This window comes from Pinus tabuliformis, chromosome 8 (assembly GCF_031772625.1).
Source record: "Pinus tabuliformis cultivar Carrire ecotype Pingquan chromosome 8, CPIR1, whole genome shotgun sequence".
Lineage (NCBI taxonomy): Eukaryota > Viridiplantae > Streptophyta > Pinopsida > Pinales > Pinaceae > Pinus > Pinus tabuliformis.
The window spans coordinates 1,247,049,332-1,247,121,420 of NC_142294.1; the positions used below are offsets into that span (position 1 = coordinate 1,247,049,332).

Sequence of the window (72,089 nt, forward strand, 5' to 3'; positions counted from 1 at the left end):
GAATTTAACGTGGGACAATTTGCAAAAAAGAAATTGGCAAGGGCCAACTATTTGTCCATTATGCAAAGTTAATGAGGAAACAAACCATTATCTATTTTTGACCTGTCCAATTGCTATTGAGATTTGGGAAACAATGGCTAATCTTTTTGGTTTGAATAGGATAAAATTCTCATCTATAAGAGAGGCATTTCAGTGGTGGAGCAAACTGCGACAGGGAGGAAGCTCTATTCCCCTGATCACAATTTGGTACATCTGGAAAAGCAGAAATCAGGCCCTATTTCATAATAGGAAGGTGATTATCGCTCTTATTATAGAGTCTGTAATAACTCTTCTTCCTTCTTGTAAGAATCCACAGATCCTCCATTCTTCAAAGGAACATCTTGATCGCACATTAGACCTGGCTGTTCTTCCCCATGCATACTTTGATGGGGCTGCATCGAACGGTTTTTGTGCCTGTGGAGTATTCATCATTCCATGTGTGGACCAGTCTATCAAAATTTTTTGGAATGGTGGCAAGGGATCGAACAACAAGGTTGAAGTTATGGCATTAGCTGGCCCCCTTTACTTTTGTGACTTCCTTGGTATACCTGGACTGCATATTTTTGGTGATTCCAAACTGATTATTGATCATGTGAAATCTGTTCATCACATTCAGAACATCAATCTCTTGGGATGGTTGGATAGAATTTCATATATTTGGCATGCTCACCAGGATTACTCCATTCAACATATTGGAAGATCTTACAACTTAGAAGCTGATTCTCTATCAAAAGCAGGTCTCTCCACTACAGAACAATCCTGGCAGGTATATATCACTGTGGGAGAAATTCAACAAGAAATTGTGGAGTTTCGTCTCCCTGGTATATAGCTTACAGTTTTCTTCTCACAATTCTGGTAAGTTTTGAATGCACCTTTTTGGCTCTATTAATATGACCCTCTATATTTGGTAGGTAGATGATCCTGTAAATATTTTCCTTAAGTTTTCCATCCTTTTACTATCATCTTCTCTGTATCTGATGTTTTTATGCAGACATCTTCAAATATATGTTATGAATTGAGACAGTACTTGGTCTTATTCTGTCCTATTGGGGGCTTAAGATCTCATTGTCTTACTACAGGGATATAAGTCATATCATCAGTTTCTTCATGATATATGGTCTTCCATATACTATCTGCCTCATGATGTATATTCTCATCTTATATGAATATAATGCAGCTTTTTTTCATACTGAAAATGAAAATATGGGGTTTTGCAGTTAAACCCTACTAGTGGCATTGTATAGTGTGAAATGTAACAATCTAAGATCTATGCATGTAATGATTATTGATATTGTGGAAATTTAATTCTAGAGTTTTGGAATTGAACCTTAGTCAAAGTAGAAATCTTTGATGAATGTTGACTATATGATTTGAGATTTGTGAGATTTTGTTGAAATTTGAATTTTTGGTTGAGTATGACGATTGCTCGGAAATATAGGGTTTGTAAGCTAATCCTAGTAGTAGTTGGTCATGTTAGTGACTGATTGATTGTTGATTGAAAATCTAGGGGTTTGGAACTAACCCTAGTGGAAGTTGGTTAGGTTAATGACTAAGATGTGATCGAATTTGATTTATTTGTTTGTATGAAATCTAGGATTTATATGAATCCCTAGTGAGAAGTCTAACATATGTATTTTGAAAGGTTGTTAGATACTTTGTAGATCTATATTTGTAAATTGTTTCTAGGGTTTTATATGTGTTGTCGTATGGTATGTCATACCTTTGGAAGACACATTGAAACCCTAGATGGAATGAATGCTGTTATGAAGTAGTCTAGGGTGTATAACAAAGTCCCTAGCAAGATGTTGAAGATTATATGTCTCTTGTTTGTAATTGAGTCTGGGTATCTGATTTGTATAAAGATGAAATGCTTCCATGATTCAAATATGGCTAACTTCATGCTTCTATAGATTTGGTTGTACTTGCTATCTAATATGTGTAGGTACACAATCTTCAACTTGGTGAAGATGCTCGATGTGACAAGCAAGCTGTGCTGGTACACAATCTTCAACTTGGTGAAGATGCTCGATGTGACAAGCAAGCTGTGCTGGTACACAATCTTCAACTTGGTGAAGATGCTCGATGTGACAAGCATGATGAGGATGATAATAAATCTGATGAAATGGTTGGAAGCCACGAAATATTCTCTGATGATGAAAAAAAGAAGTAGAACTCCCTAGGTTAAGAGGGAGCTCGAATGAAAGGAATCTCCCTAGGATAAGAGGATGGTTGAGAATATTCCTTGTATAGGAATGATTAGATCCTTTCTGTTTAAGAGGGAGTGACATATATGATTCTTTGCTTCATGTGTCACGCGTTAGACCAAGACTAACAACTGTATGTTTTAGTGAGGGCCATGAGTAGGAGAAGGAAAATAGAGAATGCATTTTGAGGTGATGCTGATAAAAGGAAAGCAGGATCTGATTAAAAAATATGTTGTTGTATATGAAGTAGGAAGAATAATGTATGCTTTAGGAATCTTCTATCAAATATTCAATTGATAGTCCTACTTTGGAAAGTTGAGAAGCAACATATGTTGCCTGAAAGACCCCGGAGGTTTGTATTTGATTATGTACATGTGAAAGTATATTATTGGTTGGGGTTGTGTTTGTACAAGTGAATCTCTCAAAGGATTTGATAACATGCTAGTTACCAATCAGTTTGATTGGGAGAGATTGGTTATTATTGATCTACTGGATCAAGGGGTGTTGAGGTTTTGTGAGTGAATAATTTCCTCAGAGGACATATGGTTGACACATTGTGTTGATGTATAGAAGTTGGAAAGGTTGATCAAAGAGCTCTGTTTTGGATACACACTTGGATTTTTGGGTTGATGGTTAACAAGTAAGCTTGATGGTACCTAGAGGGGTTGAAAGCTTGAGTCCATCTTAGACCCACTTGGATAGATTGCCTTGTTTAGGAATCTAGTCCATGACATTACGATGCCTAAATTATTGAGTGACTATTTGGATAGACTGCCCTAGTTAGGAATCTAGTCCATGGAATTGCAGTGCCTAAAGTTCTTCATGGTTCATATAGTTTGAGATCTTCCATTGTATATGTACATTATGAATACCTCCCTAGGCAAGATGGAGCTTTAGAAAAAGTAACTATGTTCGGTCTTCAATAAGGTACTTGAGCCATTATGTGATGTACTTTTCAAAAGAATAAAGAAAATATTTTTTATAAATTGTTGTGACTTATTAAAGCATGGGTTTCATGCTTGGGTCACCATTTTTTAGGTCAAAGTCCCCATTTAGGACTTCTAGGATTTATTAATAGTTCATAGAATTATTATATATTTAAAGAAACCCTTCTTGGGATTTTTAATAATGTAGAAAGGTTAAGTATTGAGTCAAATATGAATTATGTAACATCCACAGCATGTCGGCCTAAGAGAAGATCCAGTTGACATAAGGACCCATTCGATCCCACAAGAACCTATAAAAGGAAGCACATCAAATTCATTTGGATCATCATTTTCTCATCAAGTTCAAACTCTCTTGTTGCTGGGTAGAAGTGTGAAGTTCTCTTGTAGATGGGAAAAGGTGCAAAGTCTGTTGCTGGGAAGCCAAAGTGAATGCAAGTTTGGGGAAGTCTAACGAGAAAGGAAAATAAAAATTTTGGTGCCTCTCTCTATGTGTTTCATGTTCTGGATTAGGAGAACAAAGTCTCCTAAGTTTCGCTATTGCTGGAAGCTGCCAGTTGTCGCGAGCTACTGCCTTAGTCGAAGTTGTTGGAAAGAGGTCAAAATTCTAGGAAGTTGACTTGGTGTGGATGGAAGGTCTTTTCTTGTTCTAGGGTGAAGAGTCTCAAAGAATACTATTGAAAGGAAGAATTATCTTGACTGGGTTTTCCCCTCGAGGGGGGTTTTGCCTTGACATGTGCCTGTTATCACCCCAAGAAACTCTCCTAGGTTGTATCTCAGAGATACTTGGGAACATTACAAACTCAACAAAAATATTGGAAATGGGTGGATGAATGGAAGGAATGATGCATATTCAAGCCACATAACCACTTCTACTATGCTTAACTCCAGACATGGGTGAACACCCCCAGATTACAAGGATTTAGACCACCAATTACTCACAGTTTGGGGATTAGGTGAACATGGAGAATACTGACCACATCAGCAGATGCACAGGACCTTGTGATGGCCGACTGCAACCAGTAAAGAGGTCTACAAATCTATTTCCTAATGCACATACATGATGACAACTCTCTGGCACTAAGTAAATAGAAACCTGCATAGCACATTCAATGATACATACTAGATTCTAACACAGAGGTGGGATGACAACCCCTCTAACACTAAACATCAAGAGCACATGCAAAATGCATAACAGGCACAGCCTAGAACATAGTAGAAATGGAAAGTGAGCAATTAACAGCAAAATAAGCTTGTATTAGCTGAAATGAAGACCAGACGCTGCAAGTATCAGAGTAGTTACAGTCTCCAGAAGTTGAACCTTACATCAAAACTACAACCATCAACCATCATCATCTGTGTTCTGGATATATATAGAGGTTGATTACAAAAACACTCTGCTATCCTATACGTGGAGGGGTCATAATTGACCACCAACCACATTAACTATCTAAAATGGGCCTCTGCTACGATCTGCTGCTTCAATGAATGAATTTGACATTCTCTGGTACTCTGTTGTACTCCTCGAGCAGGTGGAATGCCGTATGGAAGAAGTTCCATAACTGGTAAATGTGTTTATCTGCTCGAGGCTGTCCTTCTCGTCCTTCGGCCATACTGCTCTTGAATGCAGAGGTTGAGGATTAACTGCGCAGAGTGCCGAATACTGGCTGCCTTCTTCCTTCAGATGCACGGGACAAGCCAAAGACACGAAAACTGCATGGGGAATGAATGGAGGGCAGGGAATAAATGTTAGCCGTTGGATCACATGGATGGACGGTGGAGATCTATCGGTGGGAGACATTGGGAGGAAGCGGGGCGGAGTGATTATGAGCCGTCGGATCACATGGATGGACGACAGAGATTGATTTGCATGAGCTACCAGGAGATATGAGAGCAAGACTATCACAGGTCGTTGGATCTCGGGTGGGAAGATCCAACGGTGATCAAGCGGAGGACGTGCACGAGGGTTAGCGAGCGGGGAGGGCAATTTTGGTGGTGAGTGGTATTCCCCGCACCGCTTTTGGAGGATGGCGGTAAAGGTACAACGGTCAGTGATCATAGTCATTACGCAACACGTGGGGGATGAAAACCGCTTTCCCCGTGGGTTAACGAGTGGTTAGGTTATGGCAACGGGAGGTGCGAATGCCATTTGATCGCTTTGGTGGATGATTGGACGGCGGAGATTGGTTTGCGGGGCGCGGGCCATTAGATCATGGCGGGACTGATCCAACGGTGAAGGAGTAATCAGATCGGCGCTTTCCTTTGAAAACCTTGGGCCTTTGCGTTTGCTGATTTGCGATTAGACCACGGACCCGATGAGGAATTAACTGCTTCTAAGGAATATCACATCGGCGGAAGTCAAGGGGTTTGCGCCTTACACACACATGATGCGATTTGCCGATAGCGATGAGGGAAAAGGGCTTATGAAAAGCGCACTGTCATATGATCGCGGTTATATGACCGTTTGAACTCGGCGCCCGGGGCTAAGGAAATATGGGTTATGCAGAGTTTAGAGGAACAAAATAGAGGCAGCAGGGTGAAAGGAAGTAAGCGGGGGAATAGGGAAAGGCGAGGATAACTAGTGTAGACCATCTCTGAGCCAGCAACCAAGGACCGAGCTTATTCCTCCTCCTCGAAAATCAACAACACGTAGCAGAGCTAACAATGCCTACATCTTGTGTTTATTCTTTTATGTGCTGCTGCTTTTGGTAATTGCTTGATGAACAAAAGAAAGAAGATATAAAGAATCGTAATAATAAGAAACATCACAAGTAATTATTAATATCAAGAAAATCTTTATCACCTTTTTGATTTTCCAACCCATAATTGGTCATTGTGTTCATACACATGGAGAACCAATTCAACCTACAATCGAACCTTCAAAGCGAAACCATGGGAAAATCGATGGTCTATGTGCATGGTAATTCCTCTTCTTTACCAATGGAAGTTTGCGTTGGGATGACATTGGCATGCTGGGATGGTCACCACATGTATACAATAGGACAATTGGTGGATTCAAACTATTCTTGCATGCCTTATTTAAACAGTTCAACTGCTTTGTATAGTGAATCTAAAATCACCCAAGAATGAGCAAAATCCCAAATATGAGCAATTTCTGGGCATTCTCTTGGATGGTGTTGAATTGGTGAAGAAATATGAAAAAACCAACCTTATAATATTTATCAGAATCTCATATATGCTTCTAAAATTCACCAATTGGAGAAGGAAATATGTGACTTCGTTCAATACCAGATGTCTCTCAAATTATCCATTGATGTTAAGAATCTCGTAACAGAGTTGACGAGTATTCGTCATTTGTACGAGTTTTGGTCAGTGGATGAGAGAAGGGTGAATGAAACCATCATCCTCGAGCTCAACAATGGCTTAGTCATCGGTTGTGGGCCAATGGTCAGAGGACGACCCTTCGAAGTCTCTGCAACTGAAATGTCTTAAGACAACCCGATGTTCGACCTCATGTGTGGGTACCACTGGAAGTCAGAAGTCGATGTTCTTGTCAGCAAGCATAAGAGAAATCCAACCCTGACCTCTGGTCAGTCCGACCCTTTGACCTGCACGTCAAAGAGCCACATTTTTTAGGGTTTCAGGCTGCAAGGAAGAATTTAGTTCCTTTAAAATTCGACTTGAATGAATTCAAATCCAAAAAATTGTCCTCAACATGCTTGGTTCTTATTTCCTTGCAGAGTATCCAACAAGGCATTCATGGTTGTTGTATCCATCTTTATTTTAGGAGTGCAATGTTTTTATGGCTTATGCCTTCCCATGAATGATAAGTTTTGAGCTTGTGTCTCTTTTTCAAGAATCATTTGATATTAATGTTACATCCTTGTAAAGATTTATTTGAAATATCTTTAATATCTTTAGGAAATTAATGTTGCATCTTTATAAAGAGTTTTTTTTTTTCTTCTTCTAACGCGATCTTGGAAATATCTCTTTCTTACTCAAAGCATTAGAAGTAAGGCTTAAACAATTATCACTCATGTTAAATCATAACTTTAAATTTTAAAGAGATTATGAAAAAACAATAAAGATTTTATTTGGTCTTTTTTTAAGCAACATTAGATTTAAAAAAAATATTTCTTTTAGTAATATTTGTGTGTTATGTGGGGTCTTATTTTATGACATTCACTCATTTTATTCATTGAGTTGATAAAGAAAACTTATTGCTTTAAAATGAAAGAAGAGTATCACTTTTATGAAAATGATGGAAGACTTTTTCAAGTCATCAATGATTCCACATAGAATTGGACCTCTTTTCTTTCAGTGAAAGTTGAAATACATATACTTAGTAATATCTTTGAAGTAGATTAGAGTGTCTAATTTAAGGGCTTTCAAATCAAACACATGTCCATATGGAAACATAGCCAAATGCTAGGTAACAATTGACAACAACTTTGACTTAGCTCGTTAGCCTTAATGAATGTTTGGAACATTTCATCTCATTTTCAAATACCAAAGCAAGAGTGAGATTATTAGTCCCCTACTATAAAAAAATAAATAAATATGTCACAAGTAATACTACAAATATTCTATGGAATATATTATCAAGGTTCCAAAAATAAAACTAGCAATTGTCCCAAAAGGTACAAAGAGAGGCCGATAGGAATATTAAATTGGAATTGTTGAATTTTTATAGAAGAGTTAATTGATTTGTCGAAAATTTTCTTGGACTGGATCATTGTGCAATAACTTTTCTTTAGATGTTTTGTTTATATCTATATTACAAAGAACACATTGAATGTCTTTTTTCATTTTAGAGTAAGTTAATTACCCAAAATCAAGAGGTTAAATTAATTACCCAAAATCAAGAAACCTTATAGATGGCCAAGCATATACAAAGCTTGGTTGTGACGAAGGCAATAACCACCATGACTATCCTATAGAAAGTCAAAACATAATATTAGAAAACATGTTGATATGTTGTTATTAAAAAGTTAATTCCATTAGAAACCATGATATTATTATTATATTTTGTAAAGAATAATATACATATATAGAATGATACTACATTGAAAGCCATAATTGTATAGTGCGATTAGAAAGTCAAAATATAATATTCTTAAACCAATACTTATTGTATTCATATGTGATTTTTAATAAAATACAATTAAATTTGTGATGTATAATTAATTTTATTTAAAAATTAGTAATAATAATTATAATAATAATAACAATAATATAATTAAAATAATAATTAATAATAATATAATTGAAATGATAAAATATAAAGATTCATAGGAATGACCAAAACAACCCAATTTGCAAATTGACAATTGGACATCTTAATAGTAAAGGCATTTTAAGATTAAGCATAACTTTGAAAGAAAGTTGAAGTTGATTTGATCATGTCAAACCTTGTTTTTACCTATGCAAAAAGAAGTTGAAGTTGATTTGATCATGTTAAACCTTGTTTTTACCGATGCAAAAAGTTGACGAACAGTTTTGGACATATGTAAAAAGTTGCTGAGGAGAGGTTGAGATTGAAAATATATAATCATTATGGGGCGTATGTGGTGGGTGAGAAAGTAAAGGTTGAAGTTGAATTAATTTTTCATGATTATAATTATGATATTATGTGATAAAAGATTAAGAAATATAAAATGCCAAAGTAAAAGTTGTTCCAATTAAATTTACTTTATTATAAAAGAATGCTGTATCTATGTGCATATTGTTCTGTATCTACATACCTATTTGAAAATGGAAAAACACCCAGTTTAAATTCAAATTATACTCCTCTATTAACTGGAAATACTTTATCAATATGAAATCATATACCATATACCTGTCATAACTATATCCACTTTATTAATGTGGATCCATGCGCTGGATGACACTTGTGGATCGAGCATTTAAATAATATTTTTGAATTTTTAATATTTAAAAATGGTATATTTACTCTGCATCAAAAGATACCTTTAATGGCAGAGAAGGGAAGCTGCCTTGCTTTTATAATTTCTAACTTCAAAAAACAGGAAGCTGCCTTTACTTTTATAATTTCGAAAAACAATGTGATAGAATTGAATAAAATATCATAGACTGAAATGAACAAAATTGTAATAAAATATAATATAATAGACTGGAATGAATAAAATTAAAATAAAATATTGAACAAAGAAAGTAGTAATCTTTCCATACAAGTAAAATTTAGTAGCTAATATTGCAGAGGGAAATCCCATCATATTACAGAATGAAAACCCATTTCCAGCCGAAGATCTCTCATTTTCTCATGTCTCTACCAGCATGCTTACTACCACAAACAATATTTTGAACATTAACTGATTCCAGACTAAGCAAGGGAAAAATGGTCATCTGGATCCTCCAAGACACTATTTCTGACTTCAAATTAAATGTATAGTCATGGTTCACTCCCTCAACATAGAACTTCTATGTAATACCATTGTATAAGATGTTGGCAGTTGTTGTTCACACTGATGCTGCATTTTTGTGATAATCTGGACGAGAAAAAATAGTATTGTTGCATGATATTTTCCATTAGGAAAAGCAAATTGTAAATGATCTACATTCATACCTCCTACCTCCTGGGTTCTCTTATATTTCTGAATCATATGATAAGGCAATGTTTGGGGGCTTAATGCTTCCACTGTACAGTCTGGCACAAGAAAGAGAAATAAGAAAGGTGATTATCTCATCAGGCTGCATATAAAAACTGTTATCCAAAGTCTACTGTAGTCATCTTTTTGGACATGAAGCCACTAGAGTAGAAGTGCGCTAAACCAAGAACCAGATGTATTCCCAAAGTTAGACACTGACATCAAGAAAGGAAAGACAGTATCTTCGATGCCATTGGGACAAAGTCGGGCAAATAACACAAGCATGGACATTAACTTAAGCTGTGTCTCTTAAAACAAAAAATTGATCTGGAATATGCATCCAAAAATTCACCCTTGAAACAGGTATAATGTCAAAGAGCCCAATAAATGAAGATGCGACTTTTGTATGGATTTCTTGGGCTAGATTTCCATTTATGATGTCGATGCAGGAGCTGGAGGATTGCAATGATTTTTCATGGCATCACTCACACAAATTCAGTATCGTAAACCCCCACAAAAGACTAAAATCTCGTATTCCCAATTGAATTATGATGCAACTAGACGTGTTTGTATCCATGGAATTCATTTCTTTGGTATTGTGGTTGTAGGGATCTCCATGCCTAATCTTCACTGGGGCTACATCCAAAGTAACAGCCTGAAGAATAGCTGGCCCGTCTTCACATAGATATGGTTGCACAACTAATCCAATGGTTGTTAATTGAGTGCCATCCAGAAATGGCTTGTACTCCTCCCTTGATAGCACACATATATGTAGAAACATATTATTTTGGAGAACCCCAATCTATCATTGTCCAAGGAAGGTTGGGTCATTTGACAAAAATGGTACTAAGTCCTGATACTCTGTAATGTTGGGCGTATTCTTTATGCAACAATATGCATATGTCTTGGAAATCGCATGAGTTGCAAGAAGTATTCCTTTCACCTTACATCCAATCCATTGTGAACATCAAGGGTAATAGAGGCCTCCAAATGTTAACATTGATGATGCAACCCAGGTTTGGATCTGCCCTTTCCAGCATACGGAGGAAGCCAACTATCCATCGACAACATATACCTTTTTACCATTAACTGGGTCTATATGGTTAAACTTGTACGATGCCACTGGTATTGGAATAAATTTATGATAGACAAATACCTCATTTGACTCTGAACCAATAGCAACAGAAAGCCCCACAAGGCTCCTTTCATATCTATGCCCAAAATATGTCAGAACAGGGTTGCAAAGTACACTTCTTGTGCTTGTTGTCAGGTTCCAAGGCTTGATTGTGCCATCAATTGAAACTAAGGTAGTTTTCCTATGATGTGCAAGCAATATATTTACAGGATCTTGCCATTGAAGAGACACAACAATAGTCAAAAGTTGAGGACTACAAGTAACTAAGGTTTCATGTTGAAGTGTTTGGAAGCTCCCTATATGGCCTTTCTGCTCAAAGCATGCAAGAAACATGTAGAAAGCAAAATTCAAAGTCTGACTCAGTTATCTCCACTTTCCCACGTAATACCATAGCCTCAAGATCACAATATTTTTCAATAACTGAATATGATTGATAACTTCTTTTGGAAAATTGAAAATGTGGTGCCTTCAATTGATGTTGGTCAGAGTAAATGTGGCTATTTGAATTCAAGCCCTTTGATATGAAAGGTAATTATGTTGGCTTATTATTAGTCATCCACCCTGTTAGGACTTCCCTTCCGAGCATTTGCACTACGTCAAACGAGCCAGCCACAGGATCCCGAGTTCCATGAACCATAATTCCTTTGGTACGCGTATTGATAAAATGTGAATTGCCATTAATATCGTGGAGACTGGGAGCATCACCATGCCAATCTTGTAACTGTTTTTGGTGAGCAACAAACCAGACATGGTAATCATGGTATTAGGCAAGGCACCTCACCTTTGTAAGCATCTCTCTGACATGCTTGATTTACATTTGTTTAGAAGGATGTTGGTGATCTAACTCATTGTATGGATCATTCACTAGGCCACGTACTCCATGCCTAAAAATTTCTTCCTTTGCATGTTCCAGGTCCTAATTAATTGAAGGAATTTTTCATTTCAAACTTTATCAGATAAGGATTGTCATTTAACCATTGCTTCCCCTGCTCTGGTTCTTTGGCAATGATCCATTGTGTGGAGTAGAATGGAAGGAAAGCTTCTTTTATATGATGTTCTAACAGTCCTCTCACATGCTCCTGAACCTTGTTTTCCATGGAACAAAGAGCAATTGGCTAGTCTCTAGCATGGTTCACGAGAGCATCAATCCACTCACTTTTCCTTCCTGACATCTTCCCCGAGATTCCTGAACTGAATCGAGAAATGTATATCTCATGTGCAACATAATACGATGGATTGGGGGACTAAATTCCAGCTGCAGATGATATTTGATAATATTCTTTATTACCTTTTTTCTGAAGGGAATTTTTCGTCTACAATCCTTCTTGATGTGCTACTGTTACATTTTTATTTAGTTGAATCTCCACATTACCACACATTGCAAGAACCATAGTGAATTCATTAAATGGTTGAGGCAAGATACAAATAACAGAATTACCTCTCCTCCTTTTAGCAACAATCCCAGGTGTAAGGATAGCAATGTCCTCAGCAAACATGGTATTGGAGTTTGGAGTGTGGAAGCTTAGTTTCATTAGAGAATGTTCCTTGTTGTCTTCAGCTGTACCATCCACTAGGAATTCAATTTCTTCTTGGAGCATGTTCCTTGTAACATCATTGCAAACTTCCAGTGGCCTTACAAAGACTCCAGTAAACTGATCCATATTTTGATGTCGAAATTTACTTATATTGAATACATCTTGAGTGGGATCTTATCCCCTGCAAATGAGAATGATGCCATCAAGATGCTTCAGATTGTCTTCACAAGATTTGTGTCCATATTTTGCTGAGCCTTTGACATGAACAATACCTTCAATCATGACACTGCGAGACTTAGTGGGTAACTGAACCTTTTCATGGGACAAACTTTTCAGGGTCTTTCCAACTAAGAATTCAAATGAAAATGGTCCATATATTTCTTCTAAGCCTGGTTTGGAAACCTCTTTATTTGCAACATGAATTAATACCTTTTTCCTACCACCATTTGGATTAACACTTACCCTTTGGCTCGCTTCAGATGTATTTCACAAGGCTTCAACTGTATCTTCAACTAAATGTAATGAATATTCATTTATGCTTATATCTTCGTCTTCAGATTTGTAATTGCTTTCCCCTTTCTTTGCCATCTTTAATGACAACCATGTTTCCAATTGTTCTAACATGTTTGTGAAATCTTGGTTGTAATCTTCAAATTTTTGACTGGGAAGCTTTTTATCTTTAAACTTCCATTCTGACCCTCAAATTCTTCTCCTTGATATCACCCACATCTGGCCAGAGTTATGCTCTAATACCACTATAATATACCCAACAAAAGTTACATACAAACTTTTCCAAAAAATTTAAAATTTCTCTTTGGCACCTTTCTATAAACAGTTTGAATGCAAAGTCTGGAAACACCTTCAACAAACAACTCAAAAATTTCGTCAAACACTTCAAGGAAAATTTCAGATAAATAACTTTAGTTAAAGAACTAAGGCAACTAGGTTTTATTTGATAGCTGCAAATGTTGTTTGGTTATATCAGGTAACTAAGCTGTTTACTGTTTAACCTGCTATCCATGATGAATTTTTTCTGCAAACTGCTATTATTGAAATTATATAACTGATTACTAGCTAATCAGACGAAAACTTTTACATAAAGAAGCCATCCTACAAAATAGTGCTGAGGAAGAAATCATTCACAAAAGTTGCACCTCCCATTATATCTATTTATTTAAATCCATGTCACTGTCAAATAAATTTAATCTAAAAAGTCAGCCTGGACAGGATTCCAATCAATAAAACAAAAGACACTCCCCTTCCGGAGAATTCAACAAGAATGGGACCTTGGCATCACAAATCCATTTAAATTTTAAACCTTCAATCTAACTTTGTTCATCAATGTAGAGTAATTCTGGACTGCTTTAAAATTGGAAATTAGCTCCAAATAGCAATTATATCAAATGGAAAAAGTGGGAAAAAGATGTTCTGAAATGCAAGTTGGAGGGAAAAGAAAAAATCAACTAAAAGGACTATCCAGTATCTGCCAGATATGTTTCACTTGTAAAGCAAAACTTTTACAACATCCGAACATCCGGTATCTGATTTCTTTAGGGACCAACGACCTGGCATCAATAGATATGATGCTAATTGAAAATCTTTTGTCAAACCTCGATACTTGAGTCCAAAGACTCAAATAACTTTGGACGTGTTCTATACTTGCACTGCATCATAGATAAATTTGAACTTTGACCATCAGAGGCTGCTCGTAGGCTGATTCTCAAGTCATTGAGGACAACAATACTCCTCCAGAATAAACGCCCCTTCAAACATGTATTTAGCATACCCAGCATGATATTTATATATACAAATATAAAAAATGAAAATCTAAACAAATTTCCATCATTTAACCAGGTATGGTGTGGGAAAACTTACATCAGTGTAGTCTTGATCAGTTAACCACCATAAACACCTATTTGTAGTGTCATAAACTCTCCTACACACAAATGACGATATGCCTGAAGGAAGTTCAACGTCTTTCCTGAGAAATCCAACTTTAGATGGATGAAGCAATGAGGCAGCTCATATCTCATCTTTGTGAAATGAAATAACCAGCTGTATAAACACACGATGAAATCATGTAAGACAGACATTAAAGCTTCAAAATATCTCATCTGTTTGCAACTCTATTGAATATGGAATAGCAATATAGCAGATGCGTAATAGATCATAATAAGCATACCAGTAAACCAAGGCACTGACCTTTTCCAGCGTATATTTAAAAGAACAAGCATCTTCCTTAAGAAGTGAACCAGTCAACTTATTATGGAATTTGTTTCATTGGAGTGATCCACCTATTGATGTATCTCCATTTGAATAGGTTCCCTTGCACACATCTCCATGTTATTGGTTCAAGGCACCCACACGTGGAGGGTATCTATTCAGATGATATACTAACTATTGAACCCTTTTTTTTTGGAATCGACCAATATGGGTGAAGCATCATTGCATCAATTGAAGGTACACAAGGATCTAACATTTTCAGGTTCTAATACTACTACATATGATGGCCTAGAGATAACAATACAGAGAGAGAAGATGACCTTCCTTTTACTCTCTTCCACCAACATGTAAAATCTCCAAAGCAAACATTCAATCCAAGAATGCTCAGAATTTTCTTAAAAAACAAGGTAGATGCAATGGATGTTCAGAATTTCCCTTTGTTGTTATGTTATCAGATAGAGTTTACAACATGGGGATGATCTTGCAACTCTAGTGGCCCCTGTTATATTGGTGGCAACATGTGTGAATGCTACCTACCCCAGGAGAACTACAAATGATTCTGTCATGAAAAGCTGAAAAGTATATACCTAGGATGAAACTAACAATAATAAGCATATCTGATCATGATGCATAAAATGCATAAGGAAAAAATCCCCAATATGTAGAACATAATAAAAAGTACAAAAGAATAGATGACAATTCCCAAAAGCAATCTGTGATACATTGCATGGAATGCCATCTGAAAAGCTGTACTATATTTTTTGTTACTTTTCCAATGTCATTTCATTTTTGCTGCAATAATTTCCATGCACTCATTTTGGAAGAAAATCATGAAGCTAAAGTTAATGGTAAGCCTAAAGTGCCCTGTCAATAGGAGCTGAAGTCTTTATTTCAAAGGCAAACAACGTTTACCAAAAAAATTATATTTTAAAATGTGCTATGAATAACTAATAATTCTCGCATTATGCGTGGAGAATATCAGAAAGAAATTGTACTGCTAGTTCCTACTAATGCCTTTGCAAGGGGCTTAAGATATCATTACTATAAAATGACTCTATATGACTCTCGAGTTCCAGATAAATGCTCATTGGCTCAATTTGAAGCACCAACAACAAAAACATTTTGTTGCATCTTCAAAAGTACTTACAAAAATAAACTACTCTATGCACAACATGCCTCTTTTGAATTGGAGTCAAGATAGCATATTGACCACTCTGAGAGTCTGAAATGTACTTTTCCTTTTCATTATTCTCCTTTTGCTGCTCACCAAGAGCGGTGATCTTGAAGTGCTCTGAAAATGATTGACCAGGGCACAGAGGCGTCCATTTGAGATAATTCGTGAAAGCAGTTCCCTATCAAAGTGATAGATATAAAATATAGACATCTTAGATTTCACACTGTGAAGTTGTCTCTTTCTGAATTGAAGACACTCTAATTATTCTCCAAATGCACCAAGGCTATTGATAAAACAGAGACCCCACCTCTAAAATAAAGTTTCATCCTCAGACAGATGGGAAAAACTTGGTCAGGTTGAAAGGGAGAGCATAAAACTCTTCACTTCTAGTATCAGTTTTGAATGAACGGAACTGATCCCACCAATGATGGCCTCTGTCTTTCCTTGTTGAGCTCTCCCTCATATGTAGAGTGTTATCCAAAAACAATGCTACGCTGCTAGTAACTAAAGGTGGTGATGAGAAAATCACATTGATAATGTCATTGAACTATTAAAAAATCCATTAAAAAATGTTTAAAGTTAAAAACATTGAAAATTTGAAGATTGAAGGGAATGTTGCCACAACGAACTGCTAGCCAAAAAATTTCAATGTAGTCCCTAAAAGAAGTTGTAAGAACCCTACCCATCATCCATGAGTGTGGACTGGACCATGACCAGAAGAAACTGTAAATTCATTGAAGTATTGTGGTAACGATAATCCCAAAAGCAGAGAGAAGCCCAAGATGAAATTCGTCCTGAAACTATTTAGATTACAAAATTGAAGGAAACTGAGACCCTCACCAGCTGCTCATCAAGAATACAAAAAATTTCAGACACGACGCAAAACCCAAAGAATTGTTGTTCTACCCTACAATTTTAAAGCTGCATCGTACAAACTGTCTGCCAATATAGGTACCCAATGAATTGTTGTTGTACCCTAATATGTTGAAATTGCATTGTACAACTAAGTGTCTGCCAATATGAGTTAACCTTAAGGTTTTATGCATACATCCATTATACATTATGGCAACAGCTAAGATACTACTAGTTGACTGACTTTGCTGCTCAGCACATAGGATTTGTGTACACTGTATAAATACCAACATAACCAAAGAGGAGATAGTACACGGCAGCAACAATGGGTCCTGGTATAGAAGCAAAGATTGCTCCAAATTTGCCTGGAACACATTAACACGAAATTAGCAATGCCAAATCCTAGACTAGGGAATAAACCCCAAATTGAGAACAATATACCAACTTGAATTGATTATCACCAAGAACAGAGAAGAATATCATAAATCTTGCTGATATTTGGAGCACCCTTCGACTCCCAACTCATGTCAACCCCAAAAGACGAGCATTCTCACTGCAAATTCCCAAGATAAGACAAATTTCAGAGCTAGTATTGCCAGAAATGGGTCAAGTTGCAGCTAAAGTTGCAAGAAATGGGTCAAGTTGCCTGGTTCTTACACTGATACATTTCAGAGCTAGTATTGCCAGAAATGGGTCAAGTTGCAGCTAAAAGTTTCCAGAAATGGGTCAAGTTGCCTGGTTCTTACACTGATACTGTGGACCCATTTCCAGTTCCAAACATCCCATCCAATAAAATTCCAATTCCCTGTAGAGAGGACCATTACATTCCATCAACGACAATGATACAATCTTCCAATTACCTGAAGCCATAAGGGTGAAAGCAACGAATCCATTTCCTTACCTGCCAGCCTATACCACAGCTGATGATAGATGAAGGGGGAGGTGTGGCACTTGCAAACCTTGAAACAACATAGAATGTACCAGTAGACTGCAAATTTATGAAAGAAAAAAAATAGTAGTCAATACCCAATTTTGTTTTTAAATAGAAACCCATAGATAACTATCAGAAATGTCAACGGGATAAAGAAAATAAAGGAGAAGAAAGAATATCTGATATATGGCAAGCAGGCAGACTTCAACAAGAGACACAAATGCTGCCACCATCATTGCAAAAGACTGTCCTCCATCAAAAACAGGTCCTCCCCATTGAAATGGATATGGAACACTTATCCTGCAGAATAATAAAGACCATGCTGAGGCTTTGCATGAGAACGTACTGTATGAAATGACATGACAATTAGTATGCATGCTTCTTGTAAGAATGCATACCATTTGGCACCACTAACTAGTCTAGAATGGTCTGTTCAGCAATGGGCTTGGGTCTTTTGAGGGGTATGCTTGTATGCTCCACCTACAGTGAGAATATGGGCATATGCCCACACAATAGCAACTGCAATTATGATGGCAAAACGCTCAAATAAGAATGCCAACTGCCCATCTACGTTACAGGCTTACCCTGCAGCTTCTCCCGCGCAGATTTAATGCCCGCCCCTACGAATCCGGAGTCAGGCACAGGTTGAAGAAGGCGCTGTGCTTGAGGAGTGTTCTCCGAAATTGCTGAGAATAAACAGAAAATGCCCACAAATTGCCCGCTCTATGCCCGACGCCAGGTGTCAGCCTGAGAAACAAAAGGACGACGAAAGTCCCTTTCAAAGGAAGGCCTATCGGCCTAATTATTATAAATTTCAAGAAAAATATCAAAATTAATATAAAAAAATCAATAACCATAAATTTGAATAAAAACTCAAAAATATTGAAAATATCAATTATTTCTATTTAAAAAAAAAATAAAAATAAAAATACTTATAACAATGAATATGAATAAAATTTCAAATTGGATAAAATGAATAACAACTTCTTCTTTTAAATATTTAAACTAAATTCAATACATAAAATGGATAACAACTTTTCTCTCTAAATATCTAAATTAAATTTAATTAACAATATTAAATATTTAATTTCCACTAGGCTCGAACATTTGATTAATACTTGCATTAACAAAGCATTCGTTGTATAATAGTCATAGATTATAAACCTAATAGATATCCCAGTTACCCAATCTCCAACTAATAAATATAATGATAATAGTGAGAACCCACCCATATCATGTAAATACAAAACCCACCTAATTTTCAATTTCTTAAAAATACTAAACTTATATATTTAATAAATTTTTAATTATTATAACAACTCTCTTTAATTTTATTAACTTAATATATAATATTTTTTAATTATTATAACAACTGGTTTTAATTTTATTAATTTAATATAAATGACCTAATATATTTCAAATTTTTGGCTTATAAACTTTTAATAAATAATTTTAAATATTTATATAATTTTTTTATTATATAACCTAATATATTTCAAAATTTCAGTTATAAACTTTTAATAAATAATTTTAAATATTTATATAATTCTTTTATCATCTAACAAGGTCACTTTAACTACTTGACTAGGAATAGACTAACGCACTTCAAATTTCAGTGATAACCTCTTAACTAAGAATAAATAAATTAAAATATAAAATTAAAAAGGTGATGTTTGGTGCATGATATCTTCATTGAAGGTTGAGGATATAAATTGATAGGTGGCTCTCTTAGCTTGGCTTAATTTATGAAGAAGTTTGGTGAAGTTTATATCGCACTTGGTAAGTTAAAAATAATGGTCAATTATTGAGAAATAGAAAGTTTTAGAAGTGATATTGGAGTCAAGTAAGGTTGACTTTTATTTCTTATTTTTTTGGTTTATATATTGATAAATTGGAAGAGTGGCTAAAATTGCAAGGTGGAGATGGTGTTCAGTGAGGGGAATTTGTGATAAAGCTTCTTTTATATGCCGATGATATTGTATTGAATTTTAAATCAGCCCATGGATTCCAAATGCACTTATATGCCCTAGAGAATTTTTGTAGAGCAATAGGGATGCAAGTCAATACCAAGACCAAAATAATTATTTTCTCTAATAAGAGGAAGCAGAGCCAACATACATTCTTCTTTGAAGACAAAATTTTTGAAGAAGTAAATGAGTACAAGTACCTTGAGATTGATTTCAACAACAAACTCAATTTGGAGGACTACAAAAAGAAGAGAATTTTAGGAGGGTGGAAAGCATTATATGCTCTTTAAAATAGATGTAGAGAGACAAAGTTATGAGATTGGTAAATGATTAAAGTGCTTTTTGGACTCCAGTGATGCTATATGGGTGTGAATTGTGGGCTCGCAACACCCCCATCTCAAGTTGATAATGTTGAGTGAAACAAGAGCAACTCCCATTGAAACAATCGCTATGGTGTGACTCTTAAGATATCTAAAAATAATTGAGAAAATGAGAGTATGTAGATGACCTAATGTTATCTTCAATGAAGGAATGAGTGAAAGAAAGAAAACATGGATAAAACAAAACTACAAATGGATGCAAAAATGGAATATCTACCTCAATGCTTGTCCCACAAATAACAATGAGCTAAAGGATTTTGTTATGGAGAAGTTTCATAAAAAGTTATGGGGAAAAGAGTTGGGTAGAAAGAAGAAGGACTACATTGAGGAATTCAACCCTATGTATGATCTACAACAAAAATAGTTCATTGGAGCTAGCATTTCGTGGAGGGAAAAGGTTCTTATTACTCAATTAAGGACCAACTTGCATCAACTTCGGCGTGAAACAGGATGGTGTAAAATGCCTAAAGAAGCTTGGGAAGAACAAGTGTGTACATTTTGCATGTTTGGGGCTGTGTAATCGGAAAAACATTTCATTTTGGAATGTGATGCATTCAAAGGCATTAGAAAAATTTATGAGAACATGTTAGCATCAGTTTCTTGGCATTGAACATGTTGACATCAGTTTCTTGGCATTGCCTTTTTAGTGAGGGGATTGTTGGAAGGTTCCACCAACTCATCATCAATTTGAATTGGAAAATGATTGAATTGCAAAAAGCAAAAAACAGAGAACCAATGGTCTCATAGACTATTTTTAGTCTCGTGGACCTTAAAATATCATTTCACAATAATGTTATATTATAATATTAAAAATTTAATCATTTGCGCCAATTCTTTGTAAAAGAGTTTAAAAGTTGTTTTAAAGCTATAGATATTTTCAAAATAAAAAATATAATTGAAATTTTAAATATATAAATTTTCAATAAAGTAAGTTTACACATATCATTTTTGCATTGTTTACTGAGGTGGAGGATTTGCGAGGAAGGCCAAAAGTGGTCGGAATCCGGCAATTTTTTTCAATAAATATTGCAATAGAAGTGTTTGAATCATGTTTTTGATGGTAGAAATCGATTCAGTACTATCAAAAAATTTGGGGCACTCAAAATCTTGAAGTTTGACAACTTTAACCTCGATAAAATCTCTACTAGATTTTATCAAAATATTGCCAAAATTTCCATGCTTTTCAGGGCAAAAAAACAATCTAGTTAGACCAGTGCTATCATTTCAACCAAATAAATTAGATACACATAATTCATGTATGCAAATAAATAGTGACATGCCATCACTTGACTCTTGTTTAAAGGTAATTTGTACTCGAGTTGTCTTTAATGGACCTTTTGGAAGTTTTTCTGGTGGATTTTTCCATTCTAATTTTTCTAAAATCCTGTAGGAATTTATTGAAATCACAAGCTTGATGGGTAACCTCTCCACAATCGAAGTGCCTTTGGGGTTTTTCAGGGTGTTGAATCCATATATACAATCAAAAAACCAATTTAAATAACACAAATCAAGATTTTACTTGAAAACTTTCCACCAAATTCCAGCACCGAAAAATCCAAAAAATCACACTAAAAACCACTCCATTTGTACTTATCTTATACTCCATTTGTACTTCCCTTATATCTAGTGTAACAACGTTTATGTCATGTCAATGTTAAGAGGTGACCAGTCATCAAATTTGAAGTGCTCGTCTTAATTTTATTTGGAAATGCATATATTTATCTAACTCTTCAAAGATGAAAAGTTATAAAAAAAATTGTACTTCTATTAACAAGTGTATATTAAATAAACTATTTATAATAAAAAAATGCCAAAATGAAATGGTGTCCTTCTAAATCTTTAAAATTTAAAACGCGGCTACATTAAAACACTATAAAATCTCAATAGAATTTAGTAAATAGGCAAACATTTTTCTCAAATTCTATTAAAAAAAGGTAAACATATGTTTCTTCTATTCATTAGATAATCTTCAAAAGAATTTGAATTTACATCATTGAAAATATAAATCTATTTTCACAATGGAAAAAGTTTTTTTAGTTTTCATTTGTTTCTAATTTATACTATATGTTTTGTTCAGCTTGAAACAATTTAAAGCAAACCAAAAAAATAAATATATACCTTCTCTTAAATTTGCTCAATCAAAGAACACTATCGATAGACTTTCATCTCTATAAAAACTTCAACCTTTATAGACTCAAAAATTTATGTAATTAAAAGGAAAATTTTCCATATCTAATAGGGAAATATTGTAATATGTAATACACATCTGCAGTGTTGTTGTTGTATGGCTTGGTAATTTTTTTTGTTGTTTAAGAATGGTTTTCAAATTTGGTCTTTACAATGAATTCAATTTTGGTTGATATCTTTTTCTAATAATGCGGTTTCTTTTCGATGATGTTTTTTTTCTAATAATATGGTTTTTTTCATTAACAATGTCGTTTGATTTTTCTATGATTTCAACATCTCCTTAAAAACCCTTCATAGCAGTAGCTACATGGACACCCACACACACAACTTATTTCCTAGATGCCGAATGAAGAGAATGAAGCGGGAGACACAATACTAGTTGTATGGATAGCTATTGGCATTCTATATCTTTTGGGAAGACCAACCAGAAAAAGAAAATTAAGTTGTAGCCCTGTGGGTAGACCAATCTTTAGTTGTGTGGTTATTAATAGAGCCCTGGATTTTCATTTTAACACTTCTCCTTGGTTCAAAACTCTACATAATTTTACGGGAAGCACACTTATTATTTCTCATTTTTTTTTATTGCATTAATTTCTATGCTTTTAAAAGCTAGAGAGTTAATAAAGAAAAAGGATTTTTAAGATAAGAGAAGAAATACGGGGTTCTAAATGATGTTTGATTTTACAAATGCTAGGCTTAATAGTAAGCTTGATTACAGTAAGTTCAAATGGCAACAATGCTAGGATTTTGTAAGCACTATGATTGTGAGTCACATAATAATCTAAAAATAGAAAAGAGATGGTAGTAGTTATTTACAAGAATATAAAAAATGTTAGAATCACTAAGCGTAGTTGCCACCATCTAATGGGTAATTTCATAATTGAACAATCTTGTCTGGATGGTTGTCAAAATTGAACAATCTTGTTTGAATGGTTGGTTGACAAGAAAGAAAGAAAATTTTGCAAATTAGGAAAGAAAACGAAGATACAACAAAAAATGTGGTTATGATGTAAAATCATCAATATTATTTCATTTATTACTATAAAATGAAAAAATATTCATTCATTACTATAAAATGAGAATGTATTAATTTATTACTATAAAATAAGAATTCAAATTGATAAACAGATTACTCTCTCCATATACCGATGTTTTCTAAAAATAAACCCTAAATAAAGAACCCTATCGATCTTATTATGTTATCTCAAGATTCCGAGGTCGAACATTAGAGTTTCAAAGTAATGATGTCTTCATGGAAAATTTAAGGAACCCTATCGGCCTTATTATACTATGTCAAGATATCTTTGTGCAACATCAAAGTAATGTGATGAATATGTCCTCATAAAGGTAGGATGGAAGATGTTTTCATAGCGGACATCCTCGAAGATGTAGTAGATGGTAGTAGTTATTTACAAGATGAAAAGAAGGGTTTGTGAATCAGTAAGCATAGTTATCACCATTTAATGGGGTAATCTCATAATTGAACAATCTTGTAATAATAGTGGGTTGACAATAAAGAATAAAATTTTACAAGTTAAGGAAAATGGAGATACCACATAAAATGTAGTATGTGGTTATGATGTAAAAATGTCAATATTGTCACTTTAATCCATTTTTAAGCGCTGGACAAATATGAAAAATATCGTTTCAAATGTTGAACTGCATACCTGTTTAAGGCTATTGATTGGGACCGTGAAATCGCTTGCCTTTATCGACACTTCAGAAGCTTCATAACTCCCCTTCCAATCCCCTGGAAAAACGAAAATATGAAAAAATATGAAGTGAAATACTTCAATGGATTGATTTTTCAGAGTTGAGGAGAGCAAGATGTAATTACAAGAAAAAGTAAATATAAGGAGACACAAATCCACATCAAACATTCAGGTTAAATGGAAAGATTAAGATATTCTGCTTGATAAGGAGTGCAACCTTGATGGTTCTCATTCCGTAGTAATTTCATCGTTTCCTCCTCAGGAAGGGAAAAAAGCCTTTGATTTTGCTCAAAGACTTAGTCCAAAAAATCTTCATCGATGACATGATGAATGATATAAAAAAAATCCAGAGTCTACACATGACTATATAAAGATCAATCAACCATTCCATATATAATAATTTTAATCAGTTCTGCCTAAATCAATGAACTGAATGAAAGGCCAGGGAAATGAAAGTTGAAAATTAAAACTAAGAGTTAAAAATACCTTGCGAACTTGTGCTGCACTGGCCGTAAGGTTGGGATTCGAAAAATCAATGCAGGCAAGATTCACATGCTCAGAATAATTCTCAGTGATTGTTAATTCTGTCTTTTGTCATTTGTTTCTTCTAAATATTCGATACCTTCAAAATATGCCCTATTCATGGACACCAATACATAGCTACTTCTCCTATGCTATCAATGAATGCGAAAATAAACCTTTGTTATCAACTAGTGCAAACATAAACCTCATATCATGACTGCTAACTCTATCAGTGCTGCCATTATGACTAATGACATGGGAATGGATGAACAACCTCCATTACGTCCCATTGCACTTTCTGGAGTGTTGGCAGAACCTCCTGCAGACTTTAGAGTGTTACATCAGTCAAAGAACCTCTTGCAGACTTTAGAGTGTTACATCAGTATCATATATATAAACTTGTAAAAATCAAAATTTAAATTTCTTTTGACTAGTAAATTTCGCTGAACACTTCTCTAATGTGCTAGAGGGGGCTTCAGAAGGGCTGTGATGTGTTCAATTTTTTGAACACTGGAGGCGACCTTCATATGGATACAAGTGTTTTACAAGGGAGCCTCTTACAAGCGCAGAGAGGGTATGGATTTCTCATGGGCCGTAAGGAGTCGATTCTTATTTAAAGCTCATTTATACTTCTTGCTAATATTTGCTCTACTGTTCTTATCTCATGATAATTGTCAGAGGCGACTGTCTATTCCAACCACTGACAGAGAGGTGGTCAAATTTGACTCAATGTTTCCACAACAAATTCTAGATTTGCAACACGGTTGATCTATTGAAACATTTGCTTCTGTTAAAACTTTTGATGGATGCCATCATATTGGAGAGGTCGCTTGCTCATTTGGCCAGAATGATGAGAACATGAACAACCATGTGCATTTGCACAATACACTAAACACATTTATTAATTTTGGCCTTAGCCTAATTAACTGGTTATATTTATTTGAAATTAATAAATATTAAATCTATTTATACTTATTACAATCAAGATTGTGTACATTGCCTTGCCAAAATGGTTTATAGGTGGACTAGGTTGTCTTTTCAAAATATTAAATCTATTTATACTCATTACAATCTAGATTGTGTACATTGCCTTGTCAAAATGGTTTATAGGTTCACTAGGTTGAGTTGTGCAATAGATTTCGGCATTGTTTATAGAGGTGTCAATTTCTCCCAAAAAATATTAATATTTGGTCATTTAAAAAAATGACAGTAAGACTGCTTGAATATTGTTTTTGACGGTGGAAATAGATTCAGTACAATAAAAAAAGGTAGTGTAAAAAACCCACAAATTAGCTCTGAAAATAATAGAAACTTTGGCAATATTATGACAAAATCTGACATTTTTTTTTGAAAATCTAAATTACAGCGGTCAAACTTCAGGATTTCAGGTGCTCCAGGGGTTCTTAATGGCACCGAATCTATTTCTACCATGAAAAAACGATTAAACTATCTAACATTCTGATTTTTTTAATTTGTTTTTATGAGTTTTAATTTGTTTTTATGGGATTCTCTCAAGAAAGTGAATTTGTGATATCCATAAACAACGCCTTAAAACAACTAAAATCTTGAAACTCGACCACTGTAAACTAAATTTCAAAATCTTACCACATCTATTTAAACTACACGGGGAAGACTTATGCGTGTAATTTTTTGGTAGGTGGAGAGTGGGACGGAAGAACTACTTACCAGAGTCATCGTTTGACGTGTGATTAAAAAGGGCATTCCATACTATAAAAATGACAACCACCGCACACGAAAATCTTTCAACGGTAGTTCACCATCACATTAGGTATGGCAAACGCGCATTAAAGGAGTTCGCTGTCGACATTTGTGTGTCTCAGGTGGGAGATATAACCAATACAGCCCTGGTACAACGTCTGGTTGGTGTACAACCAGAATGCGACGCTGTAGAAACTGTAGTTGAATAGGGGTTTTGGTGAGAACTTTATGGCACTGTATTTCTGAAATGTACCTGTTAGCATGATTTTGTTTTAGAAATAACGAATATAAAAATTACAAATATAAGTTTTTCTTATTTTTCTTATTTTCAATGCCTCAATTTTTTTAAATGTGGTTAGTTATATCAATATTTATAGATTTCTCAATTAAATATAAATGTTTATTTGAAATACATAATAGTTATTCTTCTTCACCGTTAATATTAATTATTTTTATTTTTCAAAGTTTGAATGGATTTAATAATTTTTTTATTATAAAAAGTTATATATTCAAATTTAAAAGGTAAAATATATACACATTTATAAATTTTAATAATAAAATCTTTATTAAGTATGCATTTTTTGGTTTTACAAAGAGGTTTTATATTTTAATTTTGTGTGTGGTTTGGTGTGACATTTTTCAAGTCTAAATAGGGTAGAGTATATAAACCCTTTTAAAGACTTTAATAATCAAATCATTGTGTGTAGTCATATCTCATTCAATGGACCTTCAACATATCAAGTGCATTGATGGCATATTAAACAATACCTTTAATTCCACTACATATTGGAAAATACCTCTAAAAATCATATTATTTAACTCCCTACCAATACAAACCCAATACACCTTCCCAATAGAAAAACCCATAATTTCACTAGATATTATATATATATTCATTTTTTTATTAACGTTTTGTATGCTCTTTATATTTTTACATATTGGAAAATACTTTTAAAAATCACATTATTTAACTCCCTACCAATACAAACCCAATACACCTTCCCAATTTAAAAAACCCATTAATTTCACTAGATATTGTATATATCCATTTTTCATTAACATTTTGTATACCCCTTTATATTTTTTCATTAACTTTGAGCTCCGATTTTTATACTTGCCAATATAAAACCCTTTACCCCTTATATATTCCACAATATATTATGTCATTTTTTCCTCAATATATATCCCCCAACATGAATCCACATGGTATGGTATTGCTCCTCCAATGAAACCTTCATGAGGCATATTCATTGTACTATAAACATGTGGTCTCATAAACCAATTTGGTTTCTAGTTTGGCTTCACCTCCTTCCCCTTCTCATAACATTTGATTTTTATTTAAAAATAAATAATAAAATGGTTAGCTAGCTCACCTGATTAAGTGTTATGAATTACAAGTAGTGAATGATAAGTTCAATTTCCTAGACATTAATAAGCTTCACTTGATGTCCCTACTAAATTAGGTTTTCAACATTGTACCTATTTCATTTATTCCATCCCAAAAAAATGCAATAACTACAAAACATAAAAGTGAAATTTAATTATATCAACAAAAAATTCTTAATTTTTAAATAATATAATTAGTTTTTATTTAATTATTATTAAATTGAAGTTTATGATTAATCTATTTTATATATTTATTTGTAATTATATGGATAGATATCTATTTATTAAGTGGATGGTAGTGATTTAACTTCCATGAAATATTTTAGAATATTCTTAATAATATTCACATATAAAAGATTGAAATTTATTTCCAAAGTAGTTATTCCCTTTTTGTCTTTTTAATTAAATTGATTAATTAGAAATGTTGAGATAATTATGATTTTTTGGGTATGTGGTATTGATAAACCATGGTATTGTAATAAAGCCTATTTACATATTAAGAATCTCTATGGTAAAGTAGGGACAAGTCTCTATGGTTAAGGATATTGTTACATGCCTTTTTAAGTATCTATATGCTTAACTTATAATAATAATAATAATAATATTTTTATGATAGATAAATGTCTTTCGGAATAATCACATTATTAGGATTTGGTCAACATTTCGAACCAACCAATGTGGTTCATCCTCAGGACAATGTGAACCACATTGGTTGGTTCGAAACATCGACCAAATCCTAATGATTTCCACATTGGTTGGTTCGAAACGTCGACCAAATCCTAATGATGTGATTATTCTGAAAGACATTTATCTACAATATGGATCACAAAGGTCTCAAATCTAATACTTTTTATGATTTTTTTAATGTTAGTAATGTGAGATGTATTATGAAATAAGTGTTTAGATATTTATTATGTATGGATACTTTTTTTCACCAACAATTTCTATTAATTAATTGAAATAAAAATTACACTTTATAGAAACATATTTGTGTGCATGTAGTAGGAGACACCAAAAAATCACATTACATGAAAGAGCAGAAATACGAACATCATGACAATAAAAACAACATGCCAAACATATGCTGAAAAAAGAAAGAAGAAAAATAAATGTTATGGATGACAATTTATGCTGATTTTTTTTCGTTTCCTTGGTTGCACCTTTTGCCATCCTTCAGGATTTGGATCAATCGTAACTAAAACAAGTTCCTGTCCCTCATCTAGATGAGGACACTCTTTGTATGAATTCTGAAACATGAGTTCATTTTGTGCCTCCTTGACATGCTGAAAGCTGCTAGTTTCCAATCCATCAGGGGAAGAATGACTCAAAATTCTTGAACCCTAGCATCCCCTTCCATTTTATCCTCAGATTGTTCAGGTCATGCCTTTTGGTTTTCCTCCTCCTCATTTTCCGAGTGAGGATAGTAATTAAAATGCCATCTTTTTGGTATGATTGGCTACTTTTTCTTTTTTGGGATTTTCTTTACCCGAGGGAAAGTGTTATGAAGATGAATTGTTTGAAAGCACATGCGACATCTGAAATCTTTGTTCTTGTAATCTAGAATCTGAGTCCATTGAATTTTTTTATGTTTCAAAATGATGTGGTGTGGTAATCCTTTGCTAAGATCTATCTCCACATAGATCCTAGCAAATGGGAAAATTCCTTTTTCTGTTCTCTTCATGTCTTTTTTAATTTTTTTTCCAGGTTTATTCCCAGTGCCATTGAGAACTTGACGGTGCTAGAAGGGGAGGGGAAGGTTTGGTAGTATTATCCATATTGACATGGAAGTGACCACCATGGATGTTGCGAAGCCATGGAGTAATTGATCTTGATGGTGCTAGAAGGGGAGGGGAAGGTTTGGTAGTATTTTCTATACTGACATGGAAGTGACCACCATGGATGTTGCATCAAACCAGGAATCCATGGAGTAATTGAGGTTTGGTAGTATTTTCTATACTGACATGGAAGTGACCACCATGGATGTTGCATCAAACCAGGAATCCATGGAGTAATTGATAACCCGACATTACCTGAGAACCATGGTGTCCTTCATTTAAGACGAAATCCAATTCGTTTTGTGAGTAAAAAAAAATAACTAAAAACCCTTTGGAGCATAAGTAATATCACAATTTGATGTCCACAAAAAGTGAATACCCACTAATAGAGAGAGTTTCAGGTTTTGGCCAAAATCGGTTAAATCTGCAAATGATGGCTTCGATTATAGTGTAGTGAATAGATTAGAAACTTGTGGGTTTTTTAACTCCAAAGATGGATCTTGCTTCATTTGTTACATATTATATGGACCTTCCATAGGGAAAATTTTGGTTATGTTCTATGTGAGACAAATATTTCCATTTTGCTGCAGTAGACTTCCTTGCAGAGCTTGAGATTCAAGATCACTGATGTTTTGTTTACTATACTATGATCCCTTAAAAACAAGGGATCTATCAAAATCTTCCCTGCAAATTGGGGGCACTATAAAGTTGCAGGCAGTCACCATCTTCCTTGAATCAACATCCTAAAAGATGAGGCAGTTACTGTTTCACGAACCCAAAAAATATTTGTCTTTCCATTCATGTTTTTTATGAATATCTGGAAAAAAATTATTTGAAACACGCTCTGGCCATAATTGAAAATCCTTATGGTGAAGCCTCGTTGGAGGAGAAATTATTAGTGCATACAGGGTCTGTAGGAAGACACCGTATGGAGCCGGAGAGGAGTGGAGAACCAACTGCAAGCAAGTTTTAGACCCAGTAGGCACAGGGGCTGATGGGAAATAGGCAAGTTTCTGAAAATAAACTTGCAGCGAAAGGAAAGAAAACCGGAGGTGAAGAAAAAACAAAGCACCATGAAATTTTGTCCGGTGTCAGATATATGCCATCGGAAGAAGACCCGTGGGTGATTTGTGAAACATCTTCAGAAACTGAGCCGACGCAGGAAGATTTGTCGATAGAGAAAACATAAGTCCCACCACTATAAGACTCTTTTAGGGTTTCTCTCAGAGCCTTCAGTCAATTCAGAGGGGGGCCCAAAAAGACAAGCCAAGATCAACCAAAGGGTTTGACAGAACCACACATTTGCCTAAAGCAAGGGTACCAAGGGCTGTAGGGTCGAGAAAATCCAGAGTGACAATGATAAAAAAAACTTCATATTGCAGAGAAACTCTAACACCACACACCATATTCTTTTTCTCCTCCCATCTCAACTGGAAAGTTCTATTATGCATTGATACCTATTTATCTTTATCCACAATATAATTTATATCATTACATTAGTTATAATACTTTTAACTTTATATTTAAAATTAATATGATAATAAAGAAATATTTAAATTATATTTTTAAAATATATGAAGTGAATTTATAATATAAAGTGGATTTATAAGTTCTAAAGAATGTAATTAGAAATTTTGAATATGTAAAGTGGAAAATTTTTGGAATAGAAAAATTGGACAAAGGTTTACATTTCGTAATGTAAAACTATATTTAACCATTTTGATACTTGATTTAGGTGGGATGAAATTAATTTTATATTAATTTCTTAGAATATTTTAATTAAAAAATATTAATGTAAATAATCTATTCAAAACATACTTGATATAGATATTTTATTTATTAAATTTTCTTTCTTGATATAATAATGAGTTGGTCACTCAATGCAGGTAAGGTTTATAGTTATATAAGTAATGAAGATGAATAACAATTTATTATTATTATTTAATAATAAATTGGTTTATAGTTATATAAGTGATGAAGATGAATAACCATTTATTATTATTATTTAATAATAAATTTATAATTTTTAAAATTAGAATGTAGTTTTATAATGAAAAATTAGAAATGTTTACTAAATTTTAATAATGTGATTAATCTGAAAATATTTATCTAAATTAAAAGTATTTAGTAGGATTTAAGTTAATTATGGTTATTTCTAGTGGTTATGTGGAATGGTTGTTATCTTTCACATCTAGGTTTAAATTCTAAATTAATAAAGCAAAAGATGGCAAAAAGTTCGAAAATTTTGAAGAGAAGTTAAAACATCCTCCTTTCGATATGTTTCTCCTCTTTTTCTCTTCCCCTTCTCCCTCCTTCTTATGAATTGTGTGAAAAAAATAAAATTAATTTAACTTTTTGATGATATATAAATTATATAAAACATAACCCTGAGAGTTAGCTAAAACACTTCTACTATTGAGAGATAGTTTGTTCAATTCTCTTGATATTATTAAAATTATACTTCGTAGTTAAACTAATAAAAATTTATCCTTTCAAATAAAGATGTAGATTATATAAAACTATTAATGATCATAAAATAATATATATACAATAATATGAAATAGAAAAACATTTATATGAAAAAGTTTAGCCATAGGAATTCATAAAAGATAGGATTCTCAAATGGAAATGTCAAGATTTTCTATTGTAAAAGATTATAAATACATTGGATCCTTTCAAGTAAATATGTAAATTATATAAAATTATTAATGTTCATAAAATAATGTATACAATAATACAAAATAGAAAAACATTTATATGAAAAAAGATTAGCAATAGGAACTCATCAAGGATAGGATTCTCAAATGGAAATGTCAAGACTTTCTACGGTAAAAGATCATAAATACGTTGGATTCCTTATGGTTCTGATATCGTCATTTTATTAATCAAAATATCGAAATTTTATAAATGTCACATCTATAATACAAAAGTTATTACTATGTGATCTATTTGGAATAAATATAGGTTAGTGGAGGGATCGATGACATTATTTGTTATACAAAAGTTATTACTTTGTGATTTACTTGGAATAAAGATATGTTAGGGGAGGGGTTCAAATTTTTTGATATTGTTGGAAGCATAGTGATCTATTTGGAATAAACATAGGTTAGTGGAGGGATTGATGACATTATTTATTATACAAAAGTTATTACTTTGTGATCTACTTGGAATAAAGATATGTTAGTGGAGGGGTTCAATTTTTTTGATATTGTTAGGATTATGTTTCGTAGTTAAATTAATAAAAAGTTATTTTTTCAAGTAAATATGTAAATTATATAAAATTATTAATGGTCATAAAAGAATGTATACAATAATACAAAATAGAAAAACATTTATATGGAAAAATATCAACAATAGGAACTCATAAAGAATATGATTGTCAAATGGAAATGTCAAGGTTTTCTATTGTAAAAGATCATAAATACGTTGTGTTATGCTCCTATACCAATAGGTGTCATATTTCATGATTGACTGGTTAAAAACCCTAATATGTTCATCCTTTCCTTGCTGCAAAGGTTTTCCATATTTTGAAAAAAATCAAAAAATTTAAAAATGAAAAGAGAGTATACCCTAAAAGAAAAATCAAAGGGTGAAAAGATAAGCAGTCAAAAAGAAAAAATGAAAGAAATGAACCCCAAATAAAAAGGACCAAGAAAGTGTGCAAGTCCAAATGCCACTACCATTTCATGTTCAGTAAATAAAGTTTCATGTACAACTTGTGAAACTCTTTGTCACAGTTGATGAATGGCCGAACAGCCTAATATTGGCTAGTTCATGTTTCAATTTCCTGTTTTAGAGATAAAGAATAAAATCTATCCAAAATGTTTAAACTTGGCAGATAAATAGTTAGGTAGAGAAGCAAAGGAGCTCAAGAGTTAAATCTAAGCCCTTGGAAGTTACAAGTGTTGACTTAGATAGGCTTATCATACAGAGAAAAGAAGATTGTTGAGGGTTTACCAGTCCAAGTGCACCCAAAGAAAAAGAAGAAAAAATGTTAGGAATTGTAGGCTGGGTAGGTAGTTTTGGTGTTGCAGAAGCATGCTTATGATTAATTTTTTCTCTCAAAGATGTTCACCTTATTGTTATCATAAGTATCATGGCAACTGTTTTGTTACAAATCAAGTGAGGCATGACTAACTTCCCTTCACACTTCTCCCTAAATCACTCACTAATCTCCCCCAAGGTTTTGAGATCTACTCAATATCCCCAAATCACTCCATTTCATTTCATAAAACCCTAAGTAAAACCCTTTTACTTAGGAGATTGTGCAAAATCACATATAAACTTGTCCCCTTAAGCCTAAGTTTTTAAACTCCATAACTTAGCACTCTTTTTCAACACATTTCTCATATTGACTCTAACCCTATATTATATAAATTCCTAATAAATTCCCCTTCCCCCGTATTAATACAACTATACAATAAAAACCCCATATTTTAATATTCCCCGCCCCGGTTTAAATATAAACCATATTGCTGTTAAAATTGGGAATTTATAAGTTCACCTGGAACTTATTAAACAACCCTAACCCGCTGTGCAAAAACCCAAGAGTTAATTAACATTCGGTTAATTAACAACTTACACAAACCCCGATAACCAATCAAACCTGCCCTGATATTATTAAAAGTCATTATTTAAATGTGTGGGTCCCCCGCCGTAGCCATCCGCCATATCCCAATGCCGTCAACCATTGGATCTGGGCCTGCTCATTGGATGGTCCACGCTTATATCGCACCCCCCCTTCTGCCCGACCGTTAACTCCCTGGGGGCCGGTGGTATTGCCACCATACCGGGGACACGCGTCCACCTCCTGCCATGCTCGCTGCGTCTCCGCCCCAAACCACTCTGGCCCATAAGCAGTGCGGGCCAATATCGCTTACTGCCCTCCTGCTGACCCCACCCGCTGACGTCATCGCCACATCATCCTCCCGTACCCCCGCGTCACGACAAGACGTCACATCCCAATGACGTCATCCGACCAAAAAGCGCCAAAAAGCCCCGCGAAAGCCAAATTTTGTTAAAAAGTCGAGAAAATGTCATTTTCGCCCATTTTCATTCATTTTTCTCTGCGAAACTGTTTCATGCAAACTACATCCAAGCAACTGCTCGAGCATACAGTTCGCCACCCGGCCAAACAAAGTCCAGCATCTTGCTCTGCAGCTCGTCGGTCAACCTGCAGTTGCACTGTTCGCCTCTAAAAAACAATTATTTACCCCAATTTGGCTCCTGAACCTATAATTTCGTTTTTCCTCTATGAATTTTACCCAACAAGGCCAAACACAAGTAAAATCAGTTCATAACTCTCAGAAAAGGACACCCAAAACTGCTCTTCTGCCCATTTTTCCACAGAAACTCAACCTCCAGTTTGAGAACACAACAAACAAACATGGAAGCCCCTGTGGCCCTCAATGTCATGCCCCTCAATGCACCTCACAAAGACCTGGATTGATTGCCCTTGGCTGAAAGATATTTTCAAATTAAAGAGTTATCTGGTGATATGAACCATCTCTAGGCATTTTGCAGAATTAGGAATAGTCATCTAAGTAACTCTGATATCTTTGGAATATGGGAATCTAATCTCCCCAGGTATTACCTTCCCTCAGTCAATGTGTTCCCAGATATTATCCACCATTGCTGTGCAAACTATGACCCTGTCAGTAAAGCAGTTATGACTCCATCACAAACTGTTCTCTTCTACATAACTGCTGAATCTATCAATGAGATGTTACACTTCCATCCCACTCAGCCCCTTGCTCCTCTTTCCATGGGATTTTCGCTTGAGCAAGGCTCTCAATTGCCCACTTCAGAAATAACCCGGATTGCTAAGTTATTCGTGAAGCCAGATTTCCAGCCCCAAGGCCCACCTCCCTATGTACATGTCTGGTTTACTGAAACTGACAAGCTTATTCTTGACATGATATCCTTTATATTGGGATTCAAAACCGGTGAATTTGTTGATGAGACCATCTTTTTTATGTTGTCAATGTTTACTCCAGGACAACCCCCTGTTGTCAAATATGATTATGCCTCTTTCATTACCAATAAAATCAATGAGAAATTCATAAATCTGGACAGAGAAGGAGTCTTCAAGTACACCTCATTCATATATTACCTTCTGCTATATTATCACATAGACAACTTTTCATTTCCCATCAGGAAATTGGATTCTAAAGGAGAGAGGAGGTCTGTGATCTTTTGGACCTCAGTCTTCCACAATGTTTGTGAATCCCCTTATACCTACTATGAACTCATTGACTGGTTTATACAACCAGCCTCCACTTTATTGATAGGAGCTCCTCCTCCAAGGCTCTCTGGTGACATAAATAAGATTTTACAGCTCTCCAAAAACTACAGAATAGGTGACTGGTACCTCTACCAGAATCACACTGAAATTAGAATTTATGGCTGTGAGCTGTGTCCTTACAAGTTGCCCAAATATGTACCCATGAGACTATTTGCACTGGAGTATTTTAGGCAACTTATCAATGCAGATTTAACTCACTTTTGCAATGTAAAGAAAAAGGCTCAGCTGAGAATAAGAAACCAATTAGGCCCTTTTATCATTAACAAGAGGGAGGCATGGGAAGATGCTGATAAGATATTAGGGGAAGACCTTAAACTGAAGAAAAGTTTCTGGTGGGTGCCATATGACCCAAATAGCTTTATAAGTGACAGAAAAGTAAAAAATAGGCTATCGGCCTATAAACATTTTAGGATCCCTGAAATAGAGCAATTTGCTAATCAGGATGAGTGGGTAGAGGGTACATTAATAGAAGAACTTACTCAGCAAGAAATGATGGAACAAGCTATGAAAGATCTTGAAAAGACCCTTGACCTGGACTCTTTTGGACAGGTATCTTTCAAGCTACTTCAACAAACCTGAGTGGGTACATCCTCTGCCGGAACTTCACAACAGCCCGTATAGGAAACCAGTGCACCAGGTACAGGGTCTTCTAAGGGCAAGGAAGTGGCAGGCACGGAGCAACAAGTAATGACTGATCAGCAGGGGAAAATTCCTTCGGTCCAGACCAAAGCAGCAGAGATTCCCACATTACAGACTCCTTTAAATGAGGAAAAAGGCAAGAAAAGAGACAGAGAAGAGGCCACACCCATCAGTGGACCTACAGAACAGCCGGGTGTAAAAAGGCAAAGACTGAATCCTCTGTCTGAAGAGGAAATCATTGAAGAAACAATAGAAAGTCTAAGAGGTGAGAGGGAAACCAGCTAACAGACCTCCCTAGTGATAGAGACATCAACTAGCTCACATAGGCAAGAGTTAGAAAGGCAACATAGTGTGGAATTGTCATCCACTAGGCCACCAAGTAAGTAGACCTCTGACTTCAAAAGAACATTCACAGAGATAAAGGCTAGAAATGATCCATTGAGGCTGCAAATTTACAATCATTATCTTAAGATGGCCCCCACAAAGCAGCAAAGATTAATGTCAGCATATGACATAAAGGAGGGCAAAATGATCATGAGTTATTTCAAGCCCAAGGTGCAGCAACCACAGTCAGCAGCTGACTACATCAGGACAAATCTGGAGGTCCTAGCCAAGGAAATTCACCCAATAGACCAGATTGAGCTGCATAAACAGACTGGAGAGATGGTATACTCCACGTTAGCTGACAAAGCTATGTTAGCTCATAAATTGAAAAACTCCTTGAATAATACTTTTACTCAGTTGGATTTAGAGAAAGCTTCTTCTCTAGCAAAGGACAACAGGATAAAATCTTTGGAGGACATCATCATTGAACTGGGACATGATCCCAAATATGCCAAAGGCATAAAAGCACTAATGAAGAAGAAAGAAGAGGACATTTCTGCCCTAAAAAAACAACTTAAAATGCCTCCTTCTATGCATCCACAGACTGCAAATGTTGTGTAGCAAAAGTCTGAAGAGGACATGATGGACCTACTCATGAGATTGAATGAGAGATTGACTGAGATAGAGCAGCCATTGGAGAAAGCACTACAAGAAAAGTAGGGAGAGTCGACCTCCCAACCACCTGAAGTAGATCCAACACTCACTACTGCCCCCTCCACACTTATAACAACAGTGCCTCCAACTGTCCCGGCATCAACAGTAGATGTCATCACAAGAGCGACATCAACAACAACAGCACTAGGCAGCAGTACAGCTATGAGCACAGAGCAATTAATAAAAGCCACGGAGGAATTAAAACTCCAAGTATCAGAGCTGAAGCAAGTAAAGGAGAAATTGGCAAAAATTGAACAGAGTTATGATAAATCCAAGATGAATGTGGTAGAGAAAACAAGGGAGATCAAAGCATTGGAGAACAAAGTAAGAGCATTAGAAAAGGATCTTTCTCTGGATAAGCCTCTGGCAGAAATCAGAGAAATTTTGTGGACCAACATCACTAAATCCCTTAGTTATGTATGGAGGTCTATCCAAACCATTTATGAGCAGATTGACCTGATAAGAGTGGCCCAAGTGGAAATTCAGAAAACAAGAGCCTTATTGGGATAGATGCCTGAGCAAGCTAACAGGCTAATACATTTTTTGAATACCAAGACCAGTGAAGAACTGGAAGCACTGGAAATTAGAGACAGAACAGGCACCATTCTAGACATCAAGAGAGTTCTAACCATGAGAACTCTAATGCAAAATTTGGACAGAAGATGCCAAGACATGCAGGTAGAGATTGATTCTTTCATAGAAAAGTTTACAGTCCTGCATCAAAAAGGTTTGCCAAGTCCTTTGGGAAATAATGATCGTCTGATGAAACACAAGGACTATGTATATAAATTGAATACATATGCTGTTAATCAAGTTAATACATCATCAAGTACTTTAGGAGAAAAAGCACTTCCATCTGGCGAATCCCTCTATGACAGCCTGGAAAATTTGTTTTACATTGAGCACAAGGTGAAGCATCTGTTCACCATCTCGCCTAATTTATTCAGGTACACAGAGACTGACGAAACTCTAAGGAAGTTGCAGAGACATAAATTACCAAGACCGGAGTGGTGGAAAAGTATGTTAGAGATCCTGTGAACTTATCTCTGGTCAATTCAAAATTTTGGACCGTCTGCTATAATGTGGAGAACAGAAATAAATCACGGTCATGCGGGTCAAAGCACTTCACATCAGAGTTAAAGAGAGTCTGGCCAAGGCAGAATAACCAACACAGAGTATTATTAGAAGATAGCCATGAACCGACTTGTAGCACCTACCTCCTGTACATCTCATAAAGACGAAACAACTAGCACAACGTCAATTTATTACATCAATTTATTGTTCCCCTGTTTTCGAGACTGTCTGTCTCTATCTTTGTAAAACGCATTAATGATCACCAGATATTATTTCTATCAGATATTATGTAAGATATTTTGATGTTTTTATTATAAAGACCCCCCTAGACGAAGTATTAGGGGTTGTTTGGTTGAATGGGAAGCATTCTCAGACTTTGCTGTAATTCTATAGTTTTTGGAATAAAAGGCTATTGGAACCTTTTTTGTCTGGCTTACTGAATGAGGAATTGCTGCTAAGGACCATGCTACAAAATTCTTGAATCATCTTATGGATCAATAATTCCCTTATAACTTGTGTTTTACAGTTTCTATGTTTATTATATCATCTATGTTTCATTATCTAAATAATAGAGAGAAATAATAACTCAGAATTTGCTTGATTGCACTCTGTGTTCAGTCTTTGTTATTATCAATTTTTTTCTTCAGAATTAGAATAAACAGTGATTTCTTAATTGCTCCTATTTTCCCTGATTCTTTCATCTTGAATATTTGCTAAGGAATTCTTAACTGCTCCTTAACAGTAATCATCCATTTTCCCTCTGTCAACATGATGAAGGATTCTTAATTGCCCTTCACCCATTGGCCCCATTCCATCTGATTTCAGCCTACAAATTGTTCCATGTTTGAGTACCATGCTCTGTAGCACCTTTCTCTGTTCAGAAACCTAATCTAGAAACTCTTCAGTTTTACCTCACTATTCTGTTGAATCTACATTCCTCCAACCAAACACAAAACAAAACCCTTGTACTTCATAGCTAGCCTAATATACCTCAAAACAAAGCTAAATTGTAAAGAGAGAGCCCTCTCTTAATGCAGATTAGCTAGAATCTGTATCTAAAAGATTGGTCTATGGTTACCTCAGCCATATTCCCTTTCTTACAACTTTGGGGAACAACCTGAGTGATAACATCATTGGTGACTCCGCTGGGGATCTGAATAAATTATTTGTTACTGCTGTTTGTTTCATAAGCTACAGGTGGAGCCTGAAGTTAGCCATCTAGCCTTTGAAACTGCTTTTGCTATGCAATTGCAGGAGTAAATAAACGCTGCTTCAGTCTATCTCCAATCTAGTTTGTGTGTTAAACAATTGTCCCAAATACTTGATCAGTTCCTTGTTTTAATAGATCTTTAGGAAAATTCAAAACTCCCATATTTAAAGCTTCCTACAAAATACTGTTGAAGTTGTATTATTAAAATATTTCAAGAAAAACCAAAAAACATATTCAGAAGCTGGCTCCAAAGAAGAAGATTCGTTACACCAGATCAAATCCTGATCCAAATCCCCCACCTGTGTTTGAGAATCCTAATCGGATTCCCAGGATCCTTAAAAGCCAAGAGAGTCAAGAACATTCTGCTAGTTCACACCTTGACACACATCAGCAGAACCCTATCCGAACTGAGCTTACTTCTGGAAAATCACAAATCCTTACTGCCATTACTTCTACTTCTTCAAGTTCACCTTCAGTACGTCAAACCATCTTTTCCACTCCCCCATCTATAGCATATATTTCCACTGTTATCCCTTCTCTTCCAGCTGTCACACTTATCTCTGTGAACATGGAAAACCGATATGCTCCCCTACAATTACCTGCAAATCCAGGGGCTATGCCTCAAGATTATCAAAGAAAAATCACCTATTTTGATGGTACTGGCACTTACACAGCTCAACAACATACCAAGAAAATGACTGATTATTTTGAAAACTATGAAATTGATGCTGATGATGTAAGAATGAAAGTCTTTGTCCAAAGCTTAACTGGAGATGTTAGAACCTGGTTTAGAGCACTCCCTGCAAACACTATCAATGATCCAGAGGCTCTTTATCAGACCTTCCTGAACAGATGGGAAAAGAAGAAAGATCCTCTCCACATTTTATCAGAATATGAAAACTTGAAAAGAGGCCCATAAGAAACTGTTTAAGATTATTGCACCAGATTTAACAATGTATATAATGCTATTCCTCAGAATCTCAGGCCTCCTCCAGACTTGGCCTTGATCAAATTCCCTGATGCATTTGACTCTGATATGGCATATCAACTTAGAGAAAGAGCTCCTCGAAGCTTAGAAGACATGCAGAGTATAGCTGTCAGTGTTGAGGCCAACCTGATTTCTAAACGAGCTCGAGCTAGAGCTGAAAGAAGGATACCCATCAAAGAAGAACCTTCTGCCTTTGAACAAAAATTAGATGCTATCATTAAAGGAATGGATAGACTTGGTGATAGAGTAGAAACAAGTGAGAGGAAATCCCATTGGGATGGTCAACCAAGCAATACTGGGAGAAACCCAAACTTTAGAAAAAACCAAAACTCTAACATTGGAAAAGCTGGCCCTGACCAAAACATTAGACTTCCATTCCAAGAAAACTATGCTGAAGCTTCAACTTCCAGTGAACCAACAGAAGATACTCAAATCAACTTAATGGGTCTCAATAGTGAACAACAAATTTTCTTGACCCAAGAAGACCAAGAAGCTCACACTCTTAATCAATTCCAAATCCAATCAGGTGAGTCATTTGATTTTAGGGAGGGACATGACACAACCATATATGAGGTTCACAAGCAATATAATCTAAGGAGAAAAAGGATAGATGTCCCTGAAGACAATAAACAAAGAGAAACCAAGCAACCTAGCAAAGCTAAAATCAAGAACCCTCCTATACAAATCCCTCCTAAAACAATTCCTAACCTAAACAATCCAACAGTTGAAGATGTTTCAGATAATCAACAACCTAACAGAAAACCTTCAACTTCCATTCCTTCCAAAGAAACTGCTGAAGAACCTCCAGAAATTCACATAGAACCAACTTTAGCTCATAACAACATTCCTGTAAAAGAGATAGATGCAGAAAATGCAGCAGAAAAAGAAAATCTCACTGCCCGAAATGAAAAAATTCAAATAGAAAAACCTTTCAACCTTGAGACCGAAATAGGCAAATTAAAGATAACAATTCCATTGTCAGAATTGGCTAAACACAATGTCTATAGAGAACAAATCAGCAGATCACTTCAAATTTCAGAAAACAGAGATGCAGTAAATGTCCTTGATGATCAACCAGAATTAATTTTTGGCCCTGAGGTAAATGACAAATCAGTAGACGGAGGGGTCCCTCCTTTCTATGTAAGTCTGAACATTCATGATAAGATACTTCATAATGCAATGTTTGATTCTGGAGCTTCTCATAATTTAATGCCTAAATCTGTAATGGAGAAGTTGGACCTAGATATCACCAGGCCATACAAAGACTTGTTCTCTTTTGATTCAAGCCAGGTCAGATGTCTAGGGTTGATCAAAGATTTATGTGTATCATTAGTTCAATACCCTGCCAAGACAATTTTAATGGATGTAGTGGTAGCTGATATTCCACCAAAATATGGTATGTTGCTGTCTAGATCTTGGGGTGCAAAGCTCCAGGGATCTTTACAACTGGACATGTCATATGCTACCATTTTAGTATTTGGTCAACCAAAGAGATTATACTGAGAGACATTAATGAAATATGTTGTCAGAACCCAGGAGAAACCCTAGAATTTTGCCATCTATTCCATGCATTCTGACATGGACTCCTTCATCCTATACAATGCTGAAATTTATCCCCCAACTAATGTCAAGGCTTCAACATTAGATCAAGAAAAATTCATAAATGAAAAGTCTAGTGTTCAAATTCAAAAAATTTGTGTGAACAATGATATATCAGATGCTCAAGAAAAATTGGATGAAACAAAAGAAACATATCTTCCTATCAAACAAATTTCTGAAACTCCTGATTCCAATTATAAACATGAGATCCTTTGGCACTTGGAATTTGATGGATCAGTCAATAAACTAGGAGCAGGAGTAGGAATTTGGGTACATAATATGGAAAATGATCATGCTGAAGGACATGCATACAGATTGAATTTTCGATGCACTAATAACATGGCTGAATATGAAGCCCTTTTGCTAGGACTTAAATTGATCAAAAGCTTAGGGGCAGTTAGGGTATCAATTTTGGGAGACTCTGATTTGTTCATTCAAAAAATGAAAGGGAATTTCCTCACAAATGATCTAAGATTAAGATCTTACAGAGGAGCAGCAATTGAAATACTTAATACCTTTCTGGAAACTCAGCTTGCCAAAATTCCAAGAAAACACAATTTGCATGTTCACAGTTTGGCAACATTTGCCAGCACTTGTAAACTGCCATTTGAACCCAATCATCATTTTACAACTGAGATCAAACACAGGCCAACTGTACCAGACAATGTAAAAAATTGGCAAGTGTTTGACAATGATACTCAGATTAACAATTTCTTGACCCTAAAAGAAGAATTTTCCAGTACTAATATAGACACAGACACTGTTTGTGAAATTGATCAGATGGATAAAATTGAAACAACCATTTTAGCAGAAAGTGCCACTAAATTGCTGCATCCAACAAAATTTACCAGCAAAGAGTTGCAAGAGATTAAAAAGTTAGACAATGATGAGACTATTGGAGGAGAATCTGAAGTTATTGATTTAAAAGACAACTATTTTCCCACGGGATTAACTCCTTTGGAAGATTTCTTTGATTCTAATGATATCCCAAGGAAACCCAAAATGCAGCCTCTAAACGCAGACATTGAGGACTGTAACATAGGAACTGAAGAAAATCCTAAAATGATTAAATTATCCAAAACTTTGCCTCCTGACCAAAAGCTTAAATATGTTGAACTGTTCAAGGAATTCCAAGATGTTTTTGCATGGAGCTATGAAGATCTCAAATCCTATGACACTTCTGTGATTCAACATACAATACCCCTCAAAGAAAATCAGAAACCTTTCAAGAAAAAACTCAGAAGGGTCAATCCTGTACTACTCCCTTTAATTGAAAAAGAAGTCAAAAGAATGTATGAAGCTGGGATAATTGCACCTATCAGATTTTTGGAATGGGTATCTAATTTAGTGCCCATTGGGAAGAAAACAGGAGAAATCAGACTATGTGTGGATTTAAGGAATCTAAATAAGGTTTCTTTGAAATACCACTATCCCTTACTTAAGATGGACCACATTTTACAAAGAGTAGTAGGTGCCTCTAGAATTTCACTGCTGGATGGGTTCTCAGGCTTCAACCAGATTCTAGTTCACCTTGATGATCAGGAAAAAAATTGCTTTTACAACCCCATGGGGAACTTTCAAATATGTGAAAATGCCATTTGGACTCAAGAATGCAGGGGCAACCTTCCAACGTGCAATGGCCATAGCTTTTGCTAAAGAAATTCATGATTTTATAGTCATATACCTTGATGATCTTATTGTGTTTTCCAAATTAGATCAACATCACTTAGATCATCTGAGATAAGTATTTTTAACATGTAGAAAATATGGTATATCACTAAATCCAAAGAAGTCATTATTCGGCCTAGAGGAGGGCAAACTGTTGGGCCACATGATCTCAAAATATGGCATTAAAATTGACCCTGATCGAATAGAAGCCATTTTAGAAATTCCCCATCCCAGAAATATCAAAGAACTTCAAGCTTTCCTAGGAAAGATTAATTTTTTAAGAAGATTCATACCTAACTTGGCTGAGCTAATTAGATTGCTGAATAATATGCTGAAAAAAGATTCCAAGGTCAAATGGACAGTAGAAGCTAAACAAGCATTTGAAGAAATCAAAATGGCCTTGACTGAAACACCAGTCCTTACAAGCCCAAAATTCGACTGAGACTTCATAATCTTTTCATTTGCATCAGAAAATACTATTGCTGCTGTTTTACTACAGAAAGATGATCAAGGATGTGAAAAACTTATAGCCTTTTTTAGTAAAGCACTGAGGGATGCACCACTAAAATACCCAATCATGGAAAAACAAGCTTATGCACTTGTGAAAGCCATCAAAGATTTCAGAGTCTACATGTTATACTCCCATATAATAGCCCATGTGCCAAGCACTGTTGTCAAAGATATCCTAACCCAAGAAGGGATTGAAGGCAAGAGAGGTAAATGGATTGCTACTATATTAGAGTATGATATTGAAATAAAACCTACAAAACTTATCAAAGGACAGGGATTGGCTAAACTCATGACTGAAACTAACTGCCAAGCCCTGGATATCAATGAACTGGATAATGAACAAGAGATGGAGACTCCATAAATCAGCCAGGCCTTCCTAGAATCACCTTGGTATGCTGATATATGTTATGTATTATTAAACCTGCAAGCTCCTCTAGGGTTATCCAGAACAAAGAAAAGGTTTTTGAAAATGAAAGCTTCAAAGTTTTGTATTTTAGATAGTGCTCTCTTTTGGAAAAATCATGAAGGTGTTCTATTAAATTGTCTAATAAAAGATGAAGCTGACAAGGTACTCAAAGAATTTCATGTAGGGGACTGTGGTGGACACTTGTACTAGAAATCAACTGCTGATAAAATCCTAAGGGCTGGATTTTACTAGCCCACATTGTTTGCTGATGTCAAAAAGTTTGTCTCTGCTTGCCACAAATGTCAAATTTTTGAAGGCAAGAGGAAACTTTTACCTCTACCCCTTAGACCAATTTCCACTGAAAGACCATTCCAACAATGGAGTTAAGATTTTATTGGGGAAATTCACCCTCCCTCTTCTGGCCAACATAAATGGATCCTGACCGCTACAGACTATTTCACCAAGTGGATAGAAGCTATCCCTTGTAGACAAGCCAATGATTCAGTGATCATGCAATTCTTAGAAACAAACATCCTATCCAGATTTGGCTGTCCTGAAAAAATTATAACTGATAATGCTGCTATTTTCAAATCCAAGAGAATGATCAGTTTCTGTCATAAATACCATATCACTCTAGGCCACTCCACAGCCTATTATCCTCAAGGTAATGGTCTAGCTGAGTCATCCAATAAAAGCCTGATCATTATCATTAAGAAAGTATTGGAAGAAAATAAGAAAAATTGGCATAAAAAGCTTATAAATGCATTATGGGCAGACATGTTAACTACCAAGAGATCCATTGGGACTAGTCCATATGAGCTTGTCTATGGTACGGAGGTTGTATTTCCTTCATCTCTAGGGGTACCTGTAATGAAATTATTGCAAGAAGTTCAAGTACAGCCCAATGACATTCAAAGAAGGATAAATCAGAATATACATTTGCAACAAACTGGAGAAGAGGTATATCAAAAATCTCAAGTGCTACAAGAAAAACTCAAGAAGATATTTGATAAGAGGACTAAGGCAGAGGATTTTTTCATAGGAGACAAAGTTCTGAAATGGGACTCCAGAAGAGAAGATAAAGGAAAACATGGGAAGTTTGAATTCCTATGGAAGGGACCTTTTATTATTCAGGCCTCACAGGGAAATAATACCTACTTTTTGAAAAGCCTGGATGGTACAGAAGCAGAAGAAGGACCAGTTAATGGTCGGATGTTGAAACACTATTTTGTTCCAGTTTGTTGATATATCAGGACTCTAACTTGTACATAGTGAAGTTCAGTTTCTACAGTTTATTACAGTAATAAGAATAGGAAGGAATGTGCAGAAAATTTTGAAGGACATTCAAGAAATTTTACCACTTGTATGTGTTACCTCATTTTTTAGTTTATTAGAAATTGTAGAAGAAGACTTGGGAGCTGAAAACATAAGAACAAACATTCAGACAAAATATCCAAAACAGAGGTGCAATTGTTTTGAATCAGTTCATGAGAGATGTGTATATTTTACATGGTCCTCTGTACAGTTTTGTTTACTTACAAGCAAAGGAAGATTTCAGAATGCAGCAAGAATTGTACATAAGGCCATCTGACCTGCTGTTCTTGACTTTTCACCAGGAAAAGCCATCCCCAAGTGGAGCCAGTGTTATGCTCCTATGCCAATAGGTTTCATATTTCATGATTGACTGGTTAAAAACCCTAATATGTTCACCCTTTCCCTGCTGCAAAGGTTTTCCATATTTTCAAAAAAAATCAAAAAATTAAAAAATGAAAAGAGGGTATACGCTAAAAGAAAAATCAAAGGGTGAAAAGATAAGTGGTCAAAAAGAAAAAATGAAAGAAATGAACCCCAAATAAAAAGGACCAAGAAAGTTTGCAAGTCCAAATGCCACTACCATTTCATGTTCAGTAAATAAAGTTTCATGTACAGCTTGTGAAACTCTTTTTCACAGTTGATGAATGGCCAAACAGCCTAATCTTGGCTAGTTCATGTTTCAATTTCCTGTTTTAGAGATAGAGAATAAAATCTATCCAAAATGTTTAAACTTAGCAGATAAATAGTTAGGTAGAGAAGCAAAGGAGCTCAACAGTTAAATATGAGCCCTTGGAAGTTACAAGTGTTGATTTATATAGGCTTATCATACAGAGAAAAGAAGATTGTTGAGGGTTTGCCAGTCCAAGTGCACCCAAAGAAAAAGAAGAAAAAATGTTAGGTACTGTAGGCTGGGTAGGTAGTTTTGGTGTTGTAGAAGCATGCTTATGATTAATTTTTTCTCTCAAAGATGTTCACCTTATTGTTATCATAAGTACCATGGCAACTGTTTTGTTACAAATCAAGTGAGGCATGACTAACTTCCCTTCACACTTCTCCCTAAATCACTCACTAATCTCCCCCAGGGTGTTGAGATCTGCTCAATATCCCCAAATCACTCCATTTCATTTCATAAAACCCTAAGTAAAACCATTTTACTTAGGAGATTGTGCAAAATCACATATAAACTTGTCCCCTTAAGCCTAAGTTTTTAAACTCCATAACTTAGCGCTCTTTTTCAACACATTTCTCATATTGACTCTAACCCTATATTATATAAATTCCTAATAAATTCCCCTTCCCCCGTATTAATACAACTATACAATAAAAACCCCATATTTTAATATTCCCTGCCCCGGTTTAAATATAAACCATATCGCTGTTAAAATTGGGAATTTATAAGTTCACCTGGAACTTATTAAACAACCCTAACCCGCCGCGCAAAAACCCAAGAGTTAATTAACATCTGGTTAATTAACAACTTACACAAACCCCGATAACCAATCAAACCCACCCCGATATTATTAAAAGTCATTATTTAAATGTATGGGTCCCCCGCCGTAGCCATCCACCATATCCCAATGCCGTCAACCGTTGGATCCGGGCCTACTCATCGGACGGTCCACGCTTATATCGCGCCCCCCCTTCTGCCCGATCGTTAACTCCTGGGGGGCTGGCGGTATTGCCGCCGTACTGGGGACACACGTCTAGCTCTCGCCATGCTCGCTGCCTCTCTGCCCCAAACCACTCTGGCCCATAAGTGGTGCAGGCCAATACCGCTTACCGCCCTCCCGCTGACCCCGCCTGCTGACATCATCACCACATCACCACCACATCATCCTCCCGTACCCCCGCATCACGACAAGACATCACATTCCGATGACATCATCTGACAAAAAAGCGCCAAAAAGCCCCATGAAAGCCAAATTTTGTTAAAAAGTCGAGAAAGTGTCATTTTCGCTTGTTTTCATTCATTTTTCTTTGTGAAAATGTTTCATGCAAACTACGTCCAAGCAACTGCTCGAGCATACAGTTCACCACCCGGCCAAACAAAGTCCAGCATCCTGCTCCGCAGCTCGTCGGTCAACCTGCAATTGCACTGTTTGCCTCTAAAAAACAGGTATTTACCCCAATTTGCCTCCCGAACCTGTAATTTCATTTTTCCTCTGTGAATTTTACCCAACAAGGCCAAATTCAAGTAAAATCAGTCCATAACTCTCAAAAAAGGACACCCAGAACTGCTCTTTTGCCCATTTTTCCACAGAAACTCGACCTCCAGTTTGAGAACACAACAAACAAACATGGAAGCCCCTGTGGCCCTCAATGTCGCGCCCTTCAATGCACCTCACAAAGACCTGGATTGGTTGCGCTTGGTTCACAAAGATTTTCAAATTAAAGAGTTATCTGGTGATATGAACCATCTCCAAGCATTTTGTAGAATTAGGAATAGTCATCTGAGTAACTCTGATATCTTTGGAATATGGGAATCTAATCTCCCCAGGTATTACCTTCCCTCAGTCAATGTGTTCCCAGATATTATCCACCATTTCTGTGCAAACTATGACCCTGTTAGTAACGCAGTTATGATTCCATCACAAACTATTCTCTTCTACATAACTGCTGAATCTATCAATGAGATGTTACACTTCCATCCCACTCAGCCCCTTGCTCCTCTTTCCATGGGATTTTTTCTTGAGCAAGGCTCTCAATTTCCCACTTCAGAAATAGCCCGGATTGCTAAGTTATTCATGAAGCCAGATTGCTAGGCCCAAGGCCCACCTCCTTATGTACATTCCTGGTTTACTGAAACTAGCAAGCTTATTCTTGACATGATATCCTTTATATTGGGATTCAAAAGCAGTGAATTTGTTGATGAGACCATCTTTGCTATGTTGTCAATGTTTACTCTAGGACAGCCCCCTGCTGTCAAATATGATTATGCCTCTTTCATTGCCAATAAAATCAATGAGCATTTCATAAATCTGGACAGAGGAGTCTTCAAGTACACCCCATTCATATATCACCTTCTGCTATATTATCAAACAGACAACTTTTTATTTCCTATCAGGAAATTGGATTCCAAAGGAGAGAGGAGGTCTGTGATCTTTTGGGCCTCAGTCTTCCGCAATGTTTGTGAATCCCCTTATACCTACTATGAATTCATTGACTGGTTTATACATCCAGCCTCCACTTTATTGATAGGAGTTCCTCGTCCTAGGTTCTCTGGTGACGTAAAGAAGATTTTACAGCTCTCCAAAAACTACAGAATAGGTGACTGGTACCTCTAGCAGAATCACATTGAAATCAGACTTTATGGTTGTGAGCTGTGTCCTTACAAGTTTCCCAAATATGTGCCCATGAGACTATTTGCACTAGAGTATTTCAGGCAACTTATCAATGCAGATTTAACTCACTTTTGCAATGTAAAGAAAAAGGCTCAGCTGAGAATAAGAAACCAATTAGGCCCTTTTATCATTAACAAGAGGGAGGCATGGGAAGATGCTGATAAGATATTAGGGGAAGACCTTAAACTGAAGAAAAGTTTCTGGTGGGTACCATATGACCCAAATAACTTTATAAGTGACAGAAAAGTAAAAAATAGGCTATCGGACTATAAACATTTTAGGATCCCTGAAATAGAGCAATTTGCTAATCAGGATGAGTGGGTAGAGGGTACATTAATAGAAGAACTTACTTAGCAAGAAATGATGGAACAAGCTACGAAATATCTTGAAAAGACCCTTGACCTGGACTCCTTTGGATAGGTATCTTTCAAGCTACCACAACAAACCGGAGTGGGTACATCCTCTGCTGGAACTTCACAGCAGCTCGTACAGGAAACTAGTGCACCAGGTACAGGGTCTTCTAAGGGCAAGGAAGTGGCAGGCATGGAGCAACAAGCAATGACTGATCAGCAGGGGCAAATTCCTTCTGTCTAGACCAAAGCAGCAGAGATTCCCGCATTACAGACTCCTCTAAATGAGGAAAAAGGCAAGAAAAGAGACAGAGAAGAGGCCACACCCATCAGTGGACCTACAAAACAGGCGGGTGCAAAAAGGCAAAGACTAAATCCTCTGTTTGAATAGGAAATCATTGAAGAAACAATAGAAAGTATAAGAGGTGAGAGGGCAACCAGCCAATAGACCTCCCCAGTGATAGAGACATCAACTAGCTCACATAGGCAAGAGCTAGAAAGGCAACATAGTGTGGAAGTGTCATCCACTAGGCCACCAAGTAAGCAAACCTCTGACATCAAAAGAACATTCACAGAGATAAAGGCTAGAAATGATCCATTGAGGCTGCAAATTTACAATCAATATCTTAAGATGGCCCCCACAAAGCAGCAAAGATTAATGTCAGCATATGACATAAAGGAGGGCGAAATGATCATGAGTTATTTCAAGCCCAAGGTGCAGCAACCAAAGTCAGCAGCTAACTACATCAGGACAAATCTGGAGGTCCTAGCCAAGGACATTCACCCAATAGACCAGATTGAGCTGCATGAACAGACTAGAGAGATTGTATACTCCACATTAGCTGAAAAAGCTATGTTAGCTCATAAATTGCAAAACTCCTTGAATAATACTTCTGCTCAGTTGGATTTAGAGAAAGCTTCTTCTCTAGCAAAGGACAACAGGATAAAATCTTTGGAGGACATCATCATTGAACTGGGACATGATCCCAAAGATGCCAAAGGCATAAAAGCACTAATTTAGAAGAAAGAAGAGGACATTGCTGTCGTCAGAAAACAACTTAAAATGCCTCCTTCTATGCATCCACAGACTGCAGATGTTGTGCAACAGAAGTCTGAAGACGACATGATGGACCTACTCATGAGATTGAATGAGAGATTGAGTGAGACAGAGTAGGCATTGGAGAAAGCATTACAAGAAAAGCAGGGAGAGTCGACCTCCCAGCCACCTGAAGTAGCTCCAACAGTCACTACTGCCCCCTCCACACTTATAACAGTAGTGCCCCCAACTGTCCCAGCATCAACAACAACAGTCATCACAGGAGCGACATCAACAGCAATAGCACCAGGCAGTAGTACAGCTATGAGCACAGAGCAATTAATAAAAGCCATGGAGGAATTAAAACTCCAAGTATCAGAGCTGAATCAAGTAAAGGAGAAATTGGAAAAAGTTGAACAAAGTTATGATGAATCCAAGATGAATGTGGCAGAGAAAACAAGGGAGATCAAAGCATTGGAGAACAAAGTAAGAGCATTAGAAAATGATCTCTTTGGATAAGCCTTTAGCAGAAATCAGAGGAATTTTGTGGACCAACATCACTCAATCCCTTAGTGATGTATGGAGGTCTATCCAAACCATTTATGAGCAGATTGACCTGATAAGAGTGGCCCAAGTGGAAATTAAAAAACAAGAGCCTTATTGGGACAGATGCCTGAGCAAACTAATAGGCTAATACATTTTTTGAATACCAAGACCAATGAAGAACTAGAAACACTGGAAATTAGAGACAGAACATGCACCATTCTAGACATCAAGAGAGTTCTATCCATGAGAACTCTAATGCAAAATTTGGACAGAAGATGCTAGGACATGCAGGTAGAGATTGATTCTTTCACAGAAAAGTTTACAGTCCTGCATCAAAAAGGTTTGCCAAGTCCTTTGGGAAATAATGATTGTCTGATGAAACATAAGGATTATGTATATAAATTGAATACATATGATGTTAATCAAGTTAATACATCATCAAGTACTTTAGGAGAAAAAGCACTTCCATCTGGCCAATTCCTCTATGACAGCGTGGAAAATTTGTTTTACAATGAGCACGAGGTGAAGCATCTGTTCACCATCCCGCCTAATTTCTTCAGGTGCACAGAGACTGACGAAACTCTAAGGAAGCTTCAGAGACATAAATTACCAGGACCAGAGTGGTGGAAAAGTATGTTAGAGATCCTATGAACTTATCTCTGGTCAATTCAAAATTTTGGACCATCTGCTATAATGTGGAGAACATAAATAAATCACAGTCATGCGGGTCAAAGTGCTTCACATCAGAGTTAAAGAGAGACCGACCAAGGCAGAATAACCAGCACAGAGTATCAGTAGAAGACAGTTGTGAACCGACTTGCAGCACCTACCTCCTGTACATCTCATAAAGACGGAACAACCAGCACAGCGTCAATTTATTACATCAATTTATTGTTCCCCTGTTTTCGAGACTGTCTGTCTCTATCTTTGTAAAATGCATTAATGATCATCAGATATTATTTCTATCAGATATTATGTAAGACATTTTGATGTTTTTATTATAAAGACCCCCCCATACGAAGTATTAGGGGTTGGTTGGTTGAATGGGAAGCATTCTCAGACTTTGCTGTAATTCTAAAGTTTTTGGAATAAAAGGCTGTTGGAACCATTTTTGTCTGGCTTACTGAATGAGGAATTGCTGCTAAGGACCATGCTACAGAATTCTTGAATCATCTTATGGATCAATATTTCCCTTCTAACTTGTGTTTTACAGTTTCTATGTTTATTATATCATCTATGTTTCATTATCTAAATAATAGAGAGAAAGAATAACTTAGAATTTGCTTGATTACACTCTGTGTTCAGTCTTTGTTATTATCAATGTTTCCTTCAGAATTAGAATAAACAGTGAATTCTTAATTGCTCCTGTTTCCCCTTATTCTTTCATCTTGAATATTTGCTAAGGAATTCTTAACTGCTCCTTAACAGTAATCATCTATTTTCCCTCTGTCAACATGATGAAGGATTCTTAATAGCCCTTCACCCATTGGCCCCATTCCATCTGATTTCAGCCTACAAATTGTTCCATGTTTGAGTACCTTGCTCTGTAGCACCTTTCTTTGTTCAGAAACCTAATCCAGGAAGCTATCCTCCTTTGACTCCATCGTGCCCAATGGACTGAAACTCTTCAGTTTTACCTCACTGTTCTATTGAATCTCCATTCCTCCAACAAAACACAAAAAAAAACCCTTGTACTTCATAGCTAGCCTAATATACCTCCAAACAAAGCTAAATTGTAAAGATAGAGCCCTCTCTGGATGCAGATTGGCTAGAATCTGTATCTAAAAGATTGGTCTGTGGTTACCTCGGCCGTATTCCCTTTCTTACAACTTTGGGGAACAACCTGAGTGATAACACGTTGGATTCATTTTATGGTTCAGATATCATCATTTTATTAATCAAAGTATGGAAATTTTATAAATCCCACATTTATAATACAAAAGTTATTACTATGTGATCTATTTGGAATAAACATATGTTAGTGGAAGGATTGGTAGAATTATTTGTTATACAAAAGTTATTACTATATGATCTACTTGGAATAAAGATATGTTAGTGGAGGGATTGATGGCATTGTTTGTTATTTTAAGAAAGATCTTATTTCATATATCAAATTATTACATAGTTTTTTTCAAGTAATATATTTCATTATAATTTTTATTTTCACTTTAACATAATTTTTTTTTTGCCATTAATCCTTTTGCACCAATAAATTTTATCTTTTATGAAACAAAATCTTAAATACATTATTTTTTTCAATGGCTTAAGGCATGATTTTCCTATTTTAAAAATCAAAGTAATACTATTTTATTAAAAAATTTTAATGAGAAAATTGCTAGTAGTAAGCCATAATTATATGATGCTCCCTCCCTCCCCTTTGTGCTTTCTCGAGTTGTGGAAGGTGTTATTTTAAACTAAATTGACTTTCATGGCCTCATTATGAAGACGAGGTTACAAAAATATTTCTTTTTCAATTTTTTCAAACTTAGCATAAATACCACCATCGTGTTTAGCTAACCAAGGGCTTTTCAACGATATAAATTTTGTCTCAATCCGACTCTTGAACTGAATGTTATGCCCTTAAAAGTTTGACCAATTAACTCTTGCGACATTAACTAGATGTTACCATGTGTCATCCTTGTGTGACCCACATGGCTCTGCCATGTCACCCACAACACCTATGTGGCATCCATGTGGCCATTGCGGTACATTTGTGGAACTTTCCACCTCATCCTAACTTGCGAGTCTAATAGGGATGAGCCCCTTCATGTTTTGCAACGTTTCTATGTTATATCCAAGTTTGGGAAGAGTTTGATATGCAAAAAATTCCAGAGCAACACCCTTCAGAGACACTTGGACCTCTAGATACAATCTTCGTTCGCAAGGTAATTCAGCCTTGGACCACATTTGGGGTTCCAAAAATATGCACCATACTCTCACCCCCAGATGTATTGGATGCCAAATACATCCTCCACTTAAGTCAATTTGGCCTTGAGCCAATAAACCCTCCCGTGGAACCCACCCCAGATACACTATACTTTTCCAAAATCTAGATTCCTCTACATCCAGGCCTCATGCATATAATCCACCAAGTAGAGCCCCACACCAGATTAGATGCACACCCTTAAAAATATTGGTCATTTCATATCCCATCCTACCAATATTCCTGTAGAAAGCCAGGCCTCTCCAAAATCTAGTGACATTAACATTTGCGTTATATGCAAATACCCAGATCACCTAGATCCCAAATACTCCTCCAAACGATTTAACATCTGGCCTTGCACAGTATTCACCCAAGTGGGCACCACTCTGGATAAACTCTCCAATTGAATATATATTTGTCTCCTATGCCCTTGGATATGTCTTCTAGTGGAAAAGGTATTTGGGTCCTCTTCTCCCAGATACAAGGCTCTTCTGATAACTCATCTAGACTTGGATACAATATGATTTTCCTCAATACTTAGAAATATAAATTCTAAGAACTTCAAGGGACTTTGTCATGATTCTCCTTGAAGCAAGGCATTCCTCAGAACACCCTTTTTAGAGATAAAACCATTGTTCAAACACTGAATATTCCAAGCATTATACATAGCCATAATATAGTCAATGAACCTATCAACAAACCCATTACTAGGAATTGCAACAAGCTAAGCCATAGCTAACCCTTCTCTGTAAATTCATATAAAATAACATCATATTAACCACAACATGGATCACAAATAGCACTATCAGATCCACTAATATCATACATTGCAAAGACAATCAATACTATTAAACAATCACAAATCCATGATATCCATAACATAGCAGATAATGGAATTCACACACTGTAATAGTTTAGCTGACCACATCAATGAAACACACATGGCCATGTAAATAGATCTGCAACTCAGGAACGTATCAACAACCACATGGATAATACATTCCTCCATTAATAGTGATAATACATACATTGTCATAAGACATGACAACATCATTCATCGTTCATAGTGAAATATATGTACAAGTATATACACTTATCTGATTGACTTGAATGACTGACAACTAAGGGAGGGAATTTAACTGTCCACCCAATCATAGGACAACTACACTGCAATATTTTCCGCAACTGACAACCCATGAGCCAGATTCAAAGTATGATGAGTTAAGTGTTGAAGGAAATTCACACCAATATAATCAACCAGATCACACAGGAATTCAGAGCACACAATGTTTCCTCCTGCTAAACACCACGAGAATCCAAATCCCACAATGTCTCCACATACTAAACATTATAAGAATCTAGAGTCCATAGTGTTTCCACCTACTAAACACTACATGAATCCAAAGCCCATAATGTCTCCATATGATAAACTTGAATCCAAAGCACACAATGTCTCTACCATTAATCATTATAGGAATATAGAGCCTAAAAAGTCTCCACTTACTAAACAAGAATCTATAACACCCTATGATTCCACCTTCTTAACACTACAATATTCTCTTTATGCCATGCGCTCTAGGTGCTTCCACAATAACTGCTCTTAGCATTGGGTTTTCTTTCTGTGAGCTCTCTCGCTCTGATACCACACTGTATGTTTGAACATACTCTTGTATACCTCCATTCTCCTTCCCGCCAACCTCTTTTGCTATCGACCCAGTTTCCTCCTCTTGCGTGTTGAGCACACCAAAACACCCTATGAGGAAAAAAGTGGTATGGGGTTCATCCTTCCCTCATGGAATGCATACTCCACCTCCCTATTTGCTGTGCATTCCCTTATACTCAGCCACATAACTTGTAGCATAATAAATTAAGTGGCCTAGGTTTCATCACTTCTCAAGCAACTCCTTCTCCTCAAACCTATAAATCCGTGTCCACTCCTCCACTCGAGTGATTATTTGTATTTCCACACTATTTATGTGAATTAGTTTTCATAGTGGCATTTACAAGAGGGGTAGTAAAAAGGGCTGTCACAAAATCTAACATCTCTAACCTCAACCTATCATGGTTAGATAAGGGCCCCAAACTAGGATACATTTACAATTAAAACTAAATATTTAATCTTAAGAGTTATCTAGTATTGTGTTGTACAAACTATGTGGTTTTAAATATACAATAATTTGTAATAGTGTATGTAATAGTATAAGGAAATGACCCTCTTCAAATTGAATGACATGTATCCATGGGCTTGGGAAAAACACATAGATTATGTTATCTCATCCATTCTTTTATTCAATCAAATCAATAATGTCAATATTATGGACAACCATGAGCTTGATTCAATCATACTTATTCTTAACTCTAAATATTGACCTACATATGAAGCCAAATGATCTTGATACAATTAGTGATAAATGCCCAATTGTTGATAAAATGAAATATGTACTTAAAGTTTTAAGAAGGAAGTTGACCTCTCATTTATTTCCAATAAATACTGAGGATGCTTATTATAAATTCAGAATGAAAATATCAACTTGCATACACAAGTACTCTTCCATTACATCTCTTGAAAAGAAGAACCATTAAACCAACTATTGGTACGATAATGGCTGAAAAAGTGTTAGAAAAGATATCAAGGATATATTAAATCAATTAGAAAGAGCTATGAAAATAACAATCCATTCTTTTAAAGAAGTCTACCCTCAATTCTCATTGCCTCAGATCTTATTTCTATGTGCAAGAGGAAATATTTACCTCTAGTATAAGTTGACGGTATCAATACACTTCTACACTTATATCATCATTTCTGCAATGGTTGGTCTTGCCAATTAAGACTATTCAAGTTGTGCAAATGTTTTTGTAGTTCCTTTGCTTAGTTTGACAACAATATTTTCTTCATCATAGACATGATATCTTTTATCATTCACTTTTTTTATTCATATGATTGACTAGAGTCATTATTATAAGGATCATTGCTATTATTTAATATATATCCCCCCTCACTAAACCATTAACCCAACCAACATGTTCTCGTGTCCAAATGTTATAAGAGCCAATATCTATCAAAGTCATGATGGTATATCATATAGTACATTCCTGGCCCATGTGAGAATCCTTTTCATTGTAGCATGGCTCTCTATTGTCCATGATTGGTGTAATTGTCACAGTTTTGACTTAAAGTATAATTCCATATCATTCCTCACTTGAATTATAATTTAAACATCTATATTGTTCCCATTGTATGTATACTCACATTTATTTACACTATATTTTGATCTAATAATTACTATTGATGTGCATAATGGCGTGCTAGACTTAACTCTATGCAAAAAATATTGAGCTTGGGATGAGAATCAACATGACCATTTATTTGATTAATATGTTCCAAATAGATTAAAGGGAAGTGATAGTAACTAAGTAATTTGATGTTGTTATCAATAGTGAGACCTTCAATTTTAAGGTGCAACTGTTGCATTTCTACAAGATCAAAGCTAGAGTAGATATTTGGTCATGTCTTGAGATAATAAGTTGGTTGGTAAAACATTACAACACTAAGGAATGGAGTATTTATTATGGCAATGTAAAATAGATTAGCTCATCTTTTTCTGGAAATATGTTTCTATAGATAGAGCTATACAAAGTATTCACTAGAGGATTATTGACCTTTTTTCTTTAAGATCAAATGAAGGATTTTAATAGCTAGAAACAATATCAATGATACCCCTAAGCTAGAGGCATACAAATAAATTGGTGGAATAGGTGGGTGGCCACCAATATCCACTTGGATCAATCCTCCCCCCTTAGGAAGCAACGGTCCCCATTGCATTGAGTGCCTCCATGAGATGGGGAAATTTTTGTTGAAATTGGTCCTTGGTGAGCCACTTGCTCTGGTGCAAGAGTTTACCAGCTTTGAAAACTCGATACAGTTGGAATCTCTATTCGTGAGTGTTCTTGATCTATGTGTATGTTGGTGGAATTATATGTATTCTAATTCCAACATTTAATTATCAAATCTGGGATTGTAATACTTAGAGATGCAAGCACATGAAATGCAGGATTAGAGCCTATTCTAGCCTATGCTAACAAACAAAAATAGAAAGAAAAAATCATTAAGGATTATCACTTGCCACTGGACTGTGGAACTCTAATGCTTATCGGGTTCTAAACCATAATATTTCATTACCAACAAACAATGTTCATGTGGTTTTATTTATGTAGCTTATTAGGTCTTGAGACTTCAATGGTTATAATCCTCTAGTGATGAAAACCCATTAAACATGTTGGAAAAAAGTAAATTTCAAAAAAATTAATGCCGACAACTATAAGCAAAAGCGTGTGAGGCAAGTAAAAAAGACAAGGCAATAAGCTACAAGAAATGCATTAATAAAATATAAAAAATAAATGCTAAACAGGCTTAGAGTCATAATGATATATTGTAGGTTCTTATTCGTTGTAGGAATCTTTTACCAAGTAGCTGCAAAGCTCCAATCAATTAAAGAATCCTAAAATGAAAATCACATATTTTTTAATACCCTAATCTCATACAGAATTTGGTACTGAATTAAATACACAAAGCCTGGAAATTGAAATGCTGAATATGAGTATTGAATTTACAGAAATTTTGAATATTAGTACTGAATTAAATACAAAAAGTCTGTAGATTAAATTCTAAATATTAGTACCGAATTAATTACGAAAATTCTGTGGATTAAAATTTTCCATATTAGTATCGAATTAAGTACAAAAATTATGTAGATTAAAATTTTAAATATTAGTACCGAATTAAGTACAAAAATTCTATAGATTAAATTTCTCAATATTAGTACCGAATTAAGTACAAAAATTCTGTAGATTAAAATTCTGGGTATGAAAACATATTAAGAAATCAATTCAAGTCTTCTTAACTCTTAAGCCTAAGAACATTAATTCTAATCTAATCATAATTTGTTTTACTTAATAGATATGAAGATAGAACAATAGATCTAAAAATGTGTGAAATACAAATTTATTGGAAAAAACTAAAAATACCATAAAATAAAATTTTCAATTTGAAAAATTAAAATTGAATATTAACCTATGCTACAAATAGAAACCAGGGTGTTACTTGAGTCAAGTAGCCCTTCTTGACTTGGCAACATTCCCAACAACTATTTCAAACTAGTACGATGCTTAAATTTCAATAATTAAATCTTCATTGCAAAAAACTTCAGCTTCTGGTTACAAGTGAAACTTAAAATTTGATTACAAAAATCAACTAAAAAAAAGTGATACCAAAATTCCTCTATGCATGCTCTCTTTTACTACCGTGCATGTCTATTTTATTTTATATTACAATGGAGAGGAAGCGATGGTCCAAAGGATCATATCAACTTCCATAAAAATCTAACTCCCGTACTATAATTAAGATAACAAATAATATTTTAAAATGGTCTTGTTATTATTTCAGAATGTATTAAATTATTGTTGGAGATGGAAATGATGCCACTTGGCATCAATTTTACTTTCCTCCAAATCTAGATGTAACTGGCCATAGTTGTTGTCAAACTATTAAACTGGTACTGAACTAAGTACCAAATTTCTAGAAAATGCCAAATTGGTACTGAATTAAGTACCGAATTTATGTAGGTGAAATTTAGGTTTGATTGTAACTTTGAATAATGTCTTGAGCTTCACATGTGAGTTAGGTGTGAACATAAATCCATCCATAAACATGTAGTTGCAACCAATGTGATCTCGATAAGTGCCAATGTGTTAACCTTAGTACCGAAACTGATATAAGTATCGAATTGTCAAATTCCTATACTATAACTTGTTGTTTGGGCACATAAACACATTAGTAAAACATCATTGGAAAACCACGTTAAAAACTCATTTAATCATTAAAAATGGAAGAAATCATTAATAATTAACGACAAGGTAAAATGAATGCATTTAGTGAAAATTGGTAATATAATAGTTACATAATATGCTATAAAGGTATGCATATGGATTGTAAATCAAATGTTTGGATAGCCAATACGATAACATTTCTAGAGCCCAAAAGTGTCCATGATTCGATTAGTTGTGGCTTGTTCAATGCAGTTTGGGTTGAGATCTTTTGGAGTTAACTACTCAACAATGTCTGATGTGTCCAACGATGGTGGAAATTATGGTTGAAGGTGATCCACATTGAATATGGAGTGCAATCAAAGGAATGGGGGAATAATGAGCTCGAAAGTGTTGTTTTCCACAACATGGTTATGGTGTAAGGCCCGTATTGGAGTGGTCGAAGCTTACAATGGGATCCAACAAGGCACTCTTTCTGCATATGTAACCAAATTTTGTCGCCCACCTAAAACTTATGGGAAAACCTGTGCTAATCATGTCGTTGTTTGTATTTGGCATTAAATTTCTCCAAGATGTCGTGAACCTGCTGGAAGATGTGCTAAAGGCACTCAATAAACTTGGTGGCTTTATCAACTTCAGAATGAACATGTGCAAATTCTTCCTTTGTAGTTGCAAAAGGTAGTGCAACATCAAGGGGACATAATGGTTGAAATCCCAGTCCAATTCAAAAGGGCCATGGCTAGTTGAGCTATGGAGAGATATGTTGTAACTGTGTTGCACATAGGGAAGACTATCATCCCATGTCTGCGGATGATTAGAGTTGTACATGCATAATATGTGCAAAATCACCTTGTTGACGACCTCTGTCGGCCATCAGTATGGGGGTGGAATGAAACCGACTTGGTGACCTTGGCATATAACAATGAACAAAGGCTTGACTAAAAAGTGCTTAGGAACCTACTATCATGATCTAATATAATGGTATATGAGATGCCACAATGTACCCACACTTGTTCTAAGAAGCGTCTGACAATGGCTTTGCTATGATAATGTTCTTACAGGTAGTCAATATGGCCATCTTAGAAAATTTGTCGACGACCATAAATACATAGTCATTTCCATGCTTGATAGAAGGAATTCCAAACATATAACCCAGGGAGATGGATTCTTAGGGCCAACTAGGAGTAGGCAGATGAGTATATAAGCCTTACTTCTTAATGGTTAGTTTGGTGATGGCACAAGTAGTGCATGATCTGATGTATTTTCCAGCATCTTGTTGGAGATTTGGCAAATAAAATAACTTTTGTAGTATGGCCACAATTTTATCTGCACCAAAGTGTCTTGCAACCCGACTGTAGTGTGCCTCCTAAATAAACTTGGCATGCTCACTTGAAGGAACACAAAGGTTGCCTAGGTAGCATAATAATGCATCTTCGAGGTGGAAGTCTAGAGCTTGCTTGCCATCCACTAGCATCTGGTATGTGGTCGTGAACTATGGATCATTTTTGTATAGTTGTGGAAATCCATAGGTATTGTGGCAACAAGAGTTGAGAACAATGGTCAATGTTGCAACTGGGGGATGACTGAGGTAATATGCAACATGATTGGTGCTAACCTTCTTGTATTTAATAATTAACTAGAATTGTTGCAGATATGTTGACCACTTATGATGGAGGTTTTTGTACAACTTCCCTTCAGTCTGTATAAACAACAGGGGTTAGTGATATGTGTGGAGGACTGTCTGCTTCCCTAGAATTTAATGTTTCTATTGCTAGAAATCCCACACCTAGGAATACATCTCCTTATCATAGGTGGGGTATTTTTGAATTGTGCCAGAAAGTGTCTCACTATGATACGCCATCGGATGCCCTTACTGGGTGAGAACTACACCAATAGCATAATCAAAGGCATCTGTCTCAATTTCAAATGGTTGTTACAGGTATGGAAATGTGAGTACTGGTGCAGAGTAGAGATGATTATTTAGCTCAACCAATACCTTATATTAGGAATTGAACCAGAAAAAAATTTGCTTTGGCTCTGCTCTTAGTAACTTTAATCAAAGGCCAAGTGATATGAGAGAATCCCAACACACACCTTCGATAAAAATTGGCAAGGCCCAAAAGGTTTCGAAGCTCTATTAGAGTGGTTAGGATTGGCCAATCCTGAATGACTTGGATCTTGGCTAGGTCCACATGTAAGCCTTGCTCGTCAATGATGTAACCCATATATTAGACCTAGCTCATGCCAAAAGTACATTTCTCCAAGTTGGCACATAGTTTGTGCTACCACAGGGTTTGAAGGACCTACCGAATGTGTTGCAAGTTCCCTTCCCAACTCTTTCTAAAGATGAGGATGTAATTTAGATATAAAACCACAAAAAAGTAGGAAAAGGGCCGAAATATGTCATCCATCAGTCTCATAAAAGTTACAGGGGAATTTTTCAACCTGAAAGGCATCACAAGCACTCAAAAAGTCCCTCCTTGGATTTGAAGGAGGTCTTCCATACATCAGTGGGTTCTATTGGAACCTGGTGATAACCAAATTTTAAATTGATCTTCCTGAAATACTTGGCCCCTTTGAGTTGGTCAAGAAGGTCATTAATCTATGGGATTGTATACCTGTTCCTGATAGTGATTTTAGCTAATGCCCAATATTCAATGCAGAGTCTTTAGTTCCCATCCTTCCTTTGTACAAGTACAATCAGGATCCCATAAGGTGAGGAACTTGGTCGAATGTGCCTTTTTACAACAAATCATGGATTTGATACTCGATTTCTTCATTTTCCAAAATAGAGTGATGATATATTAGCCCATTGGGTAGAGGTGCTGCGAGATTCAGATTGATCAAATGATTGACTTGATAGTGTAAAGTTACCCTAGTGGGAAAGGAGAAGATGTCCCTATATGATTCCATGACTTTATCCACCTTCTTCTGTTGCGTGATGGAGCCCTTTTTGGGGGCCATGGATGTGGCCACAATCTTCCCCTTACTTTGAGAATTAATAAAAAATAAAACAAATTTCTCGGTCTGGGAGATGATCTTGCTGCATTGCTTAGCAGAGGTCAAATAGATGTTTGGAGGAACACTTCCTCGAATCAAATGAATAGCATGATCATGATAATGAGTAGGTGGGAGGCATTTGGGAATCTCAAATACCTTGGAATGATTGTCCAAGAATTTTTGGAGATATGGAGAAATAGATGATTTCGATGTGGGAACCTGTAGCAAACGTAATTGTGCAATTACGCCTCGTTGTTATTTCTTTAGAAGCTTTGTCATTCTATTAGAGCTGATTATATTTCTTGGTTTCCCTGTGATACCCCTTAATTCAACTTCCTTTCCTTTCGAAGAAAATTTCATGAAAAGTTATTGAAAATTAAAATCCACTGTACCCAAGGATTGTAGCCATTGGCCTCTTAGTACAACATAATCACCACCCATTGGAATGGAAAGCATTGGGCTATTCAATACATATTTTCCCATCGATAGATTGATATTATGACACTTTTCAGAGAAATTTATGGTTCCTCCACTTGCAACCATCACTTGAAACTCTGGTGTTGGATATAGGAAGAAATTCAATTTCTTAGCTATCTTACAATGAAGAAAATTACGGGTACTTCCTGAATCAATCAACACTATTACCTTTTTCTTCTTGATATGTCCTTCTATCTTGATAGTTTGAGGAGTGGTAATTCTGACCAATGCATTACAAGATATGGTCGGATTCATTTCTTCTTTATATATGGTTTGTTCCTGGTGTATATCCTCTTCTTTTGATGTTTATTGTTCCTTTTCTTCCTCCTCTTCATAATCTATGTAAAATAATTTCTTCTTAGCACACTCATGACCTTTAGTGTATTTGTTATCACAACTGTAACAAAGCCCTTTTGCTATTTTTTCTTCCAATTGTTGTGGTTTCAATCTTGTAGGTTGTGGAAGGCTAGGGGAAACAACACTTCCATCTTTATATTTCTGAGTGGTAGGCTTCTTTATGGCCATAATTTTTCTTTCCATTTTTCTTGCCAACCTGAATGCCTTCTCCAATGAATCAGGTTCCCAAAGTCGAACCTCATGTTGGATGTTATCCTTTAAAGTCCCTATGAACACATCAATAATATGCTCCTCTGGAATATATTTTACCCTTATATTCAATTTTTGGAAGTCCTCAATGTGCTCCATCATTGAACCCTTTTGTTTGAGATTTATCAATTGGCTGAAAAAAGTGTTGTTTTTTGTATCGTCATAATGTGCTATCATTTTTCCGTAAAAATTACCCAAGTGACAATTTTTTTACGAGAGAAAAGCCATCGATACCATAAAAACTGATTTGGTTCTAAATATAAAGTTGCAATGCGTACCTTTTGTGTGTTTTGCACATTATGGAGATCAAAATATTGCTCCATATGTAGCATCCGTGTTACAGGATCCTTGCCATCAAACTTCCTCATATCGATCTTTGGAACATGGTGGGTCTTCAATCCATTGTTAGAGTCTATGAAATCATGATTACCATTTCTTTTTTTCTCCTCATGAGTTTCCTTCACTACCCTTTCACCATTAGTAAGCATTTATTGTAGCAAATTCGTCAAATCTGCCTTCAAATATTCCATGTTTCCTTTAAGTTCTTCTTCTATACCATCCATCTTAGCTTCCATGTCTGTCTTCAAATCTTCCATGTTGCCTTTAAGTTTTTCTTCTAGAAATTCCATCTTAGCTTCCACACCATCCATCTTAGCTTCCATGTCTTTCTTTAAACTGTCCATCTTAGCTTCTGTTACTTTTTGTGAGAGCGAATTTTGTTGCACTTGGTCTCATAATTTTGATATATCATGTTGCATCTCTTCCTCTTCTTCATGAGTCATGCTAGAGATTTTAGGTTGCTTATTAGGTTTTTCCATTTTCTTTCTTTAGGGCATCAATTAATGATAATAATGCTTCACTAAGCCCTTTGAATTCCTTCAAACTATTTTTTCAAACCAAACTTATGCAAAATTTAAAAAAACACTACACACCATTTTTCACTTTGTAGGAGCTTGATATTGAATCTACTGTATATCTATAATTTCAGATCTCCAAGGTCTAAAATTACGTACCGCTGTAATCCTCTGAGTCCTCTTTCTAGCCCCGCAAGTTTGATCAAGATTGTATTCTCCAAGGAAGAGTTATGCCAAATCTTCCATGATGACTTGATTATACACTGGTTCAGTAGAGAGAACTTGTATGAAGTGCCAAATGTCACTGTTTAGACCTTAGGACTTGAAACTGATACAAAGAAAACTACAGGGAATCCTCTTTTTGTAACTTCTTACGAAATTTCAATCTGATGCTAAGAAATAAAGTTATGATGATTTTCCCCAGGTCGCTTGTTTGAGATATAATTTAGGATCTTGTAAAAACCCTAACTTCCTTGGATTATACCTCTGAACATATAGCGAGACAAGATCTAAAATTTAGACCCGAGGTTCAGAGATATTTCATCTCAAATGGTTTTTTTTTTAGCTTCTGAAACATCGCAAAAGAAAAGTTATAGTGAAAATTCCACGATGGTTTGTTTGAAGCAGCAAAACCCTAGAATCCAAAGCTCTGATACCAAATGTTATGTAATGCCTTCAAAATCAGCCTCTTCGAGGGGGAAACCTGCTTTACATTACACAAATGAACAATTATTGGATGATACAAATGAAAAAACCTCCTTTCCATATATAAGACTCTAAGGGGTCAAAATATAATCAAAGTCGGCATAACAATAATAATATAAGGGCACAACAATAACAATAGTGGGCTTCTATGGGGCACAATAATAACAATATGGGGACAATAGGGGAACAACAATAACGATAAGGGCTACAATGACAATAATAATGAGGGAATCACTAGTATTATAGGGACCTGACAGTCTAAATAGGGTAGAGAATTTACACCCCTCTAAATACTTTAGTAGTAAAATCATTGTGTGGAGGCCTATCCCTTGTACCATAAACATGTGTTCTCATAAACCAATTTGGTTTCTAGCTTGGCTTTACCTCCTTCCCCTTCTCATAATGTTTAATTTTTATTTAAAAATAAATGAATAATAAAGTGACATATGTTAATAAAATGTGACATAAGAGTCTAGTGGGTCAGGCTTGGAGTATGCCCTAAAACTACTTTTGCTTGGCTAAGAGCTCGTCTTCCTTGCATGTAAGCAAACAGGTTAACGGTCCAAGACCCAAAGGCATCTGGTAGGAGTGAAAGTTTTCCCCCCTTACGGACCACCAATGGGTTATTCCAGGTGGAATGGTTTTCTTTGATTAACGGTGAGAGTTAGCCTGCATTCACGGTTAGTAGCTAGAGATGGTTGTCTTCACTACTAGTTTGACAACTAAGTTATGATAGGTTTTCCCACCTATGAAAAAAAAAGTCTAGTCGGTTAACTCAAGTGGTTAAATTTTATGAATTTTAAGTAATGGGTGACGAGGTCAATTTAGTAGACATTAATAGGTCTCACTTGATGTCCCTATTAAGTTAGGTTTTCAACATCAAGGGGACACAATTATGGTTGAAATCCCAGACCCACTTCAAAGGGTCTATGACTAGTTGAGCTATGGAGAGATCTGTTATCGCTGTGTTGCACATAGGGAAGAATCTCATCCCATGTATGCAGATTCTTAGAGTTGTACATGCATAGTATGTGCACAATCATCATGTTGACGACCTCTGTCTGACCATCAGTTAGGGGTTGGAATGCAACCAAGTTGGTGAGCTTGGTGTTTAACAATGAACAAAGGCTCGACCAAAACGTGCTTAGGAACCTCATATCCTGATATGATATAATGGTTTGCAAGATGCCAAAATGTACTCACTCGTTTAAAGAAGGGTCTACAATTGGCCTTTGCTATGATATTGTTCTTGTAGGTAGCTAATATGGCCATCTTATAAAATTTATTGATGACCACAAATACACAGTGAATGTCATGCTTGGTAAAAGGAATTCAAGGCATATAGTCTATGGAGATGGATTCATAGGGTTAACTAGGAGTAGGCATAGGAGTATACTTCTTAATGGTTGGTTTGGTGATGGCATAAACAGTGCAAGATCTGATGTATTTTCCAACATCTTGTTGAAGATTTGGCCAATAAAAATACATTTGTAGTACAAACGTAGTTTTCTTCATGTTGAGACCTAATCATGGGGATTGGGTGAACAAATGTAAATAATAAATAATGGAAAAGGAAGAGTCATCGAGAGATGAAACCCAAGAGTCACTCCCTCATGTATAAAACTATGAGAAATATAAGTGAATATACTGATTTCATTTTGAGGAGTTACTCCTGGCCTAACATGGTATTAGAGCCAACACCATTTTTGGCTTCCCTCTCTACCTTGTAACTCCCTTTGGCCATTTTTTTGTAGTCTATCATATCTGCTCATCTCTACCATCTTCTGTGCATTAAAATTCTATAGAAATGCATTGAACATCCATTGTGAGTGTTAGTTTTATTCTGATGTATAGTGAAATATGTTGGAGATCGTTGAAGATTGAGGAGTGAGTCTGTGCATTGCTTGAGAGTACGAAGTGGAAGTGTAGTGCTGTGACTGTGGCAGCATTGAGGTTTGGCTTGTTCCGTTGCAACATTTGGAACACTAGATAAATGAGCTACAAGAATCATTGGAAGAAGCAGTTCGTATATCTGGAATCCAGGATTAAGCCCCTTTATGCTTAAGCTACTGTTATGTTTTCAGTTCCCCCAGTCGCTATATATATTGTTATATACATTGTTGTCTCCTGCATATTCTTTTAATATCTAATGTTGTATTTTTATTGGTGCTGTGTTTGACCTATATTGCTTTGCATAAACCACACTACCATTCATAACATTCCTTAATAACGCTCTCCGCATACCTATACCGCTCTCTGTTTAGTAAAAACGCTGCTCCCTCTGCGCACTATCTCCTCCCTCCTGCATATTTGGCTTGACATACGTTGGCTCAACCTGGTCCCCTTCCCACTACGTTTCTTTTATGGTATCACTCCACCGCTGCTGTCATAATACACTCGGTTCATATACTTTGTCCCCACATCCATGATACCGGCCTCCTTGTAATGCCACACTGACCTCCTCCCATAGCATGTGTGCCTCTCCCACATCGTCACCCCCCCACACGTATTTTTTGCCTCTCCCACAATGTCACTCCCCCACACGTATGCTATGCCTCTCCATAATAATAACACTGTCTAGCACATATACATTCTTTCGTTGTCTGGTATATCATTGTTTCCATATACATTGTTTCATATACATAAATGCTGGTATATATATAACACCATTGTTTCATTGTCTTGGAATTATGGTATAACGCTGTTTCGGTATTATCGACTTCAATCAATCGTTGACCCCTCCCCCATATACCACCTCCCCTTACTGCATTTTTTTAATCACCAAAACTGCATTTTTTAACCAACAAAAGTGCATTTTTTATATTATATATTGGCAGCAGAGTACATTTTTAAAATGCACTCATTAATATCTATTGTGGGAGTGGTTCTCAATGGGAAGGATAATTATCCTCAGTAGTCTCAGAAAATCTAACACACTTTCATTTTTAATGAGTTGTGGAAAGTAGTGTGTGTTGGAGAAGGAGACAAAGAACCAGAAAAGCCTACCTCAGATAAGGAATTTTCCATTTGGGAAAATAATAATAGCAAGGCTTATGCCTTGATTGCAACATTAGTAAATGAAGAGGTGAGTCACCATATTTCACCATTTTCAAATGCTTTCAAATCCTTACAAAAATTGAAGGAAATCTATGACTCACACTCTGCACTTGAAGTTGTTCATCTCATGATTAAATTTTTCAGCCTTGAATTACAAAATGATGATCCTATTTCTCTTGCATCAGAAGTAAAATCTATTATGAATGATATCAAAGTCACTAATGTTGAAATGGACATTCCTCTAATAGATTTTGTCAAGGCACTTTATCCCACTTACTCAAATTATCTCGAGTCATTGCAAGCAAATGGAAACCTCAAAGAAATTACCTTTGACTTCCTTGTGAATAAATTTGCTGAAAGAGAGAAAGCTTTTGGGAAGAAGACAACTCCTCAGTCTTCTGAAGAGGTTGTGTGTCTTGCACATAGAGAGAAGAATCTTGCTCAAGATTCTTCTAGAGGAAGAGGTGGTCGAAGAGGAAGAGGAAGAAGAAATTTCAGAGGCAGGGGGGTAGACACTCTCAAGGAGAAAAGTTAGATTTGCATTGCATATGTTGCAATAGAGATGGATCACATGATGCATCCACATGCAAGTTGCCTTAGGACAGAATTGAGCAGGAAAGAAATCAACCCAAAGGTAAAACTAATGACAAAGAGAAAGGTAAAGCACATGAATCTGCTCACTATGTTGTGGCACATTGTAATATTGGAGTAAATGAAGACTTGTTTAATGCTTCACTTGCTTCTTGGAAAAATGATTGGTTGCTTGATTCAGGAGAAACTTGCCACATGAATTTTAGAAGAGACTTTTTTGAAGACTTTACTGACAATATTGATGGAGTACTTTACTTTGTAGACAAATCAAAACTCAATCCATCAAGGCTTGGCACAATCAGGCTCAAATTGCATGGTCTTCTAAACTTTCTTTTGCATGATGTTTTATATATCCCACTGTTGAGGAGAAACTTGATGTCCTTGGTCCACATCCACCAGAAAGGACACTCCATTCATATGTTTTATGGAAAGGTTAAGGTGAGAAAAGCATCAGATCACTCACTTGTCATGACGAGGATAGAAGAAGAAAGGCTTCTCAAGCTGTAAGGTGACTCTGCTCGTGCACAAAATTTCTCATACAATTCTCATTATGATGAAGGCACATTTCCATCAAGTCTATTATGGCATGCTAGATTTGGAAACTTGAACTATGACAACCTTCACTTGTGAAGAAAAATGGTGTTATTGGTTTGCCTACAATTCCTAGGAAACTTAAGCAACGTGATGCTTGCATTCTAGGAAAGCATAGAAAACAATATTTTCGTGATTCACATTCCAGAGAACATAGAAAATTTGAACTCATTCATTCAGATTTATGTGGTCCAATGCCTATTCCTTCTGTAAATGGAAATAAATAAATGATGACATTTATTGATGACTACACTAGAATGTGTTGGGTTTATTTATTGAAGAATAAATCTGATTCTTTTCAAACATTCAAGAACTTTATACATGGATTGAAAATTATGCACAATCTCATATTGGCTCTATTCGCAGTGATAATGGAAAAGAATACACTTCAAATGAATTTGACAACTATCTTTTCCAACATGGGATCAAACATCAAACAACTATGCCTTATAATCCCCAACATAAAAGAGTAGATAAAAGAATGAATAGGACAATCTTAATTATGGTGCACTCCATGATGTTTTTCAAGAATGTAAAATTGATGTTTTGGGCTGATGAATTCTAGGTGCAGTCTATGTAAAGTATAGATGTCCATCTAAAGCTATTAGAAACAAGACTCCTTGTGAAATGTGGTATGCGCACATTCCTTCGGTAAAGCATCTCAGGGTCTTTGGTTCCACCTGTTTTGACTTGGTACCAAAGGTACATAGAAACAAACTTGGTGCAAGGAGTCATAAGTGTATCTTCTTGGGGTATTCAAACACCTCCAAAGCATACTATCTCTATGATGAGGTTATTGTTGTATCTAGAGATGTAATCTTTCTTGAATCATCCAAAGCTTACAATGTTGTTGAGCAGCAACTTGATCGCTTGGATAGATTCACAAATGAAAAATCATTTCAAGAATTTGATAATCAGATTCCACATCTTGAAGGGGGGATTCCTATACTGGATCAATCTATGGAATCTTCTTCTGAAGCACTCTCTCCCCCACATGAAACTCTAACCACTGTTAATACTTTGATTGATGTGATTGACAGAATTGGGAGACTCAATCTTGATTCAGTTCCAATTCAATCAATTGAGAAACTTGGACCATCTTAGAAAGGTCCCCCAAAGTGGTTGACAAAGACACTTGAAAGTTTTCATCCTGACGAGGTTGGAAAGACATGAACAAGAAATTCAACTTGACAAAATGGAGGTGATGTAGATGACTTTGATTCACCTATTGATATGGATGTTTCTTATGATTGTGAATTGAATTCGTCTACAAATTTTGAACCACCTTCCTTCAAAGAAGCCACTTCTCATGATGAATGGAAAGAAGTAGTGCAAAAGGAGTATGATGCCTTGATAAAGAATGGAACCTGGAAGTTGGTTGATCCTACATTGGCAACCAACCAATTAGATGCAAGTGGGTCTACAAGAACAAGTATAATGCTGATGGCTCACATGAAAAGAACAAAGCCAGGCTTGTGGAAAAAGGTTTTGCACAAAAGAAAGGGGTCGATTATGACGAGACTTTTCCTCTGTAGCAGAATGGGCTACCATCCAAACACTCTTTGCCCTAGTAGCTCAGAATGGTTGGAAAGTCCATCAAATGGAAGTAAAAACTACTTTATTGAATGGAGATCTAAAAGAGAATGTTTTTATGTCCTAGCCTAAAGGATTTGCTGTGAAAGGACATGAACATAAAGTATGAAAACTTGTGAAATCCTTGTATGGCCTCATGCAAGCACCACGAGCTTGGTATGAAAAATTAATTGAGCATCTTCTGAAACTCAATTTCAAACATTATGATCTTGATGATGCAAATTTGTTAAGAAAGTTGGAAAAACAATTGTATATCTTGTGGTATATGTAGATGATCTTTTGATGACACGGAACAATGGGAGCTACATTTCATCCATAAAGAAGGAATTGAGGAAAGGTTTCGAAATGACTAATTTGGGCCATGTTCATTACTATCTTGGTATTGAAGTAACTCAACATCCAAAGTCTATATTCCTTTCTCAAAAGAAGTACATTGGAGATCTGTTGAAAAGGTTTGGCATGACTAAATGAAATCCTCTAACTACTCCAATGGAACAAAACTTAAATCTCACATCCATTGAATTTGAGGATGCAACAAAGTATAGACAACTTGTAGGAAGTCTCAACTACCTGACTACTACTAGACTAGACA

At 35.7% G+C, this 72,089-nt stretch overlaps 1 pseudogene; it reads right to left on the reverse strand.

Moving 5' to 3' along the window:
• Positions 1 to 15,655: 15,655 nt before the first annotated feature.
• Positions 15,656 to 51,084, reverse strand: LOC149239903 (nucleobase-ascorbate transporter 6-like; annotated as a pseudogene).
• Between the last annotated feature and the right edge of the window lie 21,005 nt (positions 51,085 to 72,089).